A 72,089-nucleotide genomic window follows, 5' to 3' on the forward strand; every position below is an offset into this window, starting at 1 on the left:
ATCCTTGAGAATGAGAGAGAGAGAGAGAGAGAGAGAGAGAGAGAGAGAGAGAGAGAGAGAGAGAGAGAGAGAGAGAGAGAGAGAGAGAGAGAGAGAGAGAGAAGAGAGAGAGAGAGAGAGAGAGAGAGAGAGAGAGAAAGAGATTTTCATCTCTGCCCACAATGAGACGAAAAATACTCAGGAATAGTTACAGTGAGACCTCAGACAAGCCGTCGGCTTCCAGTCCCTATCGAGGTCACTATAGAGATAGTGTCCCTGAGGTAAACTTCAGCTACAGATGTAGTGTCAGTGTGTCCCTGGGAAGGGGGCAGGTGTAAGAGAACATCCAGGGGAGCCGCGGGCGTGCGCCGGCAGCCAGTTTTTACCCCGACCTGAGAATGGAAAGATCACCCCAGCCCGCGCGCCTGCCACCCTCCCACTGGTTATGCTAGTGTAACCCCGCGCCTGCCACCCACTGGCCGCCCGTCGGGGCCTGCCACCTTCCCACTGGCCGCCCGTCGTGGCCTGCCACCCACTGGCCGCCCGTCGTGGCCTGCCACCCACTGGCCGCCCGTCGGGGCCTGCCACCCACTGGCCGCCCGTCGGGGCCTGCCACCCACTGGCCGCCCGTCGTGGCCTGCCACCCACTGGCCGCCCGTCGGGGTGGCGCACACCTACCCAGCGCACCTCACCCTTCCTCCACTACTCACCTACGTGTAATTCACCTCCTCTGTACTCGTCTAAATGTGTCACCCCGGAACACTGGTATAACCGGCCCAGCAACACCACGCGTCACCCCTACTACCATAACACCACAGGTCACTCTGGAACAAGAGAACTGACAGTCACAGCCCCGCTCCTGTGCCAGGTAAGTCCACTACGGGCTCACCATAGCCTGTGCTACTTGCAACTTTTGGTTCCAAGTAGCTGACTCTAAAAACAACAACTGGAACAAGTTTCATCAATTACTTCCGGTGAACGATAATAATAATATAAGAACATAAGAATTAAGCAAACTTTACGGGCTCACCATAGCCGTGCTACATGGACACTTCATTCTGATTAGCTTTAGTTTAGTAGCTAAATCTAAAACAACAACAACAACAACATAAGCAAACGAGACATATACGAGACAGATCATTCATATCTATCTGCCCTACGCTTGAAACAACCCATAGATCCCCACTTCTATTATTACCCGGTAATTGGCTCCCTAACCCGTACCTATGTTGAGAGGTGCACAGGGGAGGAGCGCGCCGCTTGTCTCACAAGAACCACAAAAGTTAACATTCACATTTGGTATCCCTTGTGTTGCGTGTACGACCCCAGACTGTTCGTACACACAACGAAAGGAACGCTGAATGTTGTCAATTTGATTTCTTCCGTTCTTGTGCAGCGTTCTCCTCTTATGTGCACACCTGTCTATACAGACAGGTGTGGGGGGGGGACGAGGGTAAGACAGGTGAGTGGGGGGGGGGCGAGGGTGAGACGTGTGGGGGCGTGCGAGGTTGAGACAGGTGTGGGGGGCGAGGGTGAGACAGGTGTGGGGGGCGAGGGTGAGACAGGTGTGGGGGGCGAGGTTGAGACAGGTGTGGGGGACGAGGGTGAGACAGGTGGGGGGGGGGGCGAGGGTAAAACAGGTGTGGGGGGGCGAGGGTAAAACAGGTGTGGGGGGGGCGAGGGTAAGACAGGTGTGGAGACAGAGAGTGTGGTGGAGGGTCACTGCCGCTAAGTAGAAAACATTCAAGAATAACAAAAAGCTTTCTCTTAGGAGTACAGAAACTTGCAGTCACTCTGTACATAAAGATAGAATATATATATATTACCGAATTTCAGAAGTGATATTTTTGTTTTATCAACGCAACCCACAGGAAAATACTTACAAAAAATACACTTAACATTCATGCAAACTTGCCCGTGAAAGTGAGAAAAAGAACTTAGGAATACATGAAGACATCCGCATACCGTCATCGCATCCAAGTTAGGGTCAAATGTTGTGTGTACAGGCGCTGATCCCTCTCCAGATCTCTCTGCCGGACTTGTCCTCACTTTCTCGCCGCCACATCTCGATGCTCTCTTGTTTATCAACGCCATGCATATTAGTGGCTTCGAGGGAATGTGTCAACTTGAATACTTCGTTCAAAGTGATTATATATTGTAGCCGTGCTATCTATAATTTAACTTTAATATGAACTTACCTAAATGCTTACAAAAAGTTGTATATGCATTTAGGTACCTTTTTAAATTTATAACAGGCGTATCAGTATTATGTATGTGTTTCAGAGTTCTCTCTCACTTGGGCTGGACGGTAGAGCGACGGTCTCGCTTCATGTAGGTCGGCGTTCAATCCCTGACCGTCCACAAGTGGTTGGACACCGTTTCTTTCCCCCCGACCCATCCCAAATCCCTATCCTGACCCCTTCCCAGTGCTACAGTCGTAATGATTTGGCGCTTTCCCTTGATAATTCCTTTCCTTCCTTTCTCTCTCTCTCCACTACTGAATATTCTTACTGATTGATTGATGAAGATTAAGCCACCCAGAAGGTGGCACGGGCATGAATAGCCCGTAAGTGGTGGCCCTTTTGAGCCATCACCAGTATCAAAAGATGATACTGGAGATGTGTGGAGGCGCGACTGCACCCTGCGTGACGGGAGATGTCTCCCGGACCAAGTGGTGACCAAATGGTGTATTCTTACTCCGCCAAAGGCTCACATTAAACCCATTCGAGACCGTGTTCTTCCTCGCAGCGTGAGGTGATGCTCTTTTGTTCCTGTGTGGCGCGTCTTCCTTCAGAGAGACAGCGCCGCGCCCACCACTTTCTATCCTACCTACTAATATTGACCTGGCTGATGGTACCCAGGCACCGGAGACGGCTCGCACACATGGTTATTGTGCCTGGAGCGTGGGACTCGACGCCAGCACCAAGGAGCCGCCCAACCTTCACACCAAATAAAGCTTTCTATGCGGCTGTAAAAAAATAAAAATCTTGAACTAAGCTGCTGAAGTCCCAGCAGAAATATGGTAGAAGAAACAAGGTAATGAAGATTGAGAGAGAGAGAGAGAGAGAGAGAGAGAGAGAGAGAGAGAGAGAGAGAGAGAGAGAGAGAGAGAGAGAGAGAGAGAGAGAGAGAGAGAGAGAGAGAGATACAAAAATCAAGGAAAAAAATTACAGAATACATGAATAAAAAGATGAAGTTATGAACACACTAATGCTAATGGCTAGTCTAATGATATCCTAATACTAGTCTATTTAAGCTGACGCCCAATGTGTCAGCACCGTCAGAATAGCGGCAACGAAGCTGTCAATACTGACGTTAAGATTGTCAGCGTCGTCAGCCTAGAAGTAACACAGTCAACTGTGTCAGATGTGCCTATCCTCCTCCGAGACGTAAGGTTAGGTTACCCAAATGCTTCTGTCATGTCAAGGTAATCGAACCCGGGACCTTTCAGCTGTAACCCGACTGCTCTTACCAATGCGCTATAGGACCCATATTTTGTATCGTATTTATTTACTTTCATCTTTATTATTATGTTAACATATTATGATTTAATATTATTATTAGCCTATTAGAACAATTGTTTTCAGTCTCGTCTCACAATCGGGGAGCCCGGGTGGGACAGATATATATATATATATATATATATATATATATATATATATATATATATATATATATATATATATATATATATATATATATATGTGTGTGTGTGTGTGTGTGTGTGTGTGTGTGTGTGTGTGTGTGTGTGTGTGTGCCTCCGACAACGGAAACTAATACAACAACCTATCTTAATATCGCAGTTATTACTGTTGTCTTCACATTCCGGTGTACACCAAGTGTACTTAATCATTGTACACCAAACAAGAGAGAGAGAGAGTAAGGACGAGTGAGAGAAAGTAACACTGGATAAATATGGAAGTAGAAACCGGTTCGTATAGCATCATGGACCTAACTCGCCAGGCTCCGTCACCAGTACTGTTCACCTTAGTTGGTCCTACCTATTGCACCATTTTCTTTGACTACATTTTCAACATTCTTTATCCCGTTTTTTCTTCGTCATTGTTGTTACTAACTCAAGTAAACACAAACTTTTCAGTAAGGGAAAGGAGCGATGTCGCCCCTAAATCAACAACAATATTTTCAGAAATATATAATGCGCGCGAGCTGATGGTTGGTGAATAACTGTTAAAAGAGACAAGTTACAACAGTATTATGAAAATACAGATAAAAGTATACAGGGCAGTAAATAGGAGATACTTTTTTCTGATCGGGGAGAAAAACACAAGCCAGTATGGGGATGACTCGGGGCGCTGCGTAAATGTTTTTCTCCTTTCCCAGAAATTCCCCCGCTTTTTCCAGATAAGCAGTGGCCATTTCACCTGTAGGGTTATTAACTAATGGAACCGCCTGCCAGCCGAAGCCGTAAACGCCAAAACTGCTGTTGAAATGAACAATTGAACACTGGTGGTGTTCACTGGAGCTCAGTAACTGAGACTTTAGTTAAACATTCACTCTGCCGAACACTTCTGGAAGATCATCGGTCATTATACCAGGGTGTAGGGGGGGGGTCCTCCCACATACCGAAGTCTCGATAACTCAAACTTTCTTATTTTTTTTTAAATAATGTTCGAGTCAAACTTTTATCTTACACTATAAAGTTTACAGATGGTTGGTGAGAAGCTGCATCACCTCCCGGCGTGTATACCAAATCTCTGATGAAATTATGTTCAATAATTTTAAGTTATGGCCGCAACGCTGCACATAACTTGTGGCTTTATATAATATACAAATACGTTACCGACTAAGTAACCACTGAAACTTATTCCTTTGTATATTTTATAAATTATTATTATTATAACAAACACAAAACGCTAGGCGCGGAACTAATGGGAAAGAGTTATGGGAAAAAACTGTGAGAACTGTATATCTTAACACTGGAAAAAGAGAAGACATAATCGAGACATGCAAGATTCTCAACGGGAATAACAGTACATAGAACAAACTATTCAGTACTGGAAGGCTCTAAACAAGTGGAACATAGACGCCGGAGACACAGATGAGCCACAGGCTGTAAGGAAACATTCTTCAGTGACAATGAGTATAATGAACTGGGAGCAAAGAAAGCATGCAGAGGCAAAGTTACAATAACGAGGCTGAAAGCCAGTAATTCTACGCATATATATGACAAGACATGGGAATGACGACGGCTGGACACTTATCCTGAGAAACCCTCAAGTTTAAAAGAGGACAGACAGGAGTGGAGAAATATTTGCAATGGACCAAGAGGCAATAACAATAGAAGAAACAGTTATGTTTCTGTAGGTCAGGAGGTGTAACAGCTGAACGAGAAGCCAGGGATGTCAAGTCCCAGATGAACCATATAAATGTATGGAAACTAATATTCAGCCTAAGAGTAGTGATCAAATGGAATGAGTTAAATAAGAAGACTAATATCATATAAATTTAAGTGTAGATACGATTAAATGTAGGTATTTAGTGGGTAGGGAATCATTTCATCTAATGACCGTTAGCTGAAAAGGCGGGGCCCAAGAGCTGATATCTCGGTGTTGCAGACATCTGCAGGTGGGGCGGAGGGAGGGAGGGAATATGGCGGCGGGCGATCGGGGCTGGAGCTGGGGCGCCAGACAGTCCCTTCACAGCGAGAAGGGGGAAAGTAACCTGCAGCTCACATACGCATATCCTAATTCTCTCCTGCCATCACTTTACCACATAAACCTTCACAATGAACGGGGTGAGAATAGCTTGAACTACCTCATCCCTTTGTGTGTATTTTACCTCAATAAACTTATTTCAATTCAACCTTCACAATCATATTAATATAACTAAGCTTCCTGGTTATTTTATCATTTAAACTTATGAATCCAATTTGTTTTCGCCGACTATAAACGATAATACTGTCATCCTCAGACAATTCTGGCTAGGAACTTCATAGTGTTGCAACACTAGTTACGTCCATTACCAGCCTGAAGGTCATCGTTCAGGCTGGTAAAAAGGTACGTTACAGCGTATATATATATACGCTGTAACGTAATATATTTTCTTCCCAGTTGAAGTCAGTCACACTTTTGTCCGTCGAAACTGACTCCGCAGCAACAATCGTGGGCAAGCTCCAGCCCCGCCAGGGAGCACGTGGCCGTCAGAGTTTCTCCTATGATATTCAGGTTTTTAGGGTGAGGGCAGCTCGCCCAGCCCTTTCTTCCCCACCTGTTACCTGGCTGGGGCTCCTTGCACCTGGTTGGGGACGAAGATAGTCCTATCACTCGACCAGACGGAGCTTTTGTATGACGGTATTGTTTTATTGACTGCAAGAGTTAATCTTTCATGTATGTGTTTGTCGCTTTCATAGGTTTAAGGTTATTGAGATGACTCCTAGGGGGTCACTAAGGCCTTCTGATTCCCAGAGGTCATTAATTAAGGCCTTCTGGCTCCCAGGGGTCATTAATTAAGGCCTTTCGATATACATTCACAGTGAATGTATATCACAGTGAATGTATATTCACAGTGAATGTATATCACAGTGAATGTATATTCACAGTGAATGTATATTCACAGTGAATGTATATTCACAGTGAATGTATATTCACAGTGAATGTATATCAACTGTCAGGATCATCAATGTTTATCAACTGTCAGGGTCAGTATGGCCTACCGATTACCAAGGTCATTAAGGCCTATCAACAGTTAACCTTAGCATGATCATTATCCTTAGCACTGCTCCAATCGTCCAGCGATGATTGGACGAATCGCTCAAATCGCCTGGAGATAATTTTTCATAGCCCAGATTGCTTACAGGAAAGTGATGGCGGGTGTCTGATTACACTGCCCGTTCCAGTGATGGTCCTGGCTTGCTTTCGTCCATCATATTGGAAAACAAATCCTGAGAGTTCTGGTGACTTAGCATGATGGTGCTGTGCTGTTACCAAATAAACAATTATAATAGATTGAGGAGAGAATACCGAGGGAAGAGAATTGAATAAGGGAAAGGGAGCTGAATTCGCTGGTATTTGAGGTAATGCCTATGGACTCTAGCATGTGAATGAGTTATCAAGTTAACATTATTTGATAAATATGCTTCTTACTTCAGGTTGTCTATAATACATACAACACGCATTATATATATAATATTATATATACTTGTGACAAGTAGTCTTATACCTTGCATGTAACCAATGTTGTAACCCTTTTTGTGTAATGAAATTTTAAATAAAGTTAGACAAATATACACACACACTATAAGAATGGGGGTGGTAAGGGAAGAAAATATCAAAGTGTTCAGTGAGGATCCACAAGGTCTTCTCTGAGTACTCATCATTTTCTTCTCGGAGGCTATGGGTCCCTATACTTGCACCAGAAATGGTACCCCTATATATATATAAAATAATATTATATAATATATATAAATTATATAATATATATATATAAATAAACACTTTAGTAATAAAATGTTTTATCCAGCAAAAGTTTATTTTTAAATTTAGCAAACCTTTAAAATTACAAATGTTCTTCGGTATTAAAAATTGTACAGTTGCAAAGAAAAGTTAATATAGACCTATAAAACTTTCATTATATAGTATCAATAGTTACAATATTTGAAAAGAACTCAGTAATATATTAATTCTCATCCAGATTAAGTTTTTAATGTGCCTTCACTAGTCAATATACTGTACTATGCAAACTTACCTGAGGTATTGAGATCTGTTGCTCTGTGATCACTGCACACACTCCTATCCTTGCCTACCCTGACACCCTTCCAAAACCTGTGGGGTCCAAAACCTGTACATGCATGTGTATTGTCCAGCCCATCCTATTGTCACACGCCTAGTGCACACCACATAAAATATTCCTCGTTTGTGTCAGGTTAGTTTGGGATAGGCTTGGTTGAGTTAGGTTAGAATAGACGAGTTTAAAAAAAAGTATTGACGTAGAGGGGATGCATATTCTTTATCAGACTTCAGATCATATACCCCCAATAATTCTGTATAATCAAACTATTTATTTTTTAAAATAGTAATCAATATTGTATATTATAGTTTTGTGTATGGCCCAGGATAGGTTAGGATCGGGGTTATGGTTCTGTTGGTAATTATTTGTATCTACACTATATAGGTGTAGTAGTTCAGCCCCTCCTCATAAACAAGGACCAAACGCTCGTTAACCCAACCACCTAACCCCACTGTTTATGAATTTAAAACCACTTATCCCACGTATTTTTTTAATCTGATATTTCCTCCCAACTAGTATTAGTACATTTATTCCACGTTATACTGAATGAAACTTGATGATCACTAGGCGGAACTTATGGCCAACGTAATATTCAAACCCATTATTCATACTTCATCAATCTCCTGGATTTCATTTCTACCATTTTGAATTTATTCGACGAAAGCAAAGCGGTAGACATTGTATATCTGGATTTTCAGAAAGCATTTGATAAAAGTTCCTAATTAAAGACTACTATCAGAAACAAACTGGCAGGGTGTAGACTTCATGTATTAAGTTGATTGGTTAACGGGACGCAAACATCGTGTAGATGTACAGGAAACACGCCAGGTTGGTTAGCCATAACAAACTCACAGCCACAGAAATTGAAATTGAAAGTCACAGCCACAGAGGTCACTACAATATATATATACAAGCTACGACACCAACACAGCCATAGAAATTGCGTGCTGACTTCAACACCATAGTACATTGACCAGTCTAACTTAATTGCTGAAAATGTAAAGAAATACATACTGGAAACAAAAATGAAAGGCAGCCTACTATGTGAATATACAGAGCCTTTAATTAAAGTACATGAATAAAGAGACCTGAGAGTGATAGTGGTTAATTATCTTTACCTGTGCTGTGATTGCTAGCTTAGACCAGTCAGGTTACAGCCGAAAATTCTCTAAAGCATTTCTCGGCCATGACAGAGGCGTTTGGGCACACTTATTTTCACCTGCTGCCTCTGTTCACCAAGCTTATAATAGGTATCCAGGAGTTGGGTAAATAATGTGTGTTGTAGCGCGGGAAAGGTCATTATAACTGGCCTGGTGGAGCCTTGAGAAGGCTAGTAGGCTCTCTGTGCATACATGTGTATTGGCACATGTATGCACAGAGAACAATGGGAATGGGAAACCAAGATAGAGGAAGGACCTTTATTTCCCCATTTAACATTTGTACCAGTTATTAAGGTATTTGAACTCACTGAATCAGCACAACAAATAATAAATACTGTATGGTATATAGAATGACTTATAATAGGGCAAAGTACCGAAACACTCACCTAAGGCTGATCACTGCATAGTAGTTCACTTGTTCGACGATAATGGGGTCCTCTATGTCAACACAGGCACAGCAGCGGCACCTGTGGCACTCCTGTACCCTTCTGTAGGACTGTATCCACGTTACAGTCAGTCACTCCCCACGTGAATAATTAAATCGTCTACACAAAAACAATAACACTTGTTACGATGTTGATTTAGGCGCCACAGGGGCCGTGTGTGACCAAGTGTTCCCTTGTCAGGAGGAAACACTAAGCCTTGGGGCCACACGTGGCCTGTCAGGAGATCAACACACGTGGTGCGGCCCTCCGTCCACACCCGAGGGCGGCCGCCACCTTCCCCCTGCGCGGACGGTCAACTGAAAACCTAACAATACATAATGATTCCAAATTAAATAAATATCTGGCATCCTTGGAATTCTGGATAGTCCAACAAATGTTGTTGTGGGTAAAGGGCAGTTAGCATTTAGTTTTGATGTATCAGCTGAGAATGTATTGTGACAGCAAACTCAGCCATCGAATATTACTAAAGTGGTGGCGAACAATCGGAGGCGCACATAACACTGAACGCAGAGAACATTTCGGAGAACATAGAACACTGGGGGGGCAGTAGGGAACACCAAAAGAGCAAAGCACAATTGTGGGGCAGTGAACATCCTCATAAACAATGGCCAAAATGATCGTTAGTGAAGTCGCCAACCCCCTTATTCTTATAAATTTTTACACACAACTCACAAGCCCCACGGCGGAAGGCAGAAACAAATGGGCAGTTTCTTTCACCGTGATGAGCCTGTTCACCTAGTAGTAAATAAATACCTGGGAGTTAGACAGCTGCTACAGGCTGCTTCCTGGGTGTGTGTGTGTGAAAATTAGGATTAGGGGCTTGCACGAATTCGCTATGCGATTTTTCTCGAACAGTTCTTTGCTGGCGCCCTCTTTACGAACCGTACCTCTGCAAATGGGGTTTACGTCAATATTTGGTGAGGAGAAAAGTGGTGTTCTGGGTGGGGGGGGGGAGGGGGTAAACATATGAAGGAGTATTGGGCATTGTAGGAAGGGAGTGCAATGTTCTTGGGGAAGGGGGGTGTGGGGGTTCTCAGGTCGTAGGAATCATGGAATAATGCCCCTTTATTCGCGAACTTGCTTTCTGCCCTTTCTCCACCTCATCTCCTCCTCTGCGTGTTTTAGATAAATATAGCACTCCATAATAGCGTTTAAAATATTAACCGAAACGCTGTTAGCTAAAATGTATATGAGGAGAACTTCGCCACCAAATGCCCCCCAAAACGCAATTAATAATTAGTTACATATGACTATGCAGGCGATGAGTCACAATAACGTGGCTAAAGTATGTTGATCAGACCACACACTAGAAGGTGAAGGGACGACGACGTTTCAGTCCGTCCTGGACCATATGACTAGTTTACATATGATTAGTTTATAGAACTGTTGATAATACATTTCACTTTATCTTCTTTTTTTGTGGGTAAACAAGTTGGGCGATTACATTGCCGCTGAAGCAACCTCCACCCATCTCTCACTGTACTTAACTCCCATGTTACCATTAATCTTCACTTCACTATAAATCCACTTGTGTTTAACACTAGTATATATCAGGATAAAATGTTCATCATTACCTCATTCAGAATTGACATATAATCACTTTCTTGTATCGACACTTATAGGAGTTCGTCCATATTGGTATCTGATGTGTAGTACTACTTCTGCATATGAAAATTGATTACTCTTAACAGTTCAAACGTGCCTTAAAATGATATTTGATATCACATTACTACCTGTGTAAATGCAACCGATGGAACTTGTAAAGAAATTGTTTGAAGCAATAGTTTTTATGGGCGTACTTCAGAAGTCAGGTGAAGCTTCATAGAGTTTGACTAAGTAATTAGTTTAGGGACTGACCCCCATGTTCAGTCTTCCAGGTGAACCTCGGTAAGTCTTCAGGATTCCTGTCCCTAATAACGGTATAGCAAATATAACATCTACGTTATCTTTAAATTATATAGAATTTTATATATTATGCATCATGACAGCAGAAGAACGACTCAACAAAGCCTTCGGTCTGCTCACATGTTACCTCCCGACTCCTTGTATGACTATCTTGTGGGGTGAGGATATTAAGGTGATTATGTGAGGGGGCGCTACGAGCTGTTTGCTGGAGGGGTGAGAGGGGGGGCGGGGAGAGAAGCTGTGAGAGAAATTGTGAGAGAGGAAGGGGCCAGGGAAGCTGTGAGAGAGGAAGGGGCGAGGGAAGCTGTGCTCAGGACGAGACGGTCCAAGCGTGTTCAAGAAGCCCGTTAGATAAGTTTATTTTGGAGTCTATACCCATGCTGAGGGCGACGCTGGGAAGGTTACCAACATATGGGTTCAGGAACTGGACAGTAATGTTCAAGCCAAGTGCATTGATGCATGACTGTCCTCTGCCACGCAACCATCCGTGAAGCTTTTCCTGGCAGACTGCACTACAACTGTCACTTGCACACCAGCAAGGTACACAAAACAAGAAACATCGCGGTATCTACAAATGGTTAAAAACAGCTTTGAAATCCTATAGAGCGCAAACCGGCTATAAATTCGTCTATCGTGATATGGTGGGGAAACGACAGCAATTATTTTTATCAAGCCTAACCACTTGGATCGCCCAGAGGCGACACTTGCCGTAGGCCACATTCCTCATCCAATTACTTATGCAACTCGTGGCCCCAGGATGTGAGGGAGGGGGGAGAGGGGGGAAGAATAAGGGCGGAGTCGCCGCCATCTTGATCTTATTCACCCACTTTCCCTTTCACTACACCTTTCTTCCTGGACGCGCGGCAGAGCAACACCCGCTTAATGAAACTAGTTTGATAATCTCTTCGCTTTCAAATGAATATACACGAGCTTATACAAATATAAAAAATAATACGATTTATGTGCAAACGAGGATTAACGCTAATGAAGCCCATCGGTTACACGTGAAATAAGTAAGCGTGTCAATGGTCAATGGTACTATATAATGATGGCGGCCTTGAGGTGCTAGAGCTACGCAACACTTACAGTCACACACTCCTGCGCAACCCACCTTTTTTATTGCAATGAAAAAAATAGCCACAGCGACATTACATGAATTAAATGAGGTGAGAGCGGCTTCTGCCAGCACCGTTGACAAAGAACTGCATTAAGTATAAGGAGGGGCGGGAGAGTGGGGGGAGGATCACTTCCTAAGCTTGGATCTTGGCACTGGTCGCTTGAGCCCTCTCAACATTTCAGTAGAATACACAACAAGAACATACAGAGTTGAGGCAGCAATACACAAATTTAATCATAATATATTTATTAATACAATAATTCTCTATAAAATGCTATAAATTTGATAAAAGATGGTCTTAAATAGTAGTTTAATTCATAAGGCAGCTTTATAAAACCTTTTTACAGTGTTCTCAATATGGTTGGAAAGGGTAAACTGAACATGAGGCTAAATCATAGATACTTTATATCTACCAAAGTATCCAAAGCCCAAACAAATTTAAAATGGGACTTGAGCATGACCCTGTTCAGGTTTAATAGAGCCTGCTTTTACCACACTGGACTAGGCATTAAACTCATAGGTAACCCAAGCTGTAACGTGCAATATACTCCAGCCACAAGAATTTATGATTTATTAGTGATGGGAGTGCACTATTCATAATGTTAACTTAGGGTTGCCATACCTCTTTGACTAGTCAAATGAATGTACCACTCACAACGCCATTATCTGATCATTATTCTATTTCAACCTTTTGTCACTACTAACTGTATGTTTAAGACAAATGCACTAAGTAATGCACAATGTAAACTATGTATGAAGCTATAACATGCATGCATACTGTATACTAAATTGTCTGGAAAGGTGATATGTGCCTGTCCTGCACTTCAGGTACCAATAAAATCCAATAAAAACTACTCACCTCAAATACAGTACTGTACAGGCACCAAATATGTAACATAAAAAGTGGTTATTATATAAAATAAATTATAATTAAAGGAATATTCTTATAACTTTCAGTAAATATATTAAAGTCTAGGTACATTCCAAACTAATTAGGATACATACACAAAGGTTTATTGTGATGTAAGGAAGGTAATGGAAATAACATACCTTTAGTAAATGTTCGGAGAAGTGAGGGTTATGTCAAGGTTGATAGCTATGTTAACACTCTAATTTAGCGACACCAACTACTGGCCATATGTTTATTTAAAATCTAACAAAAATATATGACAGAAATTGCAAAATATTAAACTGGAAAACATTTCTTATCCACTTTTCTAACTTCTGAAAGCAAAAAAATAAATAGCAAAGTCAAATTTAAATTAAAATATAAAATTGTCAAGTTGTGTTACTACGGTGGATTGTGACTATGGCTCTTAACGAAAACCAAATAATATATCTGTCAACATTCCTCCAATCTCAAGTGAATGACATACAAGAGAAAGATAAACTGGGTTGCAAAAGGTATCCCAGCTTCAGTGCCATTATTTTATCTAAGTACATTTACATACTGTCCTTTTTCAGGAATTAAACATTGCATAAAAGGGTCAATTCTTCAATCTATAACACTCAATTCAAAAATCAAATTTTAAAAAGTAAAGATAGGGTGTTGAGAAAGGTAAAATGCTCCAGTGTGAGCCAGACCCTCTAATGCTCCCACAGCCAAAGCCTTCACTTAGGAATCTTATCACCTGACAGGCTCTCACAACGTTTCCCCCCATCATGCCATGAATCTTTGCAAGTGGTCCTGTCATGTATCAAGGAAGAAAGAGACAGCGAAAAATCTAAATCAAAAGTACCCGCACGTTTTAATACAAAAGAGCAAGTCACAATACTCAAACACTCCCTGCAAGTAAAAATGTTAAGTATTAAAATTGCCACTTGTCACTCAACAGACAATGATAGCAGATAAAAGTTACACAAACCACCATTGATATTTTCACCATCTCCTCGGTAGTCAGATCAACTATTCTCCTCTTGAAGTTCAGACCACCTAAGCATACTTGGTAATGACAGGACAAAGATGACAACTGGGGCATTGGAAGGTCAGTCAGAAAAGTGTGCATAAATTCACTCAACATGCTTTTTCTCAGTTCACTTAACCAACTCTCCGAGGATTGCAAAAACAAAATGAAGAAAAAATACAGGGCATTTATCCAAGCAGAACAGAGTAGGAGCCATGACATGGAAAATGAACTGAAGAGAGGCCATAGGAATCCAGTCACTGAACCACCCAGACAGTGGAGAGGTAACCCTTCTCCACTGTCTAGGTGGTTCAGTCAGTGATGATGAAGAAAGCAGGTAGTGATGTTGTCCCCAAATCCTGTGCAAGCAGGACACATATTGAGACAGAAAAAAAAGGGGGTTAAGGAAGAGAGCAAGGTAACCCATCAAAGGAAACACTAACTCATCAGGAGATAGAAGCTCTCTTGGCATAAAAGTGGTGAAAGGCTTTGGGTTTGACTCTGTGTTAGTCTCCTTGGTTATGTGTTCCATCCATAACGAGAGCAAATTTCAAGGTGTCTGTAACTAAACCAGGCTTCACCAGAACAACCACCGACTCAAGCCGAAGATATTTGTGGGCAGCAACCAGCAAGTGGCGGCTGTGAAGCCACACACCAACCACAAAGACCCACCCAAATTGATATGGTCACTTGAGTCAGCCTTGGTCAGCCACCCACTTGAAAATCTCATAGAGAGAAACATAAGAATTGAGGTCAAAATCCTCAATGTCACTCTCCCAAAAAAAAGGGAGCAACCAACTCCAATGACCCTTTAGTAGTGTAATGGTGACATCTGATGGTGGTTGGTGTTACTTTAATCTACCAACTGTCATTTACAGAGCAATAATTACTGATCCTATTACTTCTAATTTTTGCTTACAAAGGATGTTTCAGTCTTAATTTATTCTTTTGTATTATAGGTTAAGGGCTACAAAATAAAATATGGAGCAACCTGATCTGTCTAAAACTGTGACCAAACTGTGTACCAAAACTGTGGCAATCCATGCCACCTCTCTCCTACCTGTTCACCATTTTGTATCTCTCTTTCACAACCATTCCTTATCCAAGTAAAGACAGTCGGATTGCCCCTTTCGACAACTGTCCATGTCATATCTATATGTCTACTTCCCTTTTAGTCTCTCATTCATAATTTTATAACAAGATATTGATATAAAGTTCATTATGGGAGAGAATCTAGAGAAAAGACTTACACAAAGTACTGCCTGAAAACTACTGAAGGACTTGTATATAGGTTCATCAGCAAGCTAAGCTCCGGGCACCTTTATCTTTATGGACAAAACCATATTAATAATAGTTTCAGAAACCACACAGCTACCACAAGCTTAAGCAATCATGGTGAAGAACTTTCTGCCTAATTCTTTGCAAGACAATTATATTTTCCACTTTAATATAGCCTAAGCACTTTAAATCTATGATTTGTAGAGTAATAATCTTTACAAAAATTAACAATAGATGAATACAGAACAGCATCTGCCTTATATTACTGCATATATCAATGAAATACTAAATTGCAATACTACTGTGCTACCGAGATAAAGAACGAGAAAACGAGTGACTTTGGGAGGAGTCTGGAATGCATCTCTATTTTTCTTACATAAAGTTAACTTTGTTCTGTGCATACCTACTTTGCACATGGTGTTCCTGGAATGCATCACTTGTATAGATGGAGGGTCAACGGTATTTATACAGTACTGTATATAAAAGCTAATGTTCACATTGAAGTGAATCTACAAATTGAAATAATCATAAACAACTTAACATATTATATAAAAACTTCACACAAGAAATATAAACAATCTTTCATTCTATCTTTAAAAACAAACAAGAACAAGAACCAAGGCAATAGCTATCACAAAATATTTAATAAACCCTCAACCATTCCTTGGTAAGCTCTTATGTTTCCCGGAGCAGTTGGAATGTAGTGATTGCTTCCAACAGCCTGATTTTCCAAAATTATTTATCACAATTATCACAATAAACCAAGATAAAAAAAAAACAGCTACAGATATGGCCCCCACACATGATCCTACAAAAATATTTTTAACAGCACCAATAAAATCTTATGCTAACTATATTAGCTTAAGCCTGTAGTTCTCTAAGTAGTTATTTATTGACCTTCGGAGTCGATAAAACTGTGCCAGGGTGATAACTAGAGACGGACAAGAGATTGGTAAAATTCTAGGTGTCAAAAAGTTTACATATTTATCATGTACTGTATAAAATAAAGGAGACAAAACAAGATTTTATTCTTCATATAATAAAGACAGAAAACTATGACTTAATGATTAGAATTTAATATAAACAAAGAAATGTATTATTGGTGAAAGTATCATACTGTATTAGCCTTGAAGGAACTTATGAAACTCTGAATATATTCTTAATTGTGTTCTACTTGGCAACAATACAGTACAAAAGTGTTATAATAAAATCTTGTTTTTTTACATGTTTTGTTCAGCACTGCATGCGTACAGTAACTGTGGTCAATGATGCCTCAATACGTCTGAGAAGGTATCAACAGAATCAACAGTTTGCAAACCCTGCTTTAAGGCATGAAAATGTACAGTGCAGTTCAAGTACAGTAATCAGACAGCAACTTTTGTCTCTGCTAGTTCCTCTCGCTCCTCCTCCATAGTCCCGGCACATTCCATCTTTGGTGATAAACCATTCTCCTCACCTTTCAATGTATCCCTCTCCACAACCTGTTTATACATTTCCTTAATGGCAGCTGCTACAGCGGCTGAAATGTCTTGAGCAGAAAATTTGTTAAGAGTTGGAACGTGGATGAAAGCTGAGCGAAGCCTGTCTTCCTTCAGTGACAAGTAGTAAATGAAGTCACAAAGGAACCTGCGAATGTAAATACTACTGCATGAAGCAAACATTTGAAAGCCTAACATATGGAAAGACAAAAATTAAAATTTGATGAATGCTGAAAATGGTACAGCAGTTGTAAAACAATATCAGTTATTGGAGTTATTTATACCTTACAAGCTTTATAATGCACACTAAATTTACAGTATCATCAATATTATGTATTTTAATCTAGAATTTTGCAAAGCATCAAAGTAATAATATCTAACTATAGTACAGTAAGGTCAAAATAGTATCAGACACTTTGTGGTGAAGAAAACTACACTATCACCTATAGTGCTGGATAAAACTACACTATCACCTATAGTGCTGGATAAAACTACACTATCACCTATAGTGCTGGATAAAACTACACTATCACCTATAGTGCTGGATAAAACTACACTATCACCTATAGTGCTGGATAAAACTACACTATCACCTATAGTGCTGGATAAAACTACACTATCACCTATAGTGCTGGATAAAACTACACTATCACCTATAGTGCTGGATAAAACTACACCAACACAAAAAGCCAAGCAATATTCAAATACAGTACATGATACAGCAAATACACAGCCATATATGTGTGTGTGTGTGTGTGTGTGTGTGTGTGTGTGTGTGTGTGTGTGTGTGTGTGTGTGTGTGTGTGTGTGTGTGTGTGTGTGTGTGTGTGTGTGTGTGTGTGTGTGTGTGTGTGTGTGTGTGTGTGTGTGTGTGTGTGTGTGTGTGTGTGTGTGTGTGTGTGTGTGTGTGTGTGTGTGTGTGTGTGTGTGTGTGTGTGTGTGTGTGTGTGTGTGTGTGTGTGTGTGTGTATATATATATATATATATATATATATATATATATATATATATATATATATATATATATATATATATATATATATATATATATATATATATATATATATATATATATATATATATATATATATATATATATATATATATATATCATGCATTTTTTATTTGGAAAGGATTTTTGTAATGAGAAACCTTATCAAATGCTCTCTGAAAATTTAGGTACTGCATATTATGTCAACTACTTTGCTTTTGTCATATACAGTAATTAGTAAAACTTAAATGTTGTGCCAATAGACTGTGAGAACTCTGTGTTTAAGTAACTGTAAAATTCCCTGGGGTTTCCTTTGCAGTCTTCAGCAATATATTATTTACTATTTACCAAGTCATTGGGCAACGTTTTATTTCATCATTCCATGATTTAGATTTGGTAGATACATCTGGTGCTCTGTTTTGTAATGACAAGGGTAAACATGGATCATTTATAGGCACTTCTAAACATTCATTCAATCTTTGTCTATGTTATGTTTTGAGCGATATACAGTACTCCAAATTTATGTAATAAAGCAGATATATTTTTTTCAAAATCTGATACTGTATAAAAATGAAACTTCTTAATTGTTGTTTATTTTATTACAGTATTACATTATAGATGCATGATTTAACTAATATCTTGATTCCACCTACACAGTTTATTTTAGCAACATCATGATTTAACACAAGGAAACGACAGACTGCTTGAATGAGACACAAGCAAACAGATATACTGTATAATAGTTACAGAAATAAAACAGACAGGATGTTGTGAGAGAAATTTGCATTTTAATCCTGGAATATGACCAGCTTCTGTTCCTCACTTATTGCTCTAACATTCCACACAGTCATGCAAACTTGTTACATTTTGTAATCCAGTAAAATAAAGAAATTGTCTAGAGTGCATGTAGCCTCCTTATAAAGTACAGGTACAACAGTACAGGGGTCTCCAACTTATGATGAAACATTTCTAATTTTCTGTTTTATGTTGACTGGCCAGTACTTGGAAAACAATTTCCCTAGGTGCAATACTGTGCAAGACAGGTTTCTAAAGACAAAAATTGGCATAATTAAACTACAGTATGTACTGTAATTTGAAATATAAATAATGTTGAATAAACATAGGTTTTATTTACCATGAATGCTCGACTTTCCCTTGTTTACTGAATTTAACACTGGAAGTTTAATTAGTGGAGGATGAAGAGGAAAAAAAAACACCCACAATTTTTTTCATGGCAGAAATAGCACTACAGTACTCTGTTTGGTTATTATGGTTGAATTCCTTAATGCTGAGCCTCTCTCATGTTCTAAAATTCTAGCCTCGTCTTTCTTACTGGTGCTGATTGTTGGGTGGTTTACTCTGTACATATGTGCAATCTGCGCTAATAATTCTACTTTCTTTGAGTGCCTCATTACATCCACTTTTGTTTCCACTGTTATGGCTCTTTGATTTCTTGGCCTTAATAATTGTGACTAAAGATCTTTTTTACCCTCACACAGAAACTAGTAATAATTAATATCAGAATCCACACTGCTTCTGAACTGGAAAACAAAGCTGTTCATTGATAAAGCACCGACAGCCCTCATAAATTTACGTGTATAGAACCCCCACTTTCCACACACTTAATGTGACACAATTTTTACAATCAACTACATTTCCAGTGCATTAGTAAAATTAAACACCACAACACTGACACTTTCTTGGACAACTGGGCATTGGCTTTGATAGCTTAGTAGGGTTGCCTAGGTTCAAACATATCTAGTTAGGCAAAATTACTTAAAAATTCACGCTAAATAAAATGAGTGATAATTAACAATGAAATTAAAGAAAAGCAAGGAAGATAATTCAAAATTATTGTAATTAATAACATTTTGTCATCAAGCATTATTTGCTATGACAGGAGGCCTACAACAATTACACTAACAAACATCCTTTAAGCACAAGACAATGAATGAAAAATAATTGCATGAACATCACTAATAATCAAAATAGAGTACACTAGGTAAAATATTATTTGATGACTCACCTGCCAGGATCCGTGGACTTAACACATGGCAGGTTGAGATTTGTATTCTTGTTAATTGTTCTAGATATCAAGTCCATTTGAATTCCAGAGTGGATAACCTGATCGCCATCTGGAAAAATTTAAGACAGTATAATTTAAAACCGAGATATTCCCAGATTTATGATACGTTGTTGGCAATAAATACTGTAATTGAAAAGTATGTGGCTATATGAATTTTGTATTATCCAGATTTTGCTATAGTACAGTACTGTACTGTGTAATGAATATGTGGGCCTGTGGGCAACTCCAAGCAACAGTCTTTTATATCAAGTTTTCACAAGACAAACCTAACCCAAGGCAAAGCTTAGGGAGTAGAAAAAACTCTTGAAACAGACTCCAGGTAAACTGCAGAAATATAGTGTATTATTTGGGTATTTGTATCTGATGGAAAATATGGGATTTGTCCATACCAAAATTATGATGATAAATGTCCAAAACAGTTAGGTAACTGATGAAGCCTTGCCCTAAATGGTGTGAATCCAAAAATAGGGGTCAAGTCCTAAGCAATTCAGATAATGAACAGCTACATTCTCTCAAAATATCTAAAACATAAGAGTATTACTAGAGTATTGCCCCTCTACCCTCTCTAAGGATCTCATTGTTGTACAACACACTTCTCTGCCTGATATTCCTTCTCACCTATTGATACCAAATGCATTAAATTTATTTTATCTGTTTGAATTTTATATCCTGTCTTGCTTGAAAACAATGTTTTGCTCCCTAAGATTAGGGTTGGAAGGAATATATAGTTCTTTCACACAGTTCTTTCATCATATCCAGAATACATTTCTACATTTGAAAAACTTTGAAAGCAATCTAGAAAATGTTCTAAATTATATCTTCTAATTCTCCATTCATCTCAGTACTGATCCAAAATATACAAACTACTTTACCTCTTGAAATACACTTTGCTTAAATCTTACATTCTGTAACATGCTGTCTCTTTATGTTCAAGCAGAGGGCAAGTACCCTGCCTTTAGAAACCTCAGCACCATCATGCTAAAAAGAACCATCAACACCAGGAGCCTAACTGTTTTGTTTCATTGGGTAAAAAGTGCTTTTCATGACTAGGAAGGCATCAGATATCTTCATCACTACACCATTTCTCATTTTCATCTGACTGCAGGCAATGTGAGAGCACAGTTATAGAAGGATCAGGAAAATGTTAAAAATACTCTAAATTACATTCACCCCTTTACCATATCCCACTAAAATTTGATTACTGAGTAAATTAAAATGTTTTATACTTTTCAGATTATATATTTAAGTCAAAATAACATGGCCAAAAATTAGATACCTAACCTTTATACTTCATTATTTTTAAATTAAATAAAAAAAAATGTTACTACTAACCTGGAGAGCAAAGGCCTGCATTAGGCATACACCCACAGTTGTCACGCCTATTATAGCCATTGTTGTGTGCCAGCTGCTCTAACGTCAATGTTTCTGCTTGGCCTGATACTCCTACATGAACAGTCAACTGAAACAAGTGTACACGAAATTGTCACATACCGTAAATTAATAGCAAGCACAAACAAGTCTATTCCAGTATAAACAATATATGGATGATGAAGTAAATACTTTATGTCTTCATTAAGGAATGACAAAGTATGTATTGTATATGAAAAGGTATACTCTTATAAATCAGGTACAGTAACATTATAAGGTGACATTATGTCAATGTGAATAGAAACTAATGTTCTCCATAGAAATGAAAAAAAAAATTACCTTTGGTTTCAAGCTTCTCCATCTTTCTGGCACAATCTTTTGAACGTAGTCATATTCAACTTTCACTGTTTCGGTAACTAACTTCACTCCAAGTTCCTTTTCTAATTTAGAGTTGAGAAGACCTTCAACCGCCATTTGGCTTGCATTGACTGCATGTGATGGGAAAGGTCCAAAGCCAGTCACATAAACAACAGGACGGGAATCTGTCACTTCCTCTGATGCGTCGCCCATCTCTGGAAGATATCATCTACATAATTGAAAGGTTTACTACTCACACTAATATTTGCCTGAATTTACTCAAGGGCCACCATCTCCAGTGACCTCGATAAAGACAGGAAGCTGGTGGCTTGTCAAAAGTCCCACATTTTTCCGATTTTATCCAGCTGGCATTTGAACTGTAGCAATGTTTTGGCATTTACAGTTTTGGTAGGCAGGCAGTTCCATGGGTTTATAACCCTATGGGGAAAAAAGCACCTCCCATTTTCTGTCCTACATTGAGCCATTGTTCCTTTTATTTGTTACATCTGAACTTTTAAAGAAGTGGTCTAGATCAATGTCGCACTATTACTTTATCCTCTGTCTACCAATGAAAATAGCAGTATTGTATCTTGTGTTTAGTGCAATGTCTCACTGGGGATGTGTACTGTATATAATTTCACCATTCAAACTTTAGGTTAGGTAATGTACGTTTTAAAAGGGTATGATCAAATTAAACGTGGGTGTTCTGATAAAGATTGTTTTCTTATTGTTAGGAACATGTACAGGTATAGTATACTGGAATTGTTTTATTTAGTTGGGTTGGATTAGGTTGGGTTAGGTGGGGGGTTAAGTCGTGTTGTGCTTGGTTGAGTTAGGTCATGAACATTTTAAAAAGAGGTACCATTTACTTGTACACAGGCATTTTAATAAATCTCATTTTATAATTGTTAAAACTGTACAGTATATCAATAGGGTAGGCTATCCTAGGCTGGTTTAGGTTAGGTAGGGTTTAAAACCTGTTGGCAAACTGTCATGGGTTCAAAGTGATGTGTATCAATTCTATAATGTTTATTTTATTATTTATTTTTATGTATATACAAAGAGTTTTTACATTCTTGTAAAGCCACTAGCACTCATAGCGTTTCGGGCAGGTACTTATATTAATCCTAATTTTTCCCCCGAATACGACCTTCCAAATAGTTTAACAAACAGGTACCCATTCACCTAAAGTAATCTTAACCTAACCATGGATAGAGTAGATAATAGCACAAATTACGTAATCATCCCCAATCCACTCCCTTGAGTGGATCTCCTCCCTGAGGACAGGTTGCTGCAGTCTCCATGGTGTAGCGGTAAGACACTCGCTTGGTATTTCGCAAGCGCTTTGTCCTGGGTTCGTATCCTGGCCGGGGAGGATTTACTGGATGTTAATCCTTAACTATAGCCTCTGTTCATCCAACAGTAAAATGGGTACCTGGTTGTTAAAACAATTTGGTGGGGTCATATTCAGGGGGAACATAGAATTAAGGACTTGCCCGAAACGCTATGTGCGCTGGTGGCTGTACAAGAATGTAAGAACTCTTGTATATAAAAAAAAGTGGCCTCAAGATGGAACAGGAAGATGGCAGCCTGTCTAGGGTACCTAATTGTTCCTAGGGATTTTTCCCATCTAGCTTTTAAACTGAATGGCTTGGCATTTATGGCATATTTTCCACACTTGTTTCATAGGTGGATACAATCTCGGTATTTGTTGTATAGTAGATAAAATGGACTAGTTAGAAATTCTTCAGGACTGGGTTGTCCTAGATAGGCTATCACGTAGTATAACGCAACACAAAATTGTTAATTTTAATTTATTATGCACCCCTTACCATCCTTGTGAGCGGTAGTGGTTAGGGACACATAATGAGTTCAGGAGTTGAACAAAATTTCGTTTAGTTAGGCAAGTTACATAACTGATGAGTTAGATACATAATTAGTTAACAAATAAATCAACAGTATCTTCGAAGTTTATAAAACTAACAAGACTAAGACGTAAAAAAAGGTTCTAACGTACAGTGAACCTTTGTAAATGGCTCAATAACAGGAAGAACTATGCAAACTTTTATATTAAAACAGGACAAAAATCTAAAGTATTCGCTGATGTTAGCGTGGAGTAGTTATGATGGACTACCCTAACACTGACTCATCCCTCACCATCATGCTCCACTCATCAATGGTGAAGATGTGTTTACTCACCCAGAGAGCACAGCTGAGCCCCTCACTTGATGAGAGTAATGGTGGAGGAGAAGGGAAGTGAGGAGAGTGTGAGGCGTACCTGTTGCCTGGGCGCCTCACCCAGCCGGTCCGGGCGCCTGGCTGGCCTCCCTCACCAACGTATTTACAATTATTACTTAACCTATCAACGGTATAGGTTAAGTAATAATTGTAATTAAGAAGCAGTAAGATGCTTATCTTAACATACTAAAAAGGTTAGGTGAGGTCGGTGTTTTCTATGAAGCTTTTCAAGGTAAACTAAAATATTCACAATCAATTAGTATGTCACATATGCACTTATTAAATAAGACAATATTGACTGTAAGCACACTCACACTCCCTCACCATCACCAACACTCACACTCTCCCTCACCATCACCAACACTCACACTCTCCATCATCACCAACACTATTCCTGACTACCAACACCTTCACTCTCCTCTAACAGACACCTGCATTTATTTTATGTATGTATTTACTTACATACAAGAAGGTACAATTGGTTCTGAAAGTACATACACTGGTGATTAACTGGTACTTTTGCCAAGCCAATAATACGTGTGCACTGTAGCCTCTTGTGTGTTATATTATTATTATTATTATTATATTTTTTAAAGAATTGGTCTGGATTAAGTTATAGAACAACTAGGAGGGGTACCAGGTAGTGCTGGGTGTCCCCTTCCCCCTCTCTGCCCCACACTCACATTCTCTCTTGATTGACTGGGCACCAGACCTTAACTGTAGCCTCTGTTCACCCAGCAGTAAATGGGTACCTGGTTATTAAACTATTTGGCGGGTTGTATTCCGGGGAAAATTAGGATTAATGGCCTGCCCGGAAAGCTGTGTGTGCTGGTGGCTTTACAATAATGTATGAACTCTTGTATATAAAAAAAAAAACAGTACAAATGTTAAGCTGTGAGGCTAACTGCAACCATCTAGTGTCCAACCTCAGACATTCTCTTATAGATTTAGTGATGGAGATTATATTTCAGATCTTAAAAAAGACATTTATTAAAGTACATGCTATACTCAAAGTAGAATCTTTTGACAATACATACCTCCATTAGCGACTTTACCTCAACAAGTAAATGTTTCCTATACTACATTACTGTATATATATATATTATATATATATATATATATATATATATATATATATATAATTTTGATTGAAAGGGAAATAACACAAGATTTATTAGAGTGCAAGTTGTATTTCAGATGAAAAACCATTTGCCATAACTGTGACAACATAGAGCTGAAAAATGTTGTCCACATTTCCACCTATGCAGATATCCAATAGTACAGTCTGGATAAAATAGTTAATGTACATCTAGAACAATGAAGACCAAACTGCATTTACTTAGTAGCCCATTTGCATACAGATTCCAAAGCCTTTTAACTTAAAATGTATTATACTGTATAGTACTTGTATCCAAGTCCATAAAGGTTTTTTTTTTTCCATACAGGTTAGTTTGGTTCCTTGCCTTAAGCCAGAAGAACAGCTGCATAAGCCACAATTAACTATACTGTACTCTAGATTAGCAAACTATAGATTCCCCTCAACCATAAGGCACTATCCATAGTCTATTGTACTTGGGGAAATATTGTAATATGATGCACAAAATGACCCAAGTAGTCGATGAGCATTTAATACAACAAATATTTGAAGAACACCAGAAGACTTTACATACTCCATGCGATTGAAAAGATTACATGGACAACAAGGATAAAAATACAAGCATTAAAAACTATGTCATTTTATTAAATTATTATCCGACTCCACATTTGGAGCATACATTAAAATATGTAGACCCACTTAAGTACATATAGATACACAGTACAGTACATGATATAGACTATGTATATGTATTAAAATAAGATAGTATAAAAATCTCATTAAGCATCAAGAAAATTTGGGTACTACAGTATATACTGTTCTTACATTGTACTTTGTATATGTATTAAAAATAAATACCCATAGCCTATTTCATGTACAATACTGCACGTGTGAAATTTTAAGGGGGTGGGTACAATTTGGAATACAAATAATTGTACCAATTAACAAATGAAAACAGCTAGGTATTTATTCATTAAAAATCTGTTACTAAGGCTACCTTTAAACCTATTCCCAACTTTGCATTACATGTTGAGCATTCACATCATAGGAATGCAATGCACAACTTTTGTCCAATGATGGCAGGTACATGGATATTAGGATTAAAAAACAGCAGACAACACCAATTAGCTACATTTGGAAGTTTAGAGATCTTAGAAGTCACAGAATATCTTAAATCTATAATTGGTAAAAAATTACAAAAAATTACATATGAGAGGCTGCCATGGTGGTTACAGCACGATACAATCACACTATTCATGATTTTTCACCCATTGCTTCTAACAAGCACAATGTGAATTGTTTTATTTTTACTTTAACAATATCAGTACAGGCTACAGAATTTAAAATGCATAATACACACCCAAAAGACACTGACATGAGCCAAAATCTTGTTTCCATCTTAGGAAACAATGAAAATTACAGAAGAGTTCAGGAATGATAAAAAATTCTAGAGCTAGTGAAAAACAAATACTGTACTGTGAAAGATCAGACAAGTATTCAAGGTAACCTGTTTTACCTGTAACATGTAATTTCTCTACCTCTCCTCCTGCTGTAAATTAAAAAAAAAATAAGTATATTCATTATACAATACAGTAATTTGGTTCAGCCAATAATTAGATACCATTTGGTAAATATTTATTAAACTAATTTGTACACCACATAAAACAGATTTAATGTTATCCAGTCAGAGCTGAATTTTGCAAGTAACAATTTGTAATTAATTAATGGAAAATAATTTTGTAAGCACATTATTTTATATATCAGCCTAGCAAAATATGCCTTTCTGCAGTCACAAACCTTGGTCACAATCACAATATTATTACATTTAGCCCTGGCTACAGTCTAAGAAACACTGACTAGATACTAAGAAGAGGAAAGTAAATGGAAGTACTGTACATTTCTGTCATCAACAATTCTTACCTTATGCTACAATTGAAAAATGGTTGGAGATCAGAAGGAATCTACACAATAAGGAAAAGGTAACAGTAATCGGAGAAAAAGACTTGGGAATGTTAACCAATTCCAGCAATAACACTGCAAGCACACACACACTTTTATAAATGCTGGCAAACAATTTAATTTACAAATTTAAAGGAGGACTCTTTCGAGGACAACTTATTACGCGAATGAAATGAACCATCTACCATATTTTCATATTCTGAGAACCTCGCCACTTCTATAAGTGACCAAAAATACCATTAAGACAGTAAAAGTATTTATAATATTTTTATTATCCCAAATACTGACCTACTGTATACATGGAGAAATGTATACTGAAGGTCAGTATTTGAGATAAGTAAAATGGGGAAATTCATTATCTCTTGGTCCCAATCCCTGCACATATTGTATGTACTATATACCTGAATGCACAAAGCAAATACTGTATATGGAAGGATACAATTGCAGATTACAGTGAAGTGTAAAAAATAATGAGGGTATACAAAATTCAAATGAGAAATTTATTTATAAACATTGCATAATTAGTTATATACCTAAAATATAAATCAATGGTGCTTGCTATTACATGCTGGATTACTCTAACCTGCAGTCAGATTCTTTATCAGAGGTCATCCCACTTCCCATGCTCCCATTATTCAAAAAGTTCAATTATTCATCTACAGTACAAACTATCCTCCTCGGCTTCCCACAAGTGCACTTACCTCCAATAAGCTAGGTACAGTTCCAGCAATGAGAGTATGACTCAAACCAACAATACAAAATACCCTGCCACATGACAACAAATGTAGGTAATGTGTCAGCCAAGACAAACTACAATAGCAGCAAGTTTAAAAGGAAACATGTGATGCCTTTTGAGCAGAGTAAAGCTGAAAGAAGTGGAATTCAATATCCCTCTGATGACTATACAAAAATATTGCTAGCAAAGCCACACTTTGTACTCTGAAAGGTGAAAGCAAGATCGACACATTATGTTGAAAGGAAGATCAGTACATAATTACAGAAGAGGAACCAGTCATCCAGGCTAAAATTAAGAGAGCTTGTGTTCTGGCAGTGATACTGTATGAGCAAATGTGAGATGAAACAAAGTTACCAATGGTAATGATTGATCCAGAAGATCAAGCATTCCCATAGGGAAGTAAACAATATGAAGTAGTGTGTATAGCAATGGATGATGGTCAGTTGATGTAGAAGGTGTATAGATCTGCCTGAATTTGAGGAAATTGTGCAGGGCAAAATCTAACTATCAGAGCCTTTAGTTTATAGTACAGATATTAGTAAACCTGTGCAAAATTTTGAAAGGATAAATTCAATATTTACTATGTAGAAGATTATGCCCAGTTAACCAAACTTAGCTTTTTTTGGCAGAGTTCAGTCCCAACTGGTTGGAAAGTGCTAACTGTGCTACTGTATATGGTTTCTTGCCATTCTTACTACATACTGCAGCTGGTTTGGGATTCAGATAAAGTAGTTTTATTAGTTATGAACACTAACAAAACAATTCCTTAAGAAGACAATGAATGTTTTTTCAGCAAAATGAATTGGACATTTAATGATCCACAGTATATGTCAAAACTGCAAATTCAAAAAAAGATCTAATAAAAATAGACTACTGTACTAGTACCAGTATTAGATACGTGTATTTAAATATGGACCTGGAAAAGATCAATCCAACTGGGAATGATTATCTGGGCAAGTGGTGGAACCTTTTACAAGGTACCTGGTTCCTGTCCTCGTCGAGGCCACTAGAGTTAGTGGCCCTCGGGGTAAATTCGGGTAAATATTACGAACAACTCGAACATTATGCACCAACATCAATACTGGACAAAACTGCCTCAGAATAGAACAAATTGCACAGTTTTCTAACCAAAACAATGTGGCAAAATTAAAAGTACAAAATCATTTACATCCTGAGGCCCAAGACTCGTTTGTACTCTATGGCAGGTTAGAAGCTACATACATCATTCACTTGTAAATTACTAAAAAATGCAGATGTAATGGATACATTAGTATCTAAAACATTATAACAAATATAATATCTCGGCACATTCTTAGGAGCCTGAAAATCTCTAAAATGCCTCGAGGACATACTCAACAGCACATTTGTTTCAACTTTTCAAACTTCTTGTGCATTTCTTCTTGAGAACCTTTGAGCATTCACTACTTGTATAAAACACTGCACAACCTTGTACAACCATTTGAGCAACTATTTCTTGTTGTTTAAATCCAATGCTTGGTGATAAAGGGCCTCTATAGCAGCAGCAAGACCAGCTGCAATGTCTGATGCTGATATATTGTCTCTAATTGGGGGAACATGAATAAAAGCTGATCTGAATCTATTCTGATGTAGAGACAAGTAATACACATATTCGCAGATAAACCTGCAATAAAAAGTTTAATTAATTTTTCCATATAAAGTTGTCTAATAAAATATATTTATGTAAATATTAAGTAACTTAACATTAGTTTCTTAAAAGGACCAAGGCACCTATTCCAGCTAATTGAAGTGATCATAATACAATGGTGATGCAACACAATTTCATCTTTATACCCTACAGCACATGACTTTACATTTAAGTTATAACATGTAGAGTATATTAGTTTCACTGTTATTAAATCGAACATATAATCCTTTCACTTTTGACCTCCAAAGTGATTACTAGAAATAACATGCCTGTGTCATCCAACGAGCTCCATTGAGTAGGTGTGTGCTTCTGTATATACTGAACTAAATGGCTATGTATACAGATAGCTGCAGAATGCAAATTCTGAACCAAATAAAGTTAAGTGCTTATTAAAATTTCCTTTGTGGGAGCTCTATTATTGAACTGTACTACAGTTGCAGAGGTTCTGAACTCATCTGCTTGTACAACTAAGGTACTGTTATATGCAAAAGCTACAGTGAACTGAAGAAAAATTAAAACGGAATGAAAATTAACTACAGTAATTCATAAATTAATGTGTAAAAAACAACAAAACGTGTTACCAACATGAAGTAAATAAATTCAAACATTTTGCACCTTCATTTTACAGAGGTATGTTACTCAAAACTTACCAGCCAGCATTCGTGGACTTCTCAGATTTCATGGTGCCATTCTCATTTATGGTCTTTGACACTGTCTCCATACAGATTCCAGATTTTATCTCCTCCTCACCACCTAGAAATGTGTATTCATTGAAAACACCAGAACATTAATAAGCATATTAGCAGACATAAAAAAATACAAAGTGACCATTGGATGTTACTCGTGCATGTGTATGCTAGACTCTTACCATTATGATGCATTTCCAATACACCCCAAAGTCTACATACAATAGACATACAATATTACAGCAATAAAGATCAGATATCTGTATACAGTACAGTATATTAAGATACTATACAGTAAACTAAGGTTTGTTGCTGTTGATTTAGAGGTAAACACAATCCAGAGATCAGATGCACACAGCTACATGGCACAGTTTTCCCACTTGGTAAAGAGTTAAAAAAATGTCAGCAAGTGGTACATAACTATTTATACAATACACTGCTAAGAATAACTAAGCTAAACCTTAGTGAAAACTTTCAGTAGAAATGTGTGTGCGCACACTTCATAATTAATCAATGCAATTGCAACTTTCTTCAACATGTGCACACACACATACAAACAAACCTCTCCGTTCATAGTTTACATTTTAAGACAGCATAAATGTTCGGTAACACAAAAATAAAGTTTGAACTACATCAGTGGCAAGTCATTTGACTAAACAGTCCAAATTTCCATCTTAAAAATAATATTTTCTCACCTGGAATACACAACTTGTCCTTCGGTACTTTCCTATGGATGTCATTATATTCGTATCCACTGTTGCGTGCTACCTGCTCCAGGATTAATTTGTCTGTATTACATTTCATCCCAATATGGATTACCAGCTGCAAGGTAGAGCACAAATAGGATGTAATTAAGTATTAACTAATAAGTGTTCACTGTTCACTTCAAAGCATTCACTGTTTACATCTACATACTGTACTGTACAGTAGGCAGTGGCAAACGAGTATGTTATTTTAAAACACCCTGCAAATCCTGTTAATACAGTACACATGATAAGCCACACATGATAAGCCACACAATTAGCATTAGAAAATCATTTTGATTAAGGGTTCTCTACAAACTCCTTGTCAAAATTACAAAAAAAATTTCCTACCTTTGGATTTAACTCTTTCCATTTCTTTGGTATAATGCTGCTTGCATCTTCATATGAAACATTTAAAATATCAAAGACAATTTTGCATCCAAGTTTCTTCTCTAGATTTAACTCCTTCAAAATACACACAGCCATTTCACTAGAGTTCTCTGAATAATGCCAAAACTTAGAAAAGCCAGTGATGTAAATAACTGGGCAGTTCTTAGTTACTGGCAACGATGGACTTCCCATAATTAGAGAGATGAGACTGCCCATGTCTGAAAAAAAAGAGCAGTACTTTAGTCAAAATTCTGTAGCCTATCATAACAATAATAATACTGTAATAATAATAAAAAATTAAAACTTGCATTGAATATACAGTATGTATAGAAAATGGGTAAATTTTGCAAAAAAAAAATCAAAGTTTTTCTTAATTAAAGACCATCTCCCCACCCCTGATTAGAGGCAAGACAATCCATTGAGGAGCTCAGAATCTAGCGTTGTAGAGATCAGGAGTACTAAATGAGTATGCTAGCCTGAGGCATGAAGGAAGGTGGAGGCCTTCAGGTTACCCTTAAAAACCATCATTGATGTCTGAAAGGTTTTGTATTCGGATCTAGCCTCATGTATCCTGCACAAGCCCTATATCTAGCTACAGGGCTGACATAGCAGCAGCAGAGCAAGTTGCTGAGCTGCATAATGTAATATCAGAAACCCAAACCCTTATTACAGTAGGAAACTAACCATGAGACGATAGATTGGGTAAATCTAACATCACAAGCAGGAGAAAAATTTCTCTACCTAATACAGGACTCCTTTTGCCTTTTTCTACATGTGGTAGAGCCCACACAAGGTACAGTAACATTTTAAATCTTGTGCCAACATCAGAAGATGGCATAATTGATCAAATTCCTGCAGGGGGAAAAGCACACCCCCTTCGTGTGATCACCATACAGGTATTATAAACACCGTGCGTCTTAGTGGCTTTAGGCATAGTATATAATAGAAAATAATAACATGTAATAGAGCTACTGTGGTATATAGTAGCTCTATCTAGAATTCCAACATTCTGCTTTTAACTAATTTTGTATGCATTTACTTTTCCCAAAACAAACATTTATTAATTTATTATTTATAAGATGGATTACAAATATAGAACCACAAATTTAAATTAAATTTTTTACTCAGGAAAAGTACATACAGTACATAGATGAGTTAGAAACAATGTTGGATTTATAGATAGAGCTAGTACATACAATACCTAAAGCCACTAATACGCATAGCATTTCGGGCAATAAAAGTCTATGATGATGAATTTTTGGATTGCCATTGAGGAAACTATGACGGAATGGGAGAGGAACTGCAAAGCACCATCTGGAGGGAGCTGATAGGTTACCATGGAAGGAAGCATCATGGGAACAATTCAAGGTCATTACTGAACTTGTTCCGAAATGTATGCCAAAAAGGAGATGGATAAAAAAGGGAACTAGATGGATAACACACGTAGTGAAACACGAGCATTGATAACTATGTGGAACTAATGGAAAAAGATATAAATTCAACCAGAATATCATATATTATGAAATATAAAAGGGCACTAAACTCAACCACCCAGGAAATCAGCCAAAAGAAACTAGGAAAAAGTTGCCCGATCATAAAGATGCAAAATCGTTATATGCCTATGAAACTAGCCTATATAACAAGTAAAACCAAAGAAAAAGACTATTGCACCCTTAATGGATGGGACTAACCAAGTTATGTCTTCTTGTGGAGTAGTTGTGGTTGTTGTTATAGGTTGTTGAGGCGTATGTTAGTAGTGGTTTAAACCCCCTAGACCAGCTGATGGCACCACCTGACGAATATAACAACTCTCGCTCTAAAAAATTTTACTCTCAGATAAACACAATAAATATATATAAAATGTATCTAAACGCATTTTATTTTTCCCATGTGTAAATACCATGCATATACTTAAGTTCTTGAGCACGAAATTCTATTTAGAAGCTATGTAACTTCTAGCAAATACACTTTTCAAAGTAAGCAGAAATAAAAGTAAATTTTTTTTTAACTTACGAGTTAAGAACACACTATCCAACACTATAGCTGTGATTGGCCTGTTATCAAGGATTTCAAACCAAATAGTATGAGGTACTTCGAGCTCTGTATACTAAGTATACTGTATAATACAGTATATATAATACTGTATACGATAGTGTACACTGTATAATTATAACTACTTCATACACTTGGCAATGATGGAAGATATTCTTGTGCTGTACCCATGTTATTTAACCGGACCCCGACCAGTTGTGTAAACGCAAGCATGAACAGTTAGTTTTTTAGTTTTGTTCATTTATTATGCACCCCATACCCATCCCGTGGGCGGTAGTGGAAAGGGTTACAGAGGCACATAATGGGCTCAGGGACTGAACCCCACAAAAGCATGAACAAACCGAACAAAAAACATCTAAAGCATAACCATGTATGAACCGAAGCCCGACCATGCACAACCCGTAGCCCGACCATTTGTGTAACCGGAGCCCGACCATTTGTGTAACTGGAACCCGACCAGTTGTGTAACCGCAAGCCTAGCATGAACGAATCGAACAAAAAAAATTTAAAGCACAACTATGCACGAACCAAGCCCGACCATGCACAAACTGAAGCCCAAGTAACACCCCCAGAGTCCGACCAGTTATTTAACCGGAGCTCAACCAGTTATTTAACCGGAGCCCGACCAGTTATTTAACCGGAGCCCAACCAGTTGTGTAACCGGAGACCGACAAGTTGTGTAACCGGAGCCCGACCAGTTGTGTAACCACAAGCATGAACGAACCCATCAAAACAGGGTTTACAGTCTCCGTGGTGTAGTGGTAAGACACTCGCCTGGCGTTTCGCGAGCGCTATGTCATGGGTTCGTATCCTGGCCGGGGAGGATTTACTGGGCGCAATTCCTTAACTGTAGCCTCTGTTTAACGCAACAGTAAAATGTGTACTTGGATGAAAAAACGATTCTTCGCGGCAGGGGATCGTATTCCAGGGACCTGCCCGAAACGCTACGCGTACTAGTGGCTGTACAAGAATGTAACAACTCTTGTGTATAATCTCAAAAAAAACAAAAAACATCTGAAGCACAACTATGCACAAACGGAAGCCCAACCATGCACAACCTGAAGCCGAAGTGACACCCCCGGAGCCCGATCAGTTGTGTAACTGCAAGCCTAGCATGAACGAACTGAACAAAAAACATCTGAAGCACAACTATGCACTGAAGCACAACTATATATATATATATATATATATATATATATATATATATATATATATATATATATATATATATATACAGTATATATATTGGTGCAAACAAGCCTGAACGGTCTCCAGGCATATATGCAACTGAAAATTCCCACCCAAGAAGTGACTCGAATCCATACTGCCGGAAGCAATGCGTCTGAGGTACAGGATCCTGTACATCAGATGCATTGCTTCTGGCAGTATGGGTTCGAGTCACTTCTGGGGTGTGAGTTTTCAGTTATATATATTGGTGTATACTGGCAGCAGGTTTTCTTTTAAACATGACTCATTGAATATGACCGCATATTCTGTATTTACTATCTTCTGATTTAGGGCTTCTATCCCTCTAACTATTTTCCTAGCATCAGGGCTTAGCTGAAAGAGGAGTTCTCCAAAACTCATTTTCGTTATTTCAAAGTGAAGAAAAAAAGTGAATTACTATAGAATGTATTACACTTATTTATACAATTTGCACAACGTTTCGAACCTCCATGGTTCATTCTCAAATGAAATGAAATTGATGATGATTGATTGATGAAGATTAAACCACCCAAAAGGTGGCACGGGCATGAATAGCCCGTAAGTGGTGGCCCTTTTGAGCCATTACCAGTATCAATATCTGATACTGGAGATCTGTGGAAGTGCATAGGGGATAAATGGGGGGACGAAGCACATAAGAACATAAGAATAAAGGTAACTGCAGAAGGCCCATTGGCCGATACGAGGCAGCTCCTATTATACAAAGATTAATCAGGTGTAATTGACCTGTTATGTTGAACAGTGTCTTCTGTGTTGGCATCGTTAGGTTCTGGTCTTGTACTTACTAGTTTCGTGCCTTAACATCTTAATATTATGATAATCACGACATATCTGCAGTAAAATCACTGTGCCATTCCGGTTTTGGCCTCCACCGCCTTCTCACTTGTTCCCTTGTAACTTGTAACTCACTTGTAACTTGTAACTCACTTGTAACTTGTAACTCACTTGTAACACTTATATGCTGTGCTTCCTATTTTAACCTGCTATGTTAAATGGGATTCTTGTATTGTGATTCGTGTATTTGTACTCACTGAATTTGTGTGCCCCTTGAGGGACTTGATGTAAAGGGGAGGGGGGGGGATAGAAATAGCCTAAGCTACTCTATCCCTTTGAGATGTATTTTTTTATTGTCTCAATAAACATACTTGAACTTGAAGTGGACTTTAATGTTTTTTCGGCAGCTTTATTTCCTTAGTTTCTGAGCTGTTTTCTTTACCGTGTATGTTGTAATAAACTATTCCTATATTTACAGTTGTTTCTCCCTGTGAAGATTATTAAACAATGGTGATTATAAGGGCGCGGAAGTTCAGCCTGGCCAGGGCCGCCAGCAGCCCTTGGGCCCGCCCCGGCAGCTCCCAGTCTTTAATTTGACACCTTTGTGGCACCTTTGTGGGACCTTGGTATAAGCCTAACATGTATATATATACACTGGCTGCCTGTCCCCCCTACACAATGATTTATTATTACCTATTATTTTATCATTTAATTTAAATATTAAATAAAATAATTCATTTAATTATTACAGTAAGTACTTAATAATTTAATAATAAGTAGTAAGTACATAAAAATGATTAAAAAGTACAGTTTAGTCATAAGAGATTCCTAGATTGGAATTCACTACTAAATTTCAATATATCCAAGTATTTTTAGTGTGAAATGCTGTTATTATATGCATAAACTGTTGTTTTAATAATATTACGCTTAACAACTTGGGCTGAACGGTAGAGCGACGGTCTCGTTTCCTACAGGTCCGCGTTCAATCCCCGACCGCCCAAGAGGTTGGGCACCATTCCTTTCCCCCGTTCCATCCCAAATCCGTATCCAGATCCCTTCTGAATGCTATATAGTAGTAATGGCTTGGCGCTTTCACTTGATAGTTCCCCCACCCCCCTGAATAATATTACGAGAGCAGTATTTACGGGCTATTCATACCCGTGCCACCTCTTGGGTGGCTTTATCTTCATCAATCGAGAGCAGTACGTCCTAACCAGACGTTATATGATGATATCCTGAACAGTTGATAAATAAAAGTAGTTGCCGAACTCCAGTTATCTAATACTTATCATAAATGGTATAAAACCTTATCATAAGCCAAGGGATTTGTAGATCAGTGTTTAAAGGGAATTCGGAAGTAATAACACAGCTGATGCCATATGTCGGCAGAAGAGAACACTATCAACTGGCTGGTCAACAGTGGCCATAAGATACAGCTTACGCCATCTGTTGACATCAAATTACACTTATAACAAATTACCCTACAAAATACAACTAACGCCATCTCTGTTTTTTTCCAACGCACTATAAATAGCCAAACAGCAACCCATAAGGCAGGTTGTTGTGCTCGGGTAGGAGGTTCCAAGCTCCGCCCACAGATGGTATGGGGTGCATAATAAATGGCACATCATTGGTAGATATTCTTTGTTGACATTCACACAACAGCCAATCACAGGAAGGGATCAGCTAAAGGCTCCATCCACTTAATAAATCATCATTATTCAGCACACCATCCTTGCTCATGACATTCTGCTTCAACTTTAATCTACCTAAAAAGTGAAATGTTAAGTATTTAAAAGTATTAATAAAGTGATAATTAAATAATGCAGGATGTAACGGGTGTTACAGAAACATGGGCTGGCTACCTAACTTGTGACGTTATTATTGGGGGTTGCCTTGACACAAATAATGATACTCGGCTCTGCCCTCTTATTCGAGTAAATTATCCAGTTAGATGGAGATTTCTGTCAGGTGCAAATCAGAAATTGTTGTTCTTTTTCACAACAACCTTGTTGTTGTGCACAAGGACCTATTTCTTAGTTTAAATTGTATTCATAAAAGAGTGTTAGTATTCCTCGCAACAGCCAATCACAGGAAGGTATTTCTGGAAGCTCAGTCTCCTTATGGACTCAGCACATCGCTCTAGCTCATGGCTCTCTGTTTCATCTCTTGTATCTACAAACTATGACTTTTTTCGATTACTGTTATAATTAATAATATGAGATATAAAAGTTTTTACACAAAATGGCTAAATTCTGCCATTAAATGGACCTTGTCTGGTATACATACAAACATACACCAATTTATTACCATTCATCCATTATTAATTTCAAATGTAATGTATACTGTCTAGTTTTTTCCTCTCGCCATTACTTGGTGCAATATTTGAAAGTTGTCTATTTATTTATCGATCTATCTATTATTTTGTATTTATATTTACAAGTTTCTGTGTTTGGAAGAAAACTCTGCATTGAATTGGGACTAATTTATTAAATAATATTATTTAGTATTAATTAATATTTACAACTATTATTAATTAGAATTATTTATAGCTTAGTTACTTTCATGTAACTTGCAATCGTACATTTTTAACATTTATAGCCCAAATTAGCACATCTTGCTTTTAAATTAGCCCAAAAAGTAGCAAGTAGCGAAATTAAAAATTTGGGAGCGCGGAGCTCTCAAAAGTAGCCCAATTCGCTATTTGTAGCACAATCTGGCAACCCTGCGTTTTTTTAAGTCATCACAGGCATAAGGTAAGAGGACACGTGCACAGCCGTTTGTCCTGTGCGGGAACTGAACCAGAGACCCAGCCTTGTGCAACAGGTATTTGTTTATTTGTAAATTATGCCCCGAGGGGCGAGTTTATTGGGCAGCGCCACTCATCTTGTGAGTGGACACACCGCCATAGCAGCATGTACAACACTCCCCAATAGGAAAAAAAACCCGCTGGGTTGTTCATCCTGTCACTTGTACCCAGACACAGCTGGGACTTGCTTAACTGTATCAATTTTTGTTTATTTTTTATGGTACTTCTCTTGAACAGTAGCACAGGTGAAGTATACAGGCACTGAAGGTCTTAATCACACCCCTATATAGTTGGTGTTTTGTATATTCATTGTACAATGTATATTATATGTACATCTTATACATTATTTTAATGGCACTGATGGTAACAGCGATATTATTTGTAATGTAATTACTACGTAAAATTGTTATTATGAATATTAATTGTGAAACACTTCCAGTATTATAGTTTACATGCATATTGAAAGTTATTTATATTTCCTTAAGTTTTCGTTACATAGTTTCCTCTATCTACAAGAAACAATTAAGATGTGGAAACAGTGCGAGAATTTGAGATATTACATTACTAACAATAGTGGTGTGCCATTTCATACATTTATATTCTACATACACTTAAACGGCTAAACTTACAAAGTCTAAAATGTCATGTTCAAATGTGAGACCCTGTGTTCATAAACTTTACATGTGATCTAGTTTCCCATACAAGCTGAACTAATAGACATAATTGTAGCCATGCATTCGAGCTGACATCTGTCACTCTACTTATTTTGTTTCATTACAAGAGTTTTGTTTGACACATTTACTTGTGATAGACAATGGTATCTAATATAGTTCAAGTTTACATTCTTTAAATTTATCTGAGCTTTCTAATGATGATACTATTTAGGCTTTGATAGGCTAAGATTCTATTCAATATTATCTTTATTTACCGTAAGCTTTGCAAAAATATCGACTCTGTAAAGCCTTTATTAAATATAAATACATATACTATATCTCAATGGTTTCAAAGAGAACCATGTAACATTATGACAAGGTATTTACACCTAGTAATTGATGGCTTAATGAAATACACAAGCTGAGTATTTTTGTGTTTGATTAGTTTCTTTGATGTACCATATCAAAGGTCCAGGGTGGTTGGAAGTGATTTGTTCTTTTACTATACAACTGTTGATGTAATCTAAGAATATAAATAGAAGTGGTTGATATTTAGATCCAGCTTCAACAATTCTCGTCCCAAAACTTCCTTGAGTCTCTGAAGCAAGTATTTTAGCCTACAACTGTGACTATATCACATCCTCAGTAACATGGTCGTGGACAATAGGGTAAACAGGTAATACAGAGTTTGTAGGAGAGGATGGAGGTGTGTGGGAGGGTGTGGTAATGGGTGTGTGGGAAGGCGTGGTAATGGGCGTGTGGGAAGGCGTGGTAATGGGCGTTTGGGAGGGTGAGGAAGTGGGCGTGGCTGCGAGGGAGACGCTTGTGAGGCGTGTTGAGGCTCCTGAAGGCTCTCTGACATGGAGTCTGCGTCCGGCGCTGTCGTAGTGGACCACTACACTGTGTGGTGGACACGGGGCGAGGTTAGAAGATTAGTACACATAACATCAGGTCAAGACTTTACAAACACGAAATATAAATGTTTCATTTATCATATTAGATAAATTCAATCGTAAAATTGAATTACTAGCAAAATTTCCTACAGCGTTAATTAAAAATTGTCAGAATACAGTAAATTCTGTATACGAAGTTTATAAACATAATATTTATAATGGCTAATATTAAGTATGCACAGAAGCAACAACAATAAAACATCACCATCACTACTTCTACCTCTAATACTACTACTACCACTACTACTACTACTACTACTACTACTAATAATAATAATAATAATAATAATCATAATATAATTAGTGGGAGGGGGCGGGGCGGTGTTGAGTAGGCTATGGGCCTCACCGGGGATCTTTAACGTCCAGGTAATCCTCGTAGAACTGCTGTAGCCTTGATGATTCCCTTTCCCGCCGAAGGTACTTAATGAGGAGGACGAGGAGGGAGGCGGCGAAGAAGAAAAGGACGAACACTATGTAGAGGACGGCCAGGGAATCTTCGGACTTGGTCTGGCAAGAAACGAACAGTAATCGACACCAGGTAAACACAGGATAATTTTTTCTCTTTTCTTGTCAGTGTTTATTCACATATTGGTTTAGTTTTTACATCTTTGTGCAGCTGAACATGCAGACGTTTGTTGTGTAGCTAAATATGTAATCGTTTGTTGTGTAGCTGACTATTCAAACATTCGTTGTGTAGGTGGCCATACAACGTTCGTAGCGTAATTGGCCATACAAGTGTTCTCACACGGACCTGATTAGAGACATCCGTGGCGTTGTCGGTCTTCAGCAAGACTCGCAGTTCTCGTATAATGCTGGAGGAGGTCTTCTTGTAGCCATTCTGAGAAGAAAGTTAACTAAATTGCTCAAGACTGCACATCGGAACCCATCCCCTGTCGAGGCATATATATACAAAATATTAATTTACAAAACTGAAACGGTCCAGAATTTCTGGTGTCGGTATTATGGTAAGAATACAGTATGGGACAGAGGAGCCGGAAACACCGAGGAGCCGGAAACGGTAGTGTTCAGCTTAGTCACCAGTATCGATTTGATCGGGCCACTTCTAATAGCAACTTTGCCATAACTTATAACTTTGAGACTTCCAAGAAGTTTTTTTATAGAGTATGACAAATTTATTTTCTCCAACCTTTGGCTTTACATTTTATCTGTGTATAATGGCTCGTTTCATGACTAATAGAGGTATTGCTGGCTGTAGAAGTTCAACTTGTATATCTTTCTCCTTCACCAGTGGTGTTCCACAAGGTTCTCTTGTGCCAAGAGCTAGCTATGTAATACTAAGAACCCCCAATCTCGCAAATGTCCCATATAAGTACTACCAAAACAGGAGGATGGACTGATTGGTCATACATGGGGCATGTGATGCCCTTGTATGACTGTATGAGATGTAGTATGAGGATATTCTCTAGAACACGGGAATGAACAAAGCTCCGGCAAGTCTGAAGGACTCAGTGACTGGACACTTAATAATGTAGTGTGTAAGATAATGTCAGTTTTTGCTCACAGAGAATACGTGGAATGCTCAAGGTTTAGAGATAGCACAAGATAACGATACGACAGAGCCTGTCAGATGATGATTACCACACCTGCAGCATTAAGGTGTTGGGCAGATAACTGAAATAGCATGAATGTACCAGGGAGATGTGACATCGCAATTGCCAGAATTACGCTGGCAATTATATATATCGTTACTTGTGCCATATGCGGCTACAGGTAATAAATCTCCCAGTAGTGAGCATGCCAATTGTGAACAATGTGAAGAAAAGCTAGGATACACTCTTCAACACTATATCAGCGAATGCCCAGTTATCAATGATTTTAGACCACTGGTGATGACCCTCGATTGTTAATAAACTATAAAATGACAAAATGAAAATGAAATGAAAATCTCTTTGAAAAGATTTACCTATAATGTGTATTATCACAAGACGCTCTTAGAGCTTCACGTGTCCTAAAGGACAGACAATTACAAGGTGTATAGCCTAGTAAAACATAGATACTTCGTTGGATTTTCTGTGTCAATGATGAAATACAGAGTCGTCATCCTGTATCGTAGGTTACGTTACACATTTCAGAAATGTTCAACTTGGACGTTTGCTAGGTTTTAAAGAGGAGGGATGGGGAGGGGGGAGAATTAGCCATTTGAAATTTCTTTGGCTTTTAATCTTTTACCTTTCATCACATCTTAAATGTGGCCATATGCTCAGATTTTGTGGAAAGCGCCAATGGTGCACGTGCATAGGCGTGCACGCACGGACAGTAGCTGGCCCAGTAGATAGAAAAAATAGGCTGGGTCTTGCATTAGACAATCGGCGACTGGAAAGGTGGGGGCCAAGCTTAAATCTCGATCCAAGGTGGGGGCCAAGAGCTAAAAACTCGATCCTGCACACATAAATAGGTGAACACACAAACACACGCATACACAGATTTAATCGATTAAATCGATTAAATTTCATTTAATCGAATAAAGATATCCTCTTATTGTTCGGTTATTTTGAGTTTTCACTAATTTCAACCCAACAAATAGCGTCACTGGAGGAGGGATTTACACATTCTTCCTCCAATACGTTTCAGTGAAAGTATAGTGCAGTATCATATGTATTGGAATATGATTAAACCATATTCGCCAACGAAATAAACTGACCAACCGAAGACTCACCCACCAAAGTCACAGCCAGCTGGGCGACACAACCACATAGAAGACATCCAGCTGGAAGACTCACCTCTATGACCTCCTCGATGACTTGTCTGAGTCTTGACAGATCCTCCGAGAGGTACCAGATGGAGTCGTTGGTCACATTGGATCTGCTGATGCTTCCGTTGGAGCCAACATGGTCTCCAAAGGTGCTTCCGTTGATGACCATGGTTCTATAAGGGCAGGGGTGGAATAGATGGACTCTGATGTGAAGCCTAATAATAATAAGTCAGCGGAAGGTAACAGTGGAGGGAAGGAGAAATGAAGGAATGATATCAATCATTTCATGTGAATTTATATAATGTACTAATATAAGGTAATTTGTATATTTACATAAAGATTAAGAAAACAGACTAATAATTATCATAATAATAATTGGTGCGATGATATTGAAAATAATGATACTCTTCGTGGTGAAAAAGGTGATAATTAAGATGATAATAGAAAGGGCATAATAGGACAGTCGACTACCTAGCATGGATAGTACAAAACAAGGGAACATAGATGGAAACTATGTACCGAAATGAGCCACAGAGATATTAGAAAGAACATTTCAGTGTCACAAGTTTCCAAGTACTGAACTGGGTACACAGACCGGAAGCTCCCACTGCTGCAAGTTTCCTATCTCATGAACACTAACATTAATTCAGCACTCTAATTATACTACTTCCTCGTAACTTGATCATAAATTTTCTTAGCCAACGAATGCGGATTTTAGTGTGTGAACCCATTGTACTTGTCATGTTTCACTGTAACCTGTGGCCGCTGGGGGGATGTGGAGTGCATCACCACTGACTACCATATTATCCAATAGGCACATTAAGTACAAGCTTATGCGAACCAGCAAAGCAGGGGCATCAACAAATTATATTTTTGTAAAGAATTATATTTATAATATATAAAAAAGCTTCTGAAACTCTCTCATCAATGCAGTAACTAAATGAATTGTATGATAATTTCCTGTGTCTATTGTGTTATAAATAAATTGTTGACTTTGACCCGTGCTGGATACTCTACCTCCAACTCTCTTCAAAAAATGTCATAAAAATAAAAATGGTGTTTGAATGTGGCAACTTGGCACTCGTCTGCCAAGGATCGGAAGAGGGGGGGTGGGAGGGGGAGGGGCGTTGAGAGAACACAGTGAACAAATTATATATTGTATATATATATATATATATATATATATATATATATATATATATATATATATATATATATTGTATATATATATTGTATATATATATATACAATATACAGTAAGTTGAACTACTGACCCTCCCCAGGATGCAACCCCACAACAGGTCCCTAACTCCAGGGTAGCTATTTACTGCTAGGTGAAGAAAGGCATTAGGTGAAAGAAAACGCACCCAACTATTTCTGTCCCACCGAGGAATCGAACCCGGGATGCCCGATTGTGAGTCGAGAACGAAGCCAACTGTAATATGGTAGTAAGTTAATTGTTGCCACCTTGGAACCTTGTATCACCATTTACATCGTCCAATCATTCTTAAATCTTTAATGATATTAAAATTTTCTTCGTGCAGAAATCAAACCGAAACACACATGAACATTTTTTGAATGACGATTAACAGCTATATATATTAGGAATAATCAGTTTATGTATGCTTATATGTTACAGACCTGAAGATAATTAAGTCTAGTGAATACCTGAGTAATGAGGCTGAACTAAGCTCAGCGGGAAGAATTGTAGAGTCGTGGTTTGATAAGCTACGTTTCCCGTGGGTGTGGACAAGATCCTGGCAAAGATGGCGAGGTCGGTCGAGCAACTGAGGTGTGTGGCGGGCGGCCTCAACTGTTTGTTGACACGGCTATGTTTAGCCTTAAGGCTGTTAATTACCACGTTATGCTTACCCGCCAGGTGTTCTCATACTTATTTTGAGAGGTAGACGGAAAGATTAGGTGAGAACAGCGTTGGTTATTGAAGTCACCCCAAGGGTAAACGTACATCACATACACTTATCATACACTTCAAAGACACTCGAGCTTCCATTCCACTTTTAGCGTTGGGTGTATCCTGCTCTCCTCGGCCAGCAGCGTTGGGAACTTTGGTGTACCATGTTCTCGTTGCCAGCAGCGTTGGGTGGACCATGCTTTCCTCGGCCAGCAGTTAGATGGATCATGCTCTTTTCGGCCAGCAGTTACGTGGACCTTGCTCTCATCGGCCAGCAGAGTTTGGGGGATCTGGCTCTTCTCGGCCATCAGTGTCTTTAGGGGACCTGACTTTTCGGCCAACAGCATTAGGGAAAACTGGTTCTCCTTACATGCAGTGTTCTTACGTGAAGAACAACCCTCAACCCTTATCGTAATAACCCTTATCTGGAGGAGGGTTCTGAATGTTCTTGGACATCAAGCCAGGCTAGACTTGACACGCTAGTTTTCAAGCATGTTCGATCAAGATTGATCAAACATGCTTGAGAGACCTGGTTTTCCTTGGCCAGCGGTGTTTGTAGGACCTGGCTTTCCATGGCCAGTAGTATCAGGGATGATCTGGCATTTCTTGGCCAGCAGTGTCGGGTGGCTAGTTTAATTTCTGAAATATTTGGATCAAAAAGGCGCCTGACGAAGACCAGAAATGCCGTGGTGCAACCTGTCCTCTTACAAAGAATATTGCATTTCGCTTGTATGCGTTACTTAAGGCTAAAATGGTCGTACTTGAAAATAGAAATGACTCGCAAAAGTGACGTACTGAACCGTTTTGTTTTGAGTCCTTTGGTATGTTAGGAGAGGACATTTTAATTTGACCAATTTCTTGAAGTTGGGAAACCTTAAGACAGGCTGCATGACCACCTTCCTTGCCTTCCTGTGACATCTCGTTTGCCCTCACCTCTAAACCTGGAAGTGGATGACCACCCGCAGAAACTGCTCATGTTCAAGGTTGTGATTGTCTCCTGTGTTGCTGTTTTTTTTTACAATGGCAGGACACCATCCTTCACCAAGTGGCTGGTGCTGACACTGTCATTCACCTGAAGGTGAGTGCTCTTAGTCAAAAGTCAGGCTTGTTCTTAGTCAACAGATGGGTGCTGGCTCAAACCTTACCTTCCATCAACTGATGGAGTTCTGGAAATTCTAAGTTAGATCATATTTCCACTATGAAGACAATGAGACTCATGTCTTGTGTTCTTGGACTAGAGTCCTAAACTTCCACCAACTCGCCGAGTTCTGAGAGTTCCAAGGAGGCCTCATCATGTATTCTCCGTGAGGACATACAGTCCTTCACCAGGAGGTTGGAGGTGACTCCATCCTCCTGATGGAGACTCTACCTTGCATCTTGTATGGCCAGTGTCAGTTCGTGACCCAGCTGAAGGGTGTGCAACTATGTTTAGGTTTGCACATAATGAATAATTATCAGAAGGCGATGCTAACCCATTAGTCACATGTAACTTGGATATTACTCAAAGTTCATGAGCTAAATAAAGCTAAAATTTTGCTTGCCACATGTAAATACATGGTTAAGTAATAATCTGTGAAAGGAATGGGCATTGTAAGTATACAACACATTTAAATGTCTGCCAATAGTAAATTTCTGTAACGTGAGGACTGAGGGAGTGTTAAAAGTTTCAATAACCAGTTGGGCTACCAATGGTTGCATGTAGAATCTTGAAATACATTCTTACACTATGGAAGCTCTCATACTGGACTTAATTTTGTACTGTATTCATGGCTGGAAAATGGTAGTTAAGTTTTTAGCAATAATGTACAGACAAATGATTTAAGTAGAAAACATTTTTTTTTAAAGGAGCCATGACTATTTTAACCACATATAGTTGACCATCTACATATGTACCTGTACCTACATATAATCCTAAAGAGGATTTTAGCAATGTCAAACAAGACTTAATTGATATACAAACTTCACATTGTAAAATCTTGGCTTCAATTTCACATGCCAGTTTATTCCTAATAATTTCTGCAAAACATTCAAACCATACGTTATCAAAGTGGCACAAATACTATCTAAAATACTGCTGAAGATGAAGCTCAAGCCTTAAAACTGCACCTCTGGTTAACAAAAACATACCACAATATAATTTCAACACTTTAGGGATAATAAAGAATTACCATATTAGTCTGCTTTGTATACATTGTGCAATAAGTATATCGTTTGTATTTTGTTAATTTCTTGTGATTTTCTTTAATAAGAGAGAAATCAAACACCAAAATAATATTATCCATCCATTTTTACTAAAACAGTGGGCAAGTCAAATATCAAAGCCTACTTTTATGGTACAGTATAAAGTACTTGTCAGCAGCAGAAAAACAATATCTTGCCAGCAATGCTTGCTTTTCTGCTGTAAGAAACGTTTACATTTTCCTGCTGACAAGTGATTTTAGATTACATTCTGGCACAAAAGGGACTATGAAATTAAGATAATTTTTTTTTACATAATTGTGAGGTTGATAAACTTTATCACATATCTTTGAAGTATAATTTTTGTAACAATATTGTATATATGTAGTAATGTATGTAGAACTAAATCTGTATATTTTTACCCTAAATGTATTGAGCAATATGAGGTAATATTAAACTAATTTAACAGTAAACCAAGCATTCTATACTATATTTTGAAGCTAAAGTATTTAATTAATATAAAGAATATTGCTTTCCTAGTGTCAAAATATTTTGGTTTAATGTACAGTACAGTACTTCAGTTAAAATATGAGAAATTATCCAAAAACCATGAGTATTGCTCTTAATACCAAATGTAATGCATGGAAATGTCCCCTTCTAAATGCCTCAAACAATATCATGAACCTTTACAGTTCAACTCCTCAACAGCCTATTTGGGATTAGATCCCTTTGTACTCAAAAAAGTAAGAATTGGTTATTACAATTAATTACTTAACATTTCTGGCATCTTTCTTAATTTACTAGAGTGAAGAACTTAAAATATTATCATGTTATTACACATTCATATCTACCTATACATAACAGATATAGCTGCACAGAAGGAACTACATACTAATATAAACAAGAAATAATACAATTTATGGACAAGTTGTTTAAAATAAGAAAGTGATTTTAAATTATTTTGATCTTATTTAATATCAGAAATACAGGTTCAGAAGGGTTACAGGATTATAACTGTAACTATACTGTACATCATACATTCATCACCACAAGTTACATTAAACAATACAAATAACAGGTGACATAGGTACATGTGCACTGCAGGAAATAGGAGGTACAGAATCATACAGCCTAATTATTAGGCAAACTCAAAAGATCAAGACCCACACTTATTGGCATCATATGTTTAAGATCAGTAATACCCCATAGTAGCTAACATCACAGAGTTATAAAGGTAACTGCATTTAAGCATTACCAATGAGTCACTAGGACACCGGAGGTGGAGTGTATGATCTGTTTCCATCCCCCATGTCTCTTTGTAGTCTAGGGTCATTTGATGGTATACGTCCTCCCCATCCAGAACCTCCAGGGGGGAAACTTCCACCGCCCATCATCTCCCCACTGTCATCAGGGAAAAAACCAGCATTTGGACCCATTTGACCCATCATAAATGGAGGCATCCTTGGCCCCATGGGACGTGGAACTCCCGGAGAAAATGCCAGTGGTGCAGGGCCAAGCAGCCCTGGCCTACCCCTGGGGTCCACACCACGAGGAAGTGTAGGACCCATGGGCCCAGGACCCATGTTCATAAACTGCATTCCTCCCTCCATCATACCTCCACCATTTCCACCTCCAAACATCCCACTCATTCTAGGATCTTGATTTCTTATATCACTTAACTGTTCTGTTCTTGGATCACGTGAATCAGCTCTTGGGTCACCTCTATTTCCAACACGAGGATCTGCTCTCACATTCATCCGAGGGTCTACTCTAGGTTCTACACGGTTTTCAGCTCGAGGATCTGCGCGAATTTCACTTCTAGGATCCCTTGAAGTTGACACTCTTGGGTCTCTGGAATCTTTAGAATCAGAGTCAGAAAGTCTTAAGTCACCCTTGGAAGCTGCAAATCCTGGAGGGCTCATTGGACTTTCTATGTCATATCTAGAAGGTGTCCTTGGACTGCGATTAGCAACCTCCTCTGTTGAATTTCTTCTGAGCATTCTTCGAAGTCTGGGATCTTCCATGATTCTTGGATCATCCTTATTAATTTTGAGGTGGGCAAAATTAGGTTTAGGAATAGTCACCTTTAAAAGCTGATAATACATAGGAGAATGAGATGATATTGAAGCAACAATTTCTTTGGCTGGGGTATGCACCGGTACTTTAAATGGCAGTGAATTCATTTCCTCTTCATTACTTTTAAAAGTATTTGCTAAATTTATTTGTCTTAAATCTACATCATATATTGAGTGCTCACTTGAGATCCTCATGTCTGTATCATACCGCAAACCTTTAACATTTGATCCTTGAGTTCGACTATTTTCAACTCCTGGTAACACTCTTAAGTCAACATCCCCTGTCCTTTGTCGCTGATCATGATCAATATCCGAACCCTCTCGTGTATCTGATAAACTACTGTGTATATCTCTGGCATCTTTGGACGAGTCCATTTCACTCCGACGGTCCCAGGAATCTCGCATAATAGACACAGGTAACTGATCCCTTGGCCAAAGATTAGGGGCATAGTCTGCACCTGATCTAGGACTCTGCATTATGTCTCTTGTATCTCGGAACATATCTCGAGGATTTCTATGCATGTCTCCAGGTGGCTCCAGCTGATCCATTGGTGTGTCCCTATGGTCTCGAGATGTTTCTCTTGAATCCTTTGCCATGTCCCGAGATGTATCTCTAGACATGTCTCTTGGATTTTTTCCGCGAGGAGACTGCATTCTTGGATTTCGACCCGATTCCTCTGTGCTGCTTCTGCAATAAATGTGAATTTTTAGCAAAACAGATACCTTTGTTAACTGACTGATTTCATTTATTTTGAACTAAACATATATTGTACAGTACTTAATTTGCACATCACTGTTGCTAAGTACTGTACATTCTAATGAATAATGCAAATGAAACCATAAGACAGCTTATGGTGTTTGTACAATAATAAGCTATAAGCAGTCAATAAATGTGACATGCAACATTGTAATTTAAATTTCTTTTTAAATCTGTCTGACATTTAGAATATATTTTTACCAAGTTATTATTTTGTGTGGAGAGCCTCGTCGGCTCCCTGAAGCTGGTCAGGGAGCCTCCGGCACTCATCCAGAAACTGGCATTTCATTACATTCAAAAATTTTTTTTTTTTTAAATGCCTTGTATAACTGATATTCAATTAAACAAGTTCTCATTTTGCATTGTGTTTGAATAGTGTATAATGGAAAGATAAGACCACATTAAGACATTAAACCACTAACAAAGTTGTCTGCAAGTTGTTACCAAGTTAAAATGAGACCTTAAAACTACAAACCTGTGTCACTGACTTATATACCTTGCAAAAAACTGGAGAAAATAGTCATAAATATATGCATGTAAAGGCATAACTCAGAACTGCCCGAGTTCTATGACAAGGTCACCAAGATTCGGTAGGAAAGAGTAGTAGTTCAGCATGGTTTGGATCCTCTAGAGTTGTGCTTCTCCTATGGTTGTCACTACAGGTACCATGAAGTGGCTCACAGGATCATTTTCCCCGTAGTCTTTGATCAGAAATTCTGATTGATGATCTGACTGACTAGATGGTTAGATACCATTGCATGCAGTTTGATGTTTAAATCACAGCCTAGTCGATTAGGTACAGTACTCTTTAGTGCTGTTTATAGAGTTCCTTCTTAAACACTATACTGTTAGGGTCTTTTAGTACCGCCCCTGTTGGGTTGATGGTGGTGACATCTAGTGCTGATCAGTGTAGCTTTGAACTACTAACTATAATTTGCAGAGTAATAATTGTGGTTGTGGTATTTCTAGTTTTCACTTGTAGGGGGAATTTTTAAGAAGTTTAATTAGTTCCTAAATATTACAAGAGACTAGAACTTTCAGTGGTGGGTTGAGTTTGACACACTCACATATTTAGAGAAGGGAGATAATAACGACACTTTTCAACATATGTCACTATGGGAGAGAAAAGTCATGAGAGCCTGGCAGGTGTTGAGAGTCCTGGGTGGACCACATAGTAGCTAGCTGTAATTGCCTAAGTGTAATTACCTAAGTGTAGTTATAGGATGAGAGCTACGCTCGTGGTGTCCCGTCTTCCCAGCACTCTTTGTCATATAACGCTTTGAAACTACTGACGGTCTTGGCCTCCACCACCTTCTCACTTAACTTGTTCCAACCGTCTACCACTCTATTTGTGTAAGTATCTAGGAGCATGGCTCAGAAAGAAGCATTTACTTATGCTCAATACTCTAGTTTTCATAGCAGCAACATTACCATGCATTGTTTCAGGCATTCCTTTGAGAGTAAGAAAAACTCTGCACATGATCACTGTGGGGTTAGGGGCAGAAGAACAAACATGCTAAAAGGCTAATCGAGAGTGAAAGTCCAGGCGAGAGATCATTGTACTGCGGCAATATGCATGAACCAAAAAAAAAAAAAAAAACAGGTAGCAAAACTTATACAAATAAAGTAAACAAAAGCTATAAAAAAAAAGCTTACCTATTAGTACTAGCTGCATTCTGATTCTTTAGAGCTGACAAAACACTTGCCAGATCTGAAGAGATGTTGATGCTGTCCAAGTTGATGGCTGGGAAGGCACCCTTATGTGGTGGTGTTGTGGAAGGTGTGCCAGGACTATTCCCTTGCCTTCCTGAAGATGTGAAACTCCTACCTGATGGAGGTGTAGCAGAAACTTGACAAGGTAGTGGTGGTGTCCTACTTGGAGATAAATTGCTTGCCGGATGAGAGGAGATCTGAGAACAAATTCAGAATATTCAGACTGCATAGATCTCGAAACAATGGATATAAATTGTAGGTTTAGATTCAGGAACAATCTGGGTAGATACTGATTTGAAAGCAGGGGTGTTGATTTATGGAACAAATAACCAGGTAACATAAGACATGGAATGTTTCAAGTGAGACCAGAAGGCATGGCAAGATGTGCAGACTACCCCTGTTGAAATTAGAGGTGCAATAGGTACTCTGTGAGATAACTCTGTTAACATCAGAGTCCCAAAACTGTTCAACACACTTCCACTACACATAAGGGACATAAATGGCCCAACCCCTCACAGTGTTCAAGACACAACTTGATAAACACCTCCAAAGGATACCTGATCAACCAGGCTGTGACTCATACGTCAGGCTGCAAGGAGTCACATCCAACAGCCTGGTTGACCAGTCCACTAATGAGGAGGTCTGGTCGAGGAGCGGACCATGGGGACGCTAAGCCTCAGAATTATCGCAAAGTAAGGCACCTCATATGGGCCAATATGCCTTCTGAAGTTGTTTTAATGAAGAATGTAGTCAATGCTGGATTGCATTCCAAAACCATTAACTAACTTGTCTAAGAGAAATATCCTCATATTAAGATTTATGATGAAAAGTAAGAAATTATGAGTAAAATTACCTGTGATTGTGTTTTGGAAAGTGAGGGATTATCTGCATCTTCATCACTGGAGTACCAGTTAACATTACTGGCACTAGTTGATGCTTCGTCCATCCCTCCATCAACCAGCGAGTCATCTTGGTCATGGTGGACAGAGTGTTGCTGTTCAATCCGCTGGAATAGCTCCCGTTGCTTCTGAGGCATTCGTGCCGTCATGAAACCTCCGAGCTTTCTACTTGCACTTAACCCAGCCTGACTAGAATTGTCTGAATTAACATTAGTGTTAGAGCTAACATTGCCTCTATTGTTTGGACTGGTGTTACTGATGTTGCTGCTGCCTCCTGATGTGGACAGTTCACCATTAACCATCTCTTCATCTGTGGATTAAAGAATTTAATTTTTTTAAAATCATTAAACCATTAAACGTGGATATTTTGCAGACAATATTATAACAATTCTCTTGTTTTCATGATGTGCATATTTTTTTATTCAATGGTGGTATGCAAACTCAAAACACTGCAAAGGGATATGATATGAAATTATTGGTCACTAGAGTAAATGACAATCAACTGAGATGACATGACAATCAACTTAGATGACATGACAATCAACTGAGATGACATGACAATCAAATGATATGACATGACAATCAACTGAAATGAAAAAATTCAAATAGCTATGATATGAACATGTTGAAATGAGAAAATGGCTAGAAGAAAGGAGTTAAAAATAACCAATGAAATAGGACAGAACAAATAATCACATTGTTAAGTCATGGAGGAAAGTACACAAGGAGGATGGTAAAAAGTGGACAAATTCAATTTTATATGGATGAAATGTTGTAATTAATATTAAGTGGTGGTGGGTAGAAAAAAAGCAAGCAAAACAAAAAAGACAAAATTGAAGCCAACACAAAACTGTACATGCAATTGCAAGTGTAATCTTAACAGAATGCAGCATAAGGGACTGTACCCTAGTTATGAATTTTGTTTAAGATTTCATAATTTCAAAGGTTTAGCCATTTAAATTTGGTGTAAAATATTCTATATTTTTCACTTATTGCAAATATTAGAGCACATCTTTCTGCATACTTATGCAACCAAATAATATACTGTATAAATAATGCATTTTTAGTACTATTCTGTAAGGTATAATGATGGTAAAACTAGACAGTTTAGCTTTGATTACATATAAAAAGCACTTTTCTGAACAAAATATCCAGTTGATTCTTTAAGCCTGATTCTACTCACTTTTGGTTAGGCTTTGCTAAAGTCAAGACACACGCACATTCCACACTGGTGTGGAAGTGAACTTTTCAGACACTTCCCATTAGGTCATACTGATGCCAGGGAGACATTGGAGAACATTCAATATAGCCAAGAATGACGAAGACACAACTGTGCTTAAGATATACCCAAAAGCCTCTCTAGCCACAACTTTGGTAGCACAGATGGCCAAGTTCCCCTTTAACTACCTAACCACCCATTAAGACAATATTACCAACTACAACCAAATGCCCCTGCTTATGTTCCTCACTTGAGTGTGACCTGACAAGGGCGTTTCAAAAGATCCTCGCTGTGACTGGTCAATATGTTGACTTGGTTGATTGTACAGTATTTAGCTTTGCCCAGGAAAGACACATTGTCTAAAAGAACAACCAAGTGATCCAGCTCAGAACTATGATATATGGGTATGCCTATGCAGAATAGGGCCACAGCATTAAGACATCTGAGTATAATGGGCACCATATATCATTGTAGCAAGGTTTGTTTAGTGCCAATTCATTCTGATGCGCCCATTATATCAAGGCTGCAGGGTATATATTTAAATGTTGTACAATACTGTATAATGAAAAACTAGATATCTTACCTATACTAGCAATAAGCAGCATACTGTATTGCACAGTTACTCAAAGCAAAGTGGCAATATATTCCTGCTATAGGATTACTTTAGCAATAAATTACTTTTCCAAGTTACTTATTGTACTGCTCCTAGAGTTCATTATACCTTAAAAAGGCTTACAACTTTCAAGCAGAACGACATTCAGTATTGGTACCACAGGGGGCTAAAGCATACCTGTAGGGTCACAAGTTGCTTGGAAGTCAACTGAAGAATATTATCAATCAAGCCAAAATACAGAAAATAAAGATATCTTCTCGAGATCAAGCATGAAAGAGTCCTAAAGACACTTATTCACTAGGTTGCAGCACATTTTATGGCTCTACAGCTAACAACTACTTACTTGTGACTCAAGGTCCATACACTCATTACCACCTCACATACAGTCTGTTAGGTGTTGACTAATGTAGAACACCAACACTGTATTGTGTTATGCTCTAACCTAGCTATTCACAATACTATTCAGAAGTATTATCTCTCCTAAGGCTCTGGGACAATACTTCTGAATACTTGTTCCAGATTGCGCTAGTTTCCTCAAGGCTGAGACAGTTTTCCCATGAGGTTGCTGCTCTGGCCTTGTCTGGTAACAAGATAGGGTTCAACCAGTAATTAATATACCTGTTGTTAGCATGCAGTGTGACCTTGCTCAGATTCACTACCGTATAAGGGGGTGGAGTGGATTTGCTATTATGGAGCATTTTGTTTGCACTTTACAAACAAGATCCTTTTGCACATGAATTAGTAATGTCAATATTGCTGCATTCTCTAGTACTGGTATAATGTGGACTGTGTAAATTGTCTCGTAAGAGTGGGTGTGTAGACTTTGCGTCACATGGGGTGTTGCTATTTGATGGTAGATGTGTGTAGCTAATGTGTGCTATGATTGTTTGACAATCAGAGGTTTCCATTGGTAGGCACAAGAGTGACGTCCTTTGGCCTTTTCATTATCGCTGGGTTTACAAAATACTAAAACAACTTGTATGACCTAGCAGTAATGCTTTATCCCATGTGGCAAAAGAACATGTGCAGAAAATATATTTTTGCAAGCTAAAAGTATTACTGTACTTTGTAAAATACACAAAAAACAGCCAAGAAAAATTCATAAGCCTTTGATGCCAAATTATCTTCATACCAGTAATCCCTAAATGTGTGCAACAAATTCTGCCAGAATCATATACTGTAGGTTTAACAGAGCATGTTTGATCATCGTTTCAAACAGTATCGGAAGAAAACAATTTTTGTTTATTCTGATTCTAGTTTAGTTCCGTGCAAATGATATTTATAATGTACTCTACAATAAAATACAAATTATTGTCTATTTGAATAATTTTAGTAGGTTTCTTTTATATTATGCAACCTATAACATTATAAGAAGAGAAATTTGTTATCGTAAAAAGTCTTCCTTAAATAATGTATTTATTCAGATGTGATATGAGGCAAGTAGCCAAGCAATGATCCCGCTCCAAGAAATAAGCATGAAGAAGAAAAGCAGTTACTGTATTTCCAAATGTATGCATAAAGATGGAAAATATAATACAAATGCAGAAAAGGGAGGTGACAATGCAGCACTTTAAAAAAATACCAAACAAACCAATTGGTGCATGTACTTGCCAAACCTTGTAGTACAGTACAAACACACACACAGACACTTAGCACAATTCCCCTTATATTTATACTCTTTGAACAAATGTAAACACACCTTTTTGCATGTAATGGTAATCATCTACCCATTCATTGGTGAACTGTCGATATACACCCATTCCCTGTGGGCCAGTACCCTGGGGGTGCCATCCTGTTGGATCATTTCACTTTTAAAAACGTAATTACTGTAATGTGTTCACTCTATGTTCTATGTGATTATGGAATTAGAGTCTAGTAACTCACACTAAATAAACAGGTCAATTTATATTGACCTGTTTCAATTATGGAACCAATGTACAGTATAATGAATTAATAAATTTGGCAACTGATATACAGTAGTAATTAAAAAAAATTGAAATGAAATGAAAAAGCCTAAAAAGTGAGTAGACTGTAGTGTATGGAAAAGGTCCTCAATAATTCACTAGGTTGTACAAGAGAAGGAAGCCAATAGCACACATTGGTTTGCAAGCGAAGAAAATCAAATATTAAATGTGTGTGATGTGTGTACATTCAATTGCCTTAAATTACTTGCACATACTTTTAGTATAATGAAGTTAATAATTACTTATATATACACAGTATCTGAAGTGAAATATAATCAATACATGTATTTACATGAGCATATCTGAACTGCAACAAAGCCAATACTTCATCTATAGCAAGTATATTAGAGTACAGTATATCAATAATATATGTACTTGTTCAGAATAAGAATATGGAGCAAGTATATTACTGACATAATATACTTGCTACACATCCATAACACGATGCTCCGGTTCATGAACCTCCTAAAATTATAGTACAGTACTTATAGCAACTATTTACTCAAACGTACAAAAATGTACTGGGTATCACAAGTCGAGCCGGGGAGTGGAACTCCCAGAACCCTCTCCAGGTATGCTCCAGGTATGCTGGACCCCAAAATTTCATTTTTATATTACCGAATTAGCCCAAATAGAATTCTAATGAACTGAAAAGGTAATCCTGAATCTAATATACCTGTACTCTGATGCTCCATTCTGGTACTCCCTATGACAAGAGCCTACTTACTCCTGGCTAAGACTGGCCACAGTTTTGGCAGATCAAACATCTGTACCAATGCCTCCTGGTATGAAACCACTGGAAAATACTCAATCTGGCCCAGAGTGCAGTCAGGGATTACACTTACATAAAACTCAATAGCCTACCCCGGCACTGATTATCGATACAGGTACAGACAAGTACGCTAGCTAACTACTGAACTACTCTAGTTACTACCTCAAACTGCCATTACGTAGCAACACCAAACCAAAACAAACTACATGCTCCAGCCTCAACACATTCTTACTTGACTGACTCCAGCTACTGACTTTCCAGCTTGGCAATCCTCTGTGCTTACATCAATACTCTGATGTTTTATAAGCCCATATGTAACTGTGTCCAATACCTCTGCAAGGTTCACCAATGGTGCAACCAATGTGCATCCTAGAGCAAGCTTTCACCAAGATAACCATTTTCTCCTATGGCAGTGGTGAGCATTATGTATGTATAATATATTTATCACTGTACAAATTTGTTCTCTCAACATAATGTTCCAGGTGAGCCCTCCCCATAACCCTTTTACTCAGGCACTTCCATTTTAGTACCATACTTTTCTTTGGTTTTATGAGGCTTAAAAATAAATATTTGATTTTTGCTAATTTTTTACATCTATAGTAAGAAAATTATCTGCTCTTAGTTAATGTAACTCGATACCAAGCTGTAAATGTTTGCGATGTATCGATATCATTACAAATACAAGAAATAACCGAAATTGACAATTTCATCCCATTCCCTAGCACCAGCATGACACATCAGTAACAGTCTTAAATAGCTCCCTGATGCATCAGTGCAAAAATGTAAATAATCTGTCCTGACTGTGCTACATTGTAACCAGGGGTCAGTAGGATCTTGCCTTAATGGGAGCAAGTGAGTGTTCTGCTAAGCAAAGTGTTTCATATATACTCCGAGCCTGATATTCATCCAACAGTGATGATAAACAATCATGTCACATTTTAACAGTGTTATATTTCCACTGCAGGTGTATAAATTTTAACCTCCAGTAATAAGCATAATCTTGAGGACGTTTCTGAATCCAACAAACCAGCTCACAGAATACAAGGTACAGTGCTATTTCAATCTGTAATTCTCCCTACAAGAAGAAAATATAACACTAGATTTTCTGCTGTGCATGATACAATATCATGCACATGATTGATAAAATTCAGATTTATTGATAAAATTCAGTTTATCATAAACCATAATACATGATGAACAACAGACAAAAATACACAATACATAAATATCTTTAATCATGGACACATCTGTGCGCTGCTTCATGCATTCAAAGCAATGTTGCATGCAGGAACCTTAACTGTTTTAATGACAGTCTCCAGACAGTCGGGTGTTCAAAATCCAAGAAAATAATTTCAGAATATTTTATGATAATTCTGCAAAGTGATTTGGCTACTAGATAATGGAAAAACTCACAAGGTGCATCCTCTTAAGAAAATTAAGATGTGTGCAAGGAGACAGTATACTCAAGTTCGATAGCTACAGTATACAAACTGTGTGGAAGGACAATATGTATTCAGTAGGCTAATTATGGAATACACAGTGGGAAAGAAGATGCCTTCATATAAATCAAGTGAAAAGCACACACATTGCTCCAATATGCAGTAAACAAACACTTAGCACACACCGACACATATTGACCCTTGCCAATGTTAACACACACCTCTTCTGATAATACAGGAGCCATTTACCCATTCTTTGGAGAATTTATGAGGTGTTTTCATTCCTCTACAGCCATACTGCCAGGTGTATGGTCCTGTTGAATTATCTGACATTTAAAATTGTATTATAATACTGGTGTCCTTGTACTTATCATCACCACCACATTTTCTCACTTTCACAGAAAACAAGAGAGCATCAGAAGAAAAGAAAACCAGAGATTTCAAAGAAATTGCACCTGTTCAATCACCATATCTTACATTTTACACATCACCATCAAAAACTACCACCATTATACTCCAGTAAAGTATTCACAATAGCACCACAACTTCATCAGTAGTTGTACTGGTTACTCACACTTTATTGCTGCTTTAACACTACTAATACAATCAATGACTCAAATTTACTTATTTAAAATAAACTGACTTTTAACATTATATTTCTGGGTCATATCAAGGTTGTGCTGGACTGCTCTGGAAGATTTTCTGATTGTGTCCTTTCAGAGCATGATTGTGAGAGCAGGTTCAGGCTCCCTTTGTTGGCATATTGATTCCTCTTCCTCTTCAGGAAGTGGGTTTTGCCTCCTTGCTGAAATTCCTTCCATGCTTTGTTGAAGGTGGGCCTGTCTTTCCTTTGCTAGGGGCCGATATTCTGAGCACCACAGGTGTTTCTCCTTGGCTCCTATTGTGCTTTTGATGACTGGGTTTCTACTTCATGGTGGATTTGGTCTGCTGTTTTGTCTCCTGCAATTTTATCATGTGGTTGTTCTCTTGGTGGTAGTGATGGCTGACTTCTAATTTCATGTTAATTTTCTTTCATATGCCAGGTAAGTGTACAAGTCTACCTTTAATGTAGGAGCCTGAGCTGCAAGGGGTTTCTTGTGAGTTTCTTGGGGCTTGCCTTCTTCCTGTGGCCCTGTCTGACTTTGGTTTTCTGCTTTAGCAAGCCACCCTAATTTTGTTTTCCAATTGTCTATCTTCCTTGTAGGTGATGGTCTGTGTGGATAGTTAGCGCATGGAGCAACTGAGGATGCCATGCTTATATATTAGGCATTCATAGCAGTGAAATGCTCAATTAAAGTACAGCCCATCAGTTGCTCCTTTTCTCCTCCTTTAATTTTCGTTTTGCTGAGTGTGCTTTAGTGTCCTGGACCCGGATTCACCAAGCAGTTATGCAAGTACTTACGAACGTGTACATCTTTCCTCAATCTTTGACACCTTTGGTTGCATTTATTAAACAGTTTACAAGCATGAAAACTTTTCAATTAACTGTTGTTATTGTTATAAACAGTCTCATGGTGCTTTGGACCTCATGAACTCTATAATAATTGTAAACAAAGCTGCCAAAAATTGAGAAAAGACGGACAAGTTCGTAAGTGGCTGTGTAACTCCTTCTTGAATCTGGCCCCTGGGCTTTAAGTAAAGGCTACCAGCTCTTCAGACACAATAGTGGTGACCTGACTGCGAGCTGGTCATGGTTGGGTAGTAGCCAGTTGTTAACAGAGTGATAACTGGCTTTCCTTATATTTCCAACCAATGCTTGCAGGTGTTGAGAGGTTTATTCTATTCATTGGCATCATAGCAAGTGCTCTCTCTTGATAATGGATTGAGAAGGATTCTACATTTTCTTCCCTTCCCAATTACATGACAACAACACTATTTAAAATATTCTTTGCCACAGTGGGGTTAAATATCGACTAGGCAGGCATAAGTGCTGTGTCCTAGGTGGACACTGGTCCTGGATCAAGAAGCAACAAAGAGATCACTGAAAAGGAAGCATTTCAATACTTTCATGCTTTATAATTTTATATTGCAATTTCTTCTTCTGGAAGGAGCTCAGAAATCAGGCTTTGAGTACTCTAATAGGAAAAACATTTCTGATCAAGTCAGTCTGTTACGTCCAGGATAGCCCTTCCGTCCCTTCTTTCTTGAACTTAGGCAAATTGCATGAAGACTCAGTTCATTTTGGAAGTAAATAATCAAAATATCTTATGTTTCTGGGATGCTACTATCTCATGGCAATAAAGTGAACGAGCTGGGTGAAAAACTGACAGTTATTGTTTGGAAGGGCTACAAGGTCTTCATTATCTGCTACCTGATGGTCAATTCAAGCGGGTCTGTACATTTTCCAGTGTCTCCATAGCATCATTATGACCTGGTTATCTTGAAAGGTTATCTTGAGATGATTTCGGGCTTAGTGTCCCTGCGGCCCGGTCCTCGACCAGGCCTCCACCCCCAGGAAGCAGCCCGTGACAGGTGACTAACTCCTAGGTAACAGGGGCATCAGGGTGAAAGAAACTCTGCCCATTGTTTCTTGCCAGCGCCTGGGATCGAGCCTGGGACCACAGGATCACGTGTCCAGTGTTCTGTACGCTCAGCCACCGGCTTCGCTGGTGGGACAGTTCGAAATGATCCCTGCTGTGCAGATGCCGATTTGATTATCAACTTCTGACTAAATTTAAGACACATCATGGAGTCAAAAGATGCTTGTCCTTAGGGAGCACCAAGTGACTATCAGAAGTGCTTGTTATTTAACTCAAAACTTAATTTTTGTGATATTTTGATATAGTTATACAGTACTGTACAGAAATAACTAAGCAGACATATGTAACTAATGATAATTATCATCATTATTCACAATTATCCAAGAGAAAATAATACAAGACAATAAAGAGAATTTCAGGCTCAATGTTCAGTGACTCAAACTCAAAGGAAGGTGTCGGACCTCAGCCCACTAAAAAATATTGATTAAGATTCTCAGTGAAATTAAAATTTCCTTGCAATGTTAAAGCTGAACATTTAAGTAACACTGTGTTGGTTCTATGTACCTAAAAATGATAAAATACTATATAAAGTAAAGCACAATAGAGGAACCTTTTTAGATGAACTGCAACCTCAAATGGAAAATTAGTGAACATGCAAGGGTTCTACTGTAATAAATGTCCAGAAGCCAAATATGTGTATACTAAAATGATGATAGTTGACAAATTTGAGCACATGCAGTAGATTGTTCTATAATGTTATTTGATTTCAGGCTAAATATTCATACAGTACTGTATAGCAATACAATGGTAAGTGGCAAATATATTAACATGCAAGAATTTATTGTGATAACTCATCACAGACCATATACTATACTGTACATGTATATACTTGTAACAGTAAAATATTTCTCCCATTATGTTAATAACTTTTCACTAAACAGCAGCCCACACAAACACAAACATTTTATCTGAAAATGATGATAACGGATCTTTGCCTGTCAGTTTTATCAATTCCAAGTAAAATTGGATAAATCTACCGGATTTAATTAACGGCACCTACTTTGTGGTGGGGTTCGCATCTGTTTGGAGGGCGACCTGAGTGTGCTATCGTCTAGTTTGTGGTGTGTTGCCTTAAATGTCTGCCGATGTTCGGGGCTCATCACACGGTCTGCTCCCGACGGTTCACCCAGTTCATTTTTCTGCATGTTCTTTATCCGTGCTTCTTGCTTCTTCCCCAGAAGTTTTATTGCTTTGTCAACATCTATTTGTACCAAAATATAGAAATTAGAAAAAGTTTGAATTAAAAAATGCTTACTAATCTAATACTATTTATAGCAAACTTATAAAACTTTGATTATAATCATTTTGTAAGAACATTCCTTAATAATTTAAATAACTTTTATGAACTGTTCAACATATTTTTCTTCAAACATTTTATTTAACCCCTGCACCGCACACCTGTTTCATGTGCAGTGAAACATGAAATAAGATTTGAATTATTAAACTTCGTGGTACAGTTGTTAATGAATTATTAACATTAGCTGAAATTTAAAAAAACAAATAGAAAAATTTCAAAATATTGCCAAACTCAAAAATTTTCATATCAAATCACAGAGTAAAAAGTATTAAAAAATTAAAACATTGCTAAATTTAAAAACAATTTGCAGTGCACATCAAGTGTGCACTGCACACTTTGCCATGTGCAATGCAGTGGTTAATACTACAGTATATGTAGAACAAAAAGTGAGTGGCTCATCAAACACTCCTTGACAACTGTTCAATTGCAGAAAAAATACCGTCTACACTCACATTTAAAACCTCTGCCTTTTATTTCCATAACCCCAGCCATATTTTCAACATCCATTGGAGTTCCTTTGCGATGTTCCTCAGTAATTGCCACCACAAGTTGAGCAGCTTCTTTAGTTAAACGAGGAAAGTCACCCAGTATGTCTTTGGGGGCTAGTTCTATATGCTGGAAAAAAAAAAACTTAATTAGATAAATTACTTAGATCTCCTAAAAGAAAACCTTGGATAAAATAAAGTTTTAGTTGGCACAACACAGCTTTAAAGAAGGAAAAACATGCTTAACAAACCTGATTAAATTCTATGACAGGGTGACCAAAATAACACAAGATAAGGATGAATGGGTATACTGCATCTTCCTAGATTGCTAAAAAGCCTTTGATAAAGCTCCACACAAAAGACTAATACATAAGATGGAAAGACAAGCAGGGACAACAAGAAATCCACAAGGACAGGGCACAAGAATACTTGACAGACAGGAAACAAAAGATCAGTGATGATATGTCAGCCTGGAGAAGAGCAGAAAGTGGTGTTCCACAGGGTTGTCCAATGACCACTACTCTTTTAAATTTTTGTAAATGACCTTGCAGGACTGAGCTCGTACACGTTGATGATTGTAGATGATGCAAAGTTAATAAGGAGAGTAAGAACTGAGGAGGACTGTAGGGTACTGCAAGATGACCTCGACAAACTTCAAGAGTGGGCAGATAAATGGCTGCTGGAATTCAAACTACATAGTGCAAAATAATGAATAAGGGTAAGAGAGATAGGAGACCTGTATTTAACTATACCATAAGGAAAAGGCAAGAAACAATAAGAGAAAAAGGCTTGGGAGTAGACATAATCTCAACACTAACACCATGTGAAAAGGATAATATCAGAGCATATCGGAAGTTTGCAAACACAAGAATGTAATTTAAGAATCTAAACAAGGAGGCTTTCACGTCCATACACACTGCCTATTGTATATGAGACCATAACTTGAGTATACAGCTCTAGCATGGAACCCCATGCCTTGTGAAGCATAAACAGAAGCACACTTCACCAACCTTAAGGAGAACACTGCGAGCCGCTTCAGAAAGACGATCGTGGCTGAACTTGCATTTATCAGCAGACTTGCACTTGACACCCGTGTGATAATGTTTACATGGAAAGTCTTTGTGCATATACAGACATTTATCCTTCTTTGCACAACAGTTCATCATATAAAATTTGCAGAGTTCCATCTTTCGTTGTGGCTGTACATCATGCGAGTATGGACATCCTTTTCCCTGTGGATATTTAAAGTGAACAATCACATCTTTCATTTGAGTGAACACATGGCAAACAGATAATGCATAAAATTATATCAAAAGGTTTCAAGCAAAAATAAATATGTTTGATTTTCAAATACTGTACTTTGTATTTCCTAACTTAGGGCCCATCAGTCATTCCCGTAGCCAGAGCTCATATGGTTTACCCAGAACATCATTAACAAGTTCAATAGACTTAACCCCATTATGACAAGACAATCCACCATTAATCAACCGACTCTCTGAAATAAAAGACACATCCCACACTTAACAATCCCTCCAAGCAATAATTGTAAGCCCTAAGAACACCAATTATCACTGCAACTATTGCCACTAGGCCAAAATTATTCCAACCACTGCCTGATGGCATAGCCAGTCACTGCAACAAAGCCAGGGAAGCTAGCAACCCTCAAATAACATATTGCATCCACCCTGTTCTCTTGCAAGTCATGTAGTGATATTTATGTATATGTAGTATGTAGTGATATTTTGGCCAGGAGGTTCTGGGGGATCAAACTGTACTTTACAGCCATGTACAGTACAGTATGTACTGGCTGTTTCTCATCCATGCAGGCACTCAATCACTCTTGGCTGCGTCTTTGCTAGCTTCTGCATAGCAGTTTGTCGTGTAGTTTTGTTTTAATGGTGCCAGTTGCAGAGCAATAATGGGTGTTCTTTAGGTTTATAATTTTTTATTGGCGGGGGGATATTGAGTGCTTGAGTCTTCTGTATAGTAATTTAGTATGAAGTGTAATGCATTTGTATAGCACATATGCCTCTAACTGGCATACATTCATTGTAGTTATTCATGCAATGGATCAGGTAAATGAGCCTAAAGGTATCAGTTTACAGAGGCCTGTTTAAGGTTTTAAACTTATTATAAAATACAAAAATCGACAAGAGCTTAAAAATTGAATAAAGTGATAACATGTAATTGGCAACAACAGTACAGTATATTCTTCTTTTATTAACATGTGACTCAAAGAATATTTTGTCATACAATACAAAGTAAATAAAGTCTTACTCTTTGACAACTGCCCTGCATGTAATACATGCATATGGCTTCATTTTTGCGAGAAGGGGATCTGGACCGAGAACGAGACCTCCTGAATCTTCTGTTAAGGCGTCTCTGTCTCCGTCCATGGCGGTCATGTGCCTCAGAATCCGAGCCAGATTCAAACGAGTCATAATCTGTACAGGAAGAGTATATAAATACATAAAAAGAGCTATGATTCTACCACTGTATACAAATAAAAAAAAGAATGTAGTGTGTGTAAGAATTATAGAGGTATTAGTTACCCAAGTGTGCTATAGTGAGGAATGTGTATAGCAGAATAGTGATCGGAAAAGTAGGGAAAATTTAGAAATTGATCAGTGGGTTAACAAGGTGGGTTATACATTTAATTTAGATGGGAGGATAAAATATCTGAGGCCTAGTTCATTTTGTAATTATGGTTATTATATGTAACCCACTCTCTTTATTGTCCTCAGTACTCTCAAAGCCAACATACCTGACATGGGTCGTCCCCTAAACATGCCATGCGGAGCACCAAAGGGTCCAGAGGGTGGAGGAAAAGTCATCATGCCAGGTGGTGGGGAACGCCCTCTCAAGATCATTTCCTGCTGCAGCATAGCATCAAAGCCCATGTTGCTGTCAAATGCAGGCGGCCCCATCATTTTACGGTGAAGGAACGGCTTTAAAAAAGCAAAAATATTACATTTATTATGAAAAATAACAAGAAAAGTGATTTTACACTAGAACAAGATACTTTTAAAACTAGATGTTCTGATCTTGTGTTAAAATTCAATATGTAGTACAGCATATAATTATGCATACTTTAGTCAATTTATAAGCTTGGTGATAGTTTTGTTGCAAATTTGAGTGTGTAAATTATCTCTCGTTCTTGCTCCTCCATTGTCATGAGTGCCAACATGAGTACAAAGACAATGAGGATGACTACAGATGAAGGAACAAGAATCAATTTAGATGCCTTTGGTTGGTCACAAGGAAGACTGCTGCAGAAGGTGTTGGAACAAGATGACAGGAGTAGAATAAAATAGGCATTACTGATTTTTGGTAGTACAGTACTCCTAAAAGTTTGAAGGTGATACTCAGTGACATTCTCTAGATATCAGAGACATCAAAAATTTTAAAAATAACAGAATGCCTTATTATTTTTTTTTTTAAACTAAAAGAAATTTTTAAAATATCTAAAGAACAAATAAAAATAGGAGACTTGACAAAGATAGAACCTGCAAGGTCAACACACAGAAAATATGTTTTGTCCAACAATTCATATGAGATTTGTAATCAAAAGCTTATTAATCAGAGAGATGTAAACTTGCGAATGCTAGGAAATAATGCACTGTGCAAGGACAGAGCACAAGACGAGTCTTGTAACACGTTCTCATTACTCAAAGAGTTAATAAAAGCATAAACTAATAATGTGATGACATACTGGCTTCACCATCGGAGGTGACTCGTCCTCGTCTTCCTCATCACTACTTATGTGCTTCTTCTTTTTCTTCTTCTTCTTCCTCTTCTCTCTTTCTTCATCTTCCTCCTTATGTTTTCTCTTCTTTTCGTCCTTACTCTGCCGGAGGCAACAATGAGCATAACAGAACTGTACTACAATTTTATTATTGTTATCAAGACTGAAAACTTTAATCTGTTATATTACCTTCCTCATAAAATAACTGGGTGAAATATCAAAATATGAACAGTACAAATTTACCCACTTTTAAACTTGTCATTAGCGTTCATCTATATTTATATATGATACTCTTATTTGTTCTTTACCCAATCCATCATTCATTCACACACTCTCCTACTGTCACGTCTTTCTCATCCCTTCTTTCCTCCCTCTTACCTCTCTCCTCTCTCTCTTCCCCTCCTCTCTGGCCTCTGTATCTGCAGCAAGAGCAGCAATTGGATTTGCTTCATGGTGTTCCTCCTCAGTGTTTGTCTTGGTCTGCTCCCTTTGCTTCTCTTGTTGCACCAGCTGGGGAGAGACAGGGGTGAGCTGGTTCTTGTAAGCATCCTCACCACCCTCATCTTCCTCCAGCTCTCCTTCCTCTAGCTCACCCTCCTCTTTCTCCTCCTCTTCTACCGACTTCAACTGACTCTCCTCCATAGTGCTGTGAATGGCAAACAAAATTTGGTATGGATAAAATAGGGAGGAAAAATGTAAAAATACATTTTATGTGCAATGCTGATGGAGTAGTCTATCATGCATGGGTCAATGTGACATACTGTCTAGAGAACATCAGGGCAAGGCAACACACCAGCAGCCTGCTGTGTATTCTTTTAGGTAACGGAAATAGATCCTTTGTTAACACAAAATGAACATGAAGTGAATTATCCTAGGTTAACATCTAATGCACAGAAATCTTCAATACTTGTGAAGGAGTATAAATAAAAATATTTTAGAAAAACACAAAATCATTTTGTTATGACAAGAGTGCATACTTATGCCCTTCAATCTTAGCAGTGTTGTTTCTTAAGCAACATCCATACAGTTCAGCATGTATAGTATCAGTATGAATATCTAATAAAAATTAATCAATTTAATCCTTGCAACATGCACAACATTCCCTCTAAATTTCATTCTGATTTGCTCCTCGATTTTCAAGTTACACATTTTCATGTAATACACAGTCATGAGCATACATATGTTTGTCATACAAGTGTCAGAGTACTGTATGATAAAGTGGCTTGACAGGGTGTTGGAAAGTGATGCAATATTCATTATAGTCTTATGTCAAATGAACTAGACTAGGGGATGGGCTAGGCGAGACTAGTTGTATAAAAGGATGAAATGTCCATTTCAGTGTTTTAATTATTACAGTACTGTGTATATATGATAAAATCAAAAGAATTAGTCATCACATAAATTGCTCCTTAGCCTAAAAGTTAGGTCTGCCTCAAAAAGTACAAAATTAAGACTGAAATAGCTTAGAAGTTGACTACAATACCAGTCCCATATTTGATTGAATGTTGTCCCATATTTGTTGGGACATGGTTATAGTGATAAGATGGAGGGAGCTGAACATAATGACACTGGAAGAAACTAGAGATAAAGAAGACATGATCCAGACATGAAAAGCCTCAGGAAAGCAATTAATAAAATAGACAGGAGGTCAAGTTCAAATAAGTTTATTGAGACAATACGATACAGCTCAAAAGGATAGAGTAGCTTAGGCTATTTCTACCCTCCCAATAGGTTGAGCATAAAGCCACTGTGTGGAAGCATTTCTTCAGTTTAAGTCCAGTACAAAACGTGGAATGAATTTAAAGGGGGGAAATATCAGAGGCTTCCTATATCCTTTGTTCTTAAAGTGTATGACAAGAAATAAAGTGGCTGGGAGTCAAGGCACTTGATAACCAAGTGGAAAGGCTAGGGCCAGGTCCTGCATACTACTAAGAACAAATAAACAAAGCACACACAACATTGCTAAGATTGGAGGATAATGTATGCACACTTAATAAAAAAAATTGTTTTCCTATTTTTCAGTTTTTCCTATATCCTATTAGGCTATCCGGTATTTCCTATACTATTTTTATTTATATTAAAATTTCACGTGTATTCAAGATGACTGTATTCCCACATCTTTGATACGTGACAGATACTATGGACTAAATCAAGTTGAGAGATAAGCTTGCTTATCTGTAGTACATGCCACCACTCGTGTACATCATGGTAGAGGCACGCCAGTACCCTCACGTACTAACATGATGAACAACGACCGATACCTTATACGAATAATATATACATAAAATGTATTAATAATTAAATACATCGGAGACTAGTGACAAACAGGACAGCGAATGAAATGAGAAATTATGCGAAGGAATGAAAGTTTGCCTTAAAAAGGGAAATTTATTGGGCATGTAGGCAGGTTCGTTCAGGAATGTGTATATATATATATATATATTAGCCTATTGCTATCAACCCTGAAACAGTAACGCTATAACAAAACACTTCAGTTGGTCTCGAAATCAACTGAAAACCACTAAGGTACGGCCGTCAGTGACGTCACCTGTCATGCTGCCCGCTGCACGGTCGTGCGCTAATGCGCAGTTGCGTCTAATATGTAAGGCGTCTGTGAACGCTGCATATAGTACCATAAGCATCGATCCCTGAACGCTGTTCGCGAAATAAGGATATGATCATATTAATCACCACCCTAACGTGCACCACCTGAACAATCACCACCCTAGCCTGCACCACCTGAACAATCACCACCCCAGCCCGCACCACCTAAACAATCACCACCCTAGCCTGCACCACCTGAACAATCACCACCCCAGCCCGCACCACCTGAACAATCACCACCCCAGCCCGCACCACCTAAACAATCACCACCCCAGCCCGCACCACCTGAACAATCACCACCCCAGCCCGCACCACCTGAACAATCACCACCCTAACTCGCACCACCTGAACAATCACCACCCCAGCCGGCACCACCTGAACAATCACCACCCCAGCCCGCACCACCTGAACAATCACCACCCCAGCCCGCACCACCTGAACAATCACCACCCTAACCTGCACCACCTGAACAATCACCACCCCAGCCCGCACCACCTGAACAATCACCACCCCAGCCCGCACCACCTGAACAATCACCACCCCAGTCCGCACCACCTGAACAATCACCACCCCAGCCCGCACCACCTGAACAATCACCACCCCAGCCCGCACCACCTGAACAATCACCACCCTAACTCGCACCACCTGAACAATCACCACCCCAGCCGGCACCACCTGAACAATCACCACCCCAGCCCGCACCACCTGAACAATCACCACCCCAGCCCGCACCACCTGAACAATCACCACCCCAGCCGGCACCACCTGAACAATCACCACCCCAGCCCGCACCACCTGAACAATCACCACCCCAGCCCGCACCACCTGAACAATCACCACCCCAGCCCGCACCACCTGAACAATCACCACCCTAACTCGCACCACCTGAACAATCACCACCCCAGCCGGCACCACCTGAACAATCACCACCCCAGCCCGCACCACCTGAACAATCACCACCCCAGCCCGCACCACCTGAACAATCACCACCCCAGCCCGCACCACCTGAACAATCACCACCCCAGCCCGCACCACCTGAACAATCACCACCCCAGCCCGCACCACCTGAACAATCACCACCCCAGCCCGCACCACCTGAACAATCACCACCCCAGCCTGTACCACCTGAACAATCACCACCCCAGCCCGCACCACCTGAACAATCACCACCCCAGCCCGCACCACCTGAACAATCACCACCCCAGCCCGCACCACCTGAACAATCCCCACCCCAGCCTGTACCACCTGAACAATCACCACCCCAGCCCGCACCACCTGAACAATCACCACCCCCAGCCTGTACCACCTGAACAATCACCACCCCAGCCCGCACCACCTGAACAATCCCCACCCCAGCCTGTACCACCTGAACAATCACCACCCCAGCCCGCACCACCTGAACAATCACCACCCCAGCCTGTACCACCTGAACAATCACCACCCCAGCCCGCACCACCTGAACAATCACCACCCCAGCCCGCACCACAGAGCCCTGCAGGTGGGAAGACATGTAACACTTTTAATAACACTCAAGGAATCTTACGTCTATAACGTTATCCGGTAATTGATTCGACAACCCTGTTACCGAACTAGTATTTATCCATGTCTTTCCTAAATTTAAACTTATCCAATTTATATCCATTGTTTCGTGTTCTATCGTGTTGGTACATTTAATACCTTATTTACATCCCTTTTGTTATGTCCATTCATACACGTGAACACTTCAATCGTGGAAACTGAATGGTAGTACCTATGCTCCGCATGATATACATATTAATCTGAATTTACATGAAGGCCCCTTACACTCTTGTGGCCTCGACGAAGACACAAAGCCGCCAGCTTATCAAAGGTCCCCCAATTTATCCAACTTGATAAAATTATCAGAACATACTGGGGGACCAACCAGCTTCCTGTCCACGTCTAAGTCACCAGTAAGATGGTGGCCCTCTGGTAAATTCAAGTAAATAAGTACTGTGAGATCTCTCATCGATTATTTTGCACTTGTCATTTCTTGTTTTAGTACAGGGGCCAGATTCACGAAAGCACTTACGCAAACACTTACGAACGTGTACATCTTTCCTCAATCTTTGACGGCTTTGGTTACATTTATTAAACAGTTTACAAGCATGAAAACTTCCCAATCAACTGTTGTTATTGTTATAAACAGCCTCCTGATGCTTCGGAGCTCATTAACTGTTTAATAATTGGAAACAAAGCCGCCAAAGATTGAAAAAAGATGTACAGGTTCGTAAGTGCTTTCGTGAATCTGGTCCCAGGTAGATTAAACAAGGTGAAGGTACAAAAATGAACCATATGAATAATTTTGGGATGCCTATGATTGCGATAATGAGGGTGGAATTGAACTCGCATAGTACTGGGGATAGAGTATCGGAGGTAAAATGTAGCTTCGGCTATTAGACTAATGAGAGATAGGGGAAGCGAATGAATTTAATTCATTTCATTTACCTGGGTTCTAAGAGACTCGAACCGCGGACCCCCACGCTTGTGAAGCCGAAGATCTATTGACCGAGCTATTGAATGGTCCATTCTACTTAATTAACCCATTCAGTTCAAAGGGAGGGAAGAAATGAACAATGTAGTTTAAAGTATAAATAGAGGATACATAAGATAACTTTATTTTGTTACAAAGCATGATGTTCAGCTAGGTAATGATGACAGAATTACAAGATACAGTATCAGCTGGATGGCACTGAAATTACGGAGTCTGATTGTGAATTTAATAAAAAATAGATCAATGTATATACGTTGGAAATGAGAAATTCTTCAGAGGTGAAGAATTAGGTATAATATGACAGTAGGATACAATTGGATGAATCGACATAATATGGAGGGAGGGAGAGGACGGGACATTACGACTATATAGCACTTGTAAGGGATCAGGATTAGAATTTGGGATGGGACGGGGGAAGAAGGAATGGTGCCCAACCACTGGGACGGTCGGGGATTGAACGCCGACCTGCATGAGGCGAGACCGTCGCTCTACCGTCCAGCCCTAGTGATTGTGGATATTAATAGCGTATTAAATATATCAACACGAAACGTATATAAAGATAAAAACTCGGTCAATTGTGCTTCGGCCACACACGCGTGGGGTCCACGGGTCGAGTCTCCAAGAGCCCGGAAGTAAATTAGATAAGTTTAGATTTGGGAAAGATACCGCTTTGGAATCGGGGTTGATGATTTATGGAACAGATTACCGGGTAACATAATTAACGTGGGTGGCTTAATCTTTATCAATAAATCGTCTTAGTCTACTGCAGTCTTGAAAATGTGTTGAATCGCGAAAGTGCTCGGAGTATTTTTTGTTTCACTTGGCTATGTAGATACTTATGCATGATTGTATTCGAAA

General features: G+C 38.6%; 5 protein-coding genes across 14 annotated transcripts in view; all 5 read right to left on the minus strand.

The window, feature by feature from the left end:
* Positions 1–15,196: 15,196 nt before the first annotated feature.
* On the minus strand, positions 15,197–24,272 carry LOC123763007 (pyroglutamyl-peptidase 1). The gene is made up of 5 exons (XM_045749921.2): positions 24,015–24,272; positions 21,798–22,030; positions 21,423–21,549; positions 20,031–20,139; positions 15,197–17,161 (listed from the first exon to the last, which is right to left on the minus strand). Exons 2-5 carry the CDS (start codon positions 22,026–22,028, stop codon positions 16,900–16,902), a joined length of 729 nt encoding a protein of 242 aa, XP_045605877.1. The 5' UTR covers positions 22,029–22,030; positions 24,015–24,272; the 3' UTR covers positions 15,197–16,899.
* A 1,501-nt stretch (positions 24,273–25,773) lies between these two features.
* Positions 25,774–33,135, minus strand: LOC123763008 (pyroglutamyl-peptidase 1-like protein). The gene is made up of 5 exons (XM_045749922.2): positions 33,021–33,135; positions 31,291–31,547; positions 30,892–31,018; positions 30,161–30,263; positions 25,774–29,486 (listed from the first exon to the last, which is right to left on the minus strand). Exons 2-5 carry the CDS (start codon positions 31,543–31,545, stop codon positions 29,312–29,314), a joined length of 660 nt encoding a protein of 219 aa, XP_045605878.2. The 5' UTR covers positions 31,546–31,547; positions 33,021–33,135; the 3' UTR covers positions 25,774–29,311.
* A 6,194-nt stretch (positions 33,136–39,329) lies between these two features.
* LOC123763010 (uncharacterized) lies at positions 39,330–44,331 on the minus strand. The gene is made up of 5 exons (XM_045749934.2): positions 44,176–44,331; positions 42,536–42,680; positions 40,546–40,632; positions 40,141–40,301; positions 39,330–39,741 (listed from the first exon to the last, which is right to left on the minus strand). The coding sequence occupies exons 2-5, from the start codon at positions 42,674–42,676 to the stop codon at positions 39,471–39,473; spliced, it is 660 nt and encodes a 219-aa protein (XP_045605890.2). The 5' UTR covers positions 42,677–42,680; positions 44,176–44,331; the 3' UTR covers positions 39,330–39,470.
* A 2,357-nt stretch (positions 44,332–46,688) lies between these two features.
* su(sable) (suppressor of sable) overlaps positions 46,689–72,089 on the minus strand; it is a 33,275-nt gene continuing 7,874 nt past the window's right edge. For 4 of the 10 annotated variants that reach the window (XM_045749924.2, XM_045749925.2, XM_045749929.2 and 1 more), the window contains exons 2-13: positions 66,494–66,761; positions 66,083–66,217; positions 65,135–65,318; positions 64,648–64,814; positions 63,381–63,602; positions 62,338–62,500; positions 61,589–61,789; positions 58,270–58,362; positions 55,573–55,665; positions 51,996–52,351; positions 51,086–51,339; positions 46,689–49,360 (exon numbers count right to left, since the gene is read on the minus strand). In XM_045749924.2, the coding sequence (XP_045605880.2) occupies positions 47,863–49,360; positions 51,086–51,339; positions 51,996–52,351; positions 55,573–55,665; positions 58,270–58,362; positions 61,589–61,789; positions 62,338–62,500; positions 63,381–63,602; positions 64,648–64,814; positions 65,135–65,318; positions 66,083–66,217; positions 66,494–66,757 (3,630 nt within the window). In that variant the 5' untranslated portion in view covers positions 66,758–66,761 and the 3' untranslated portion in view covers positions 46,689–47,862. The remainder of the gene's footprint in view (positions 49,361–51,085; positions 51,340–51,995; positions 52,352–55,572; positions 55,666–58,269; positions 58,363–61,588; positions 61,790–62,337; positions 62,501–63,380; positions 63,603–64,647; positions 64,815–65,134; positions 65,319–66,082; positions 66,218–66,493; positions 66,762–72,089) is intronic. The other 6 variants (XM_069302166.1, XM_069302167.1, XM_069302168.1 and 3 more) reach the window with 2 other exon arrangements.
* Positions 68,975–71,266, minus strand: LOC138350881 (uncharacterized). Its single transcript, XM_069302330.1, has 3 exons — positions 71,186–71,266; positions 70,083–70,211; positions 68,975–69,994 (listed from the first exon to the last, which is right to left on the minus strand). The coding sequence occupies exons 1-3, from the start codon at positions 71,264–71,266 to the stop codon at positions 68,975–68,977; spliced, it is 1,230 nt and encodes a 409-aa protein (XP_069158431.1).

The sequence above is a fragment of the Procambarus clarkii genome, chromosome 47 (assembly GCF_040958095.1).
Source record: "Procambarus clarkii isolate CNS0578487 chromosome 47, FALCON_Pclarkii_2.0, whole genome shotgun sequence".
Lineage (NCBI taxonomy): Eukaryota > Metazoa > Arthropoda > Malacostraca > Decapoda > Cambaridae > Procambarus > Procambarus clarkii.

Coding starts and splice junctions, on each gene's coding strand:
- LOC123763007 (XM_045749921.2), bottom strand. CDS start 22,028: ATGGGCGACGCATCAGAGGAAGTGACAGATTCCCGTCCTGTTGTTTAT. Junction 20,140..21,422: donor TGCAGGCCTTTGCTCTCCAG/GTTAGTAGTAAC, acceptor AAATTTTTCCAG/ATGGCGATCAGGTTATCCAC. Junction 17,162..20,030: donor AAGTCCACGGATCCTGGCAG/GTGAGTCATCAA, acceptor TTACATTCGCAG/GTTCCTTTGTGACTTCATTT.
- LOC138350881 (XM_069302330.1), bottom strand. CDS start 71,266: ATGGACCATTCAATAGCTCGGTCAATAGATCTTCGGCTTCACAAGCGT. Junction 70,212..71,185: donor TCGAGTCTCTTAGAACCCAG/GTAAATGAAATG, acceptor TCCCACCTGCAG/GGCTCTGTGGTGCGGGCTGG. Junction 69,995..70,082: donor GGGTGGTGATTGTTCAGGTG/GTACAGGCTGGG, acceptor GTGATTGTTCAG/GTGGTGCGGGCTGGGGTGGT.
- LOC123763008 (XM_045749922.2), bottom strand. CDS start 31,545: ATGGGCAGTCTCATCTCTCTAATTATGGGAAGTCCATCGTTGCCAGTA. Junction 31,019..31,290: donor GGAAAGAGTTAAATCCAAAG/GTAGGAAATTTT, acceptor TCTACCTTGCAG/CTGGTAATCCATATTGGGAT. Junction 30,264..30,891: donor GGACAAGTTGTGTATTCCAG/GTGAGAAAATAT, acceptor ACACATTTCTAG/GTGGTGAGGAGGAGATAAAA.
- LOC123763010 (XM_045749934.2), bottom strand. CDS start 42,676: ATGGTCATCAACGGAAGCACCTTTGGAGACCATGTTGGCTCCAACGGA. Junction 40,302..40,545: donor CCACGGATGTCTCTAATCAG/GTCCGTGTGAGA, acceptor GTTTCTTGCCAG/ACCAAGTCCGAAGATTCCCT. Junction 39,742..40,140: donor CTGGACGTTAAAGATCCCCG/GTGAGGCCCATA, acceptor TCCACCACACAG/TGTAGTGGTCCACTACGACA.